At 40.8% G+C, this 72,089-nt stretch overlaps 1 protein-coding gene and 1 long non-coding RNA gene across 3 annotated transcripts; one reads left to right on the forward strand and one right to left on the reverse strand.

Moving 5' to 3' along the window:
- Nucleotides 1-11,455: 11,455 nt before the first annotated feature.
- LOC103426669 (probable methyltransferase PMT14) lies at nucleotides 11,456-30,477 on the forward strand. Of its 2 annotated transcripts, none has more exons than XM_029095645.2 (7): nucleotides 11,456-11,830; nucleotides 12,818-13,498; nucleotides 13,877-14,087; nucleotides 14,521-14,803; nucleotides 15,388-15,771; nucleotides 16,083-16,160; nucleotides 29,868-30,477. In XM_029095645.2, exons 2-7 carry the CDS (start codon nucleotides 12,845-12,847, stop codon nucleotides 30,103-30,105), a joined length of 1,848 nt encoding a protein of 615 aa, XP_028951478.1. In that variant the 5' UTR covers nucleotides 11,456-11,830; nucleotides 12,818-12,844; the 3' UTR covers nucleotides 30,106-30,477. The 2 variants fall into 2 exon arrangements, with proteins under 2 accessions (XP_028951478.1, XP_028951476.1); XM_029095643.2 differs by having other exon boundaries at nucleotides 11,509-11,830; nucleotides 29,865-30,477.
- Nucleotides 30,478-69,396: 38,919 nt separating this feature from the next.
- LOC139192876 (uncharacterized) lies at nucleotides 69,397-70,056 on the reverse strand. Its single transcript, XR_011577389.1, has 2 exons — nucleotides 69,958-70,056; nucleotides 69,397-69,806 (listed from the first exon to the last, which is right to left on the reverse strand). It is a non-coding gene; the product is annotated as an uncharacterized lncRNA (long non-coding RNA).
- Between the last annotated feature and the right edge of the window lie 2,033 nt (nucleotides 70,057-72,089).

The following is a 72,089-nucleotide window of genomic DNA, read 5'->3' on the forward strand; positions in this document are numbered from 1 at the left end:
CCTTGAAGACCTTGACTAGTTCTGGCGTCATTTCCATGTACATCGCAAAACGCTTTCGTAATTTTACTCCATATTTCTCGCTTATCCATCTCATTACCCGTAATCGAGTCATGAGTAGTGTGAACCCAACATTCACACAACGTAACATCTTCAATGAGCTTCCACGAAGACATTTTTTCTCTCTTAAAGTGTAGAAAATATTGAAATGTGGTGTAAGGTGGAAGATGAGGGTTAGGTATTTATAGAAAAGAAAAAATAACTTTTTTAATATTTTACTGTATTTTAAAAAAAATTGTATTTTTTTTATAATTTTAATTAATTTTAATGTAGTTAATTAATCTGGACCGTTGGATTTGAAAAATATTCAAATCCAAGAGCCAAGGATCTAACGTGGCCAACGGTCATAAATCTGACCTGTTGATGCACAAAACCGGAGGTCTTGGAACAACGTAAATCCAACCGTGAATCTGCAAGTAATGTAAATAATACAAGATGTATCGTGGTTCACCCCAAGGTTTGGGCTACGTCCACACTGATTATGTATTTATCTGAGAGGTGAGGGGAGTGAGGGAGCTCTGTAATGTGAGAGCTTTGGGAGGATGAATGAGCCTTAAGAAATGGCTCCCCCTAATTGTGAGGGTGAGGGGTCCTTTTATAGAATAAGGACTTCTCACTTATTACATATTTGCCCATTCCTTTATCACATAATTACATTTAAGTCCCCCGAGTATTTGTACGAGATCTAAATACGAGACCCTAAATATGGTATAAACAGTAGTCCCCCAAGTCTTCAGTCAAGAGAATCTTTTGGCTAGAGACTTGAAATTCAGTCCATGTGTGGGCCGAAGTAACCAGATGTTGTCTTGAACTGATGCTCGATATGAGGCGGTGCTCAATCTGAAATGATGCTCAACTAGAAGTAGCATATGCTTTGAGGCTGCTCGGCTTGTGGCATATGTTGCCTTGGTTGGCTCGGCTTGTGGCGTTGAAGGTGAGGGAGTCCTTTTTATAGAATAATGGTTCGCTCCTCAATACATAAGTGATGGGCTAAGAGTTGATGTTCGCGGCGAGGTGGTTGCTCAGTTGGCGGCGATGCTCTTCTAATGATGGTAAGGGAGTCCCTTTTATAAAATAAGGGCTCGCTCCTCAGTACATAAATGATGAGTTAGGAGTGATGTTCGCGGCGAGGCGGTTGCTCAACTGGCGGCTATGCCCTCTAACAAAGGTAAGGGAGTCCATTTTATAAAATAAGGGCTCGTTCCTCAATACATAAGTGATGGGCTAAGTCCCCTAAATATTTTTCATGAGTGCTCTCTAATGAAAGTGAGGGAGTCCCCCGAGTATTTTTCATGAGGCCCAGTTGAGGCCCAATATATGGTACATAATGTAGTCCCCCAAGTCTTCGATCAATAGAGTCTGTTGGCTGGAGACTTCAAATTGAATCCATGTATGGGCCGAAGTGGTGGTTGTTCGGAGGTGGTATTTGTATACCCTGCACTGAAGCTTTGTAAGTGACATTTTGCAAGTGAAGCTTTGAAGCTGGAGCTCTGTAAATGAAGCTTTTGTAAATGGAGCTTTTGAAGCTAGATCTCTGTAAATGAAGCTTTTGAAGCTGATTGACTTGAGTGATGCTCATGAATGTTTATGTTGATTGACATGAGTAATGCTCATGGATGTTGACATGAGTGATGCTCATGGATGTTTATGTATGATTGGATGAGTGATGCACATTAATGTTTATGTATGATTGATATGAGTAATGCTCATGAATGTTTATGTATGATTGACATGAGTAATGCTCATGTATGATTTGAAGTACTGGGCGTACTTTTGATCACCTGGTTGGTAGCATGAAGGAGAGTACGGGTTGTACATTTCATCACCTGGTTGGTGGCATGAATGACTAGTTGCCAAATGATATTAGAGTATGGGTTGTACATTTCATCACCTGGTTGGTGGCATGAATGGCTAGTTGCCAAATGATATTAGAGTACGAGTTGTACATTTCATCACCTGGTTGGTAGTAATAGCGGCAGGTTGCCGAATAATTTTTGGAGTACTGGGCATACTTTTGGTCACCTGGTTGGTGATAATAACGGTTGGTTGCTGAATAATTTTGGAAGTACTGGGCGTACTTTTGATCACCTGGTTGATGATAATAGCGGCGGGTTGCCGAATAATTTTAGAAGTACTGGGCGTACTTTTGATTACTTGGTTAGTGATAATAGAAGGTCTGGCTCTTTTGGGCATATGGGCCTTCGCCCTCCACATAACATTCCAGCCCATTACTTTGGGCTTTGCCTTTTTTTTATTTTATTTTATTTTTATTATTACCTTCTGATAGGGTTTATACAGATATTTTCGAAAGATACGAAAAATAAATTACATCATACAAAAACAAGAAAAGTAAACTACATCATTCTGGTGGGGTGTTTATTCCTTGCTTTTGCCTGTGTTTTTTTTTTTTTTGCTGCACTCTCTCTGTCTATTCATCTGGCAAACAGAAGGAATCATAATAATACGAAGATTTTTTTTTCTTCTTTTCTCTATATTGCGTCTCTGTCTTTTGCTTTTGTGCCGCAGCTCACTTGATTGTTTTTCTTTCTGCTTTCTTCTTTTTCTTTTCTTTCTCTTTTCCATTTCCTGCATGTACCACCCACTTGCTTTCTTTTGCTTTTCTCTAAAGTGAAAAATGCTTGACAATTGATATTTCAGTGGTAATAATTGCAGCCAAAGTGATAGCTGCATCCCCTTCTCCACATGTTTCCTGCTCCTCTCGCCGCTGATCTGCAGAACCCTCCATCATCCATCTCCATTTTCACCTCCTCCTTTTTGATCATGTGCCATGACCATCTCCGTCAAATGGAGAATAGAAAACTTATGTGCCATGACCATCTCCGTTAAATAGAGAAGCGTAGTCCAGAGAAGCCAAAGAGATATAGGGGACGTTGGCGACGGCGGAGCTAATGGCGTCGAGCTCGTCACGTGAGCTGCAGCAGACCACCATAGGCAACCCCGGACGTCGACCTGCCATGCCCAATAAGTCCATTAAAGTCTCTATTTTGAACTGGTGTCTGTCGACAGCAAGGTAGAAGTGGCGCTGCGGGTTGAAATGGGAAGAAGGGGAGTAAAACAGAGGAGACGGGGTTTCCAAAAGCTGCATCCATCACCATGGTCGAGGAGTTGGAGAATCTGCCGAAGGACTTGGCGACGGTGATCTAGGCTACGTCCAAGGATATAAGATTGAAGAACAGATTCTGATGCATAAAATCAAGCTTCGTCGATCCGACCCGAGAGGTCGTCGATTTGACCCGAGAAAAAAGGTAGGCCATGGTGGACAGATTCTGATGATGCGGTCCAAGTTGATTCTGAACTCCAGGATTGGTGGACAGAGCTTCGCAATGTAGGCCATGGTGACAAGAAGAATGAACCATGGTGGCTTGGTTAACCACCCAACTGTAAGCCGACGCTTCATGCCTGACGTAGACACGGTGGAGGAGGTCCCCAACAGCCTCATCAACGCCCTCTCCAAGTCCTTACCTCTGGGGTCTTCGTCCAGCTCGTACACAGTGGGGTTGATGCCCATGCCGCAGAAGAGGGGCTTGGCGGCATGGCACATGCAGTAGCTGCTTATACTGAAACTACTGTTGGAAATGTGCCCTAAAACCAATCATATGATGATACTTTACGGACATTTCACGAAGTTAAACTAATGTAGTTTAAATATAAAGGGCAAAGATTATTGTTTGAGCCGTCTCATATAAATGTTATATGCTTAAACGATAAGTCCAAGGAATATGTGATTGGGAGAATGCAATCTAAAAAAGTTAGATTCATGAGACCATTCTTTCGTAAACACATCCTAAACGTTTCTGATCATAGGATTGCCAATTGGGCATTGACAGTCCGTTAAGATCAGTACGTGATGTGTCTTCTCTCAGGGAGAGTAACTAGTCTCGAGTCATTGGTGTGTGTGACATCAAGACAAGTACGTAGGTGCTCAATAGAGAATGAGTTCACTGAACACGATCAATGAAGAGTTCTCATATTCATGTCACATGAGAACTCATGGTTGGAATAATGTAAAGTAGTTCTTTGACCTGAGGCATCATAGCTGTCTTGTGGTTAAGTCCTTGATCTTTGATTATGTCAAAGTCACTCCATCAGGAGGGTGTCCACGGCATAGTTGGGGTTAAGCCACTTAGCTATGGAGGCAAGTGAATGCGCAACAAGGGATCTCTAACCTTCAAACCGTTTGAGGGAGAATACTCTATGATATGATTAAGAATCTCTGATCAGAGTATGAATGAGATTTAGGAAGTCGTTCCAAATCACATTCAAGGTAATCATATAAGCACACGAATCACATTCGATAGTAGACATGAATAAACTATCAAACCAAACAATGTGGTCAAGAGTATTGTATTAGAGAAAGACCGTATTGCATTTGTAATCCTAAACTGAATAGGTTCTCCACCTCTTTTGATTAGCTTGGGTAACCATGATATGCTGCTAGGTGTCACTCATGGTTTGTGGAAGCCCTAAACGTGTATAATCACTAAAGGGAGAATTGAAAGTAAGTTTTAATTCACAATCGATTTGAAAGAGTTCTAATCGCCCACTGCCTCGCTAAAAGGAACCTAATGGATCGTACACCGTGTAAGGTAAAGATTGAAGAAACAACGGAGATGAGTAAGAATAATTAAATGGTTTAATTATTTATGGCAAGGATTAATTAATATGTTAATTAATCAAACGAATAAGTTCGTTAAAGACCTCGGGATAGTTTTGGACCTTAAGGCCCAATGGGCTTCGAACGTCAAGTCCATTGACTTAAGTTGTATGACAACTTAATGAATAATGATTCACAAAGGCCCAAATAGTCCAATGAATCCCTATGGCCGGCCATTTAGAGATGGAGTGGGTTTTGGACTTATTTACAAGTTTGCCACTCCAATGAATTAAGGTATAAATATGACTTTATAGCCAAAATTCATTTAGGGTTTCTTTTGGAGAAAGGATGAGAACACAAAGCTCTCTTTTCTCTCTAAAGAGGCCGGCCACCCTAGAGGAAATTAACTAGCAATCTTGCTTCCTCTAGGTCACTCATTTCTTCATCAATCCATCCTTGGTGTGGAGACTTAGAGGTTCTCAATTTTGGGAACTTGGAGAAACCTATTTCATCCATCCAAATCCATAGATCTAAGATGCAAGGAATGAAGGCCCTCTCTTTGGGTGATTAGCCTTTGCTTATGCAAAGAGGAATCTACAAAGATATAATTTGTCAACTCACTTTGATTTGAGTTGAGTCTTGGTTCACCAATCTACTAGGCTTTCAATTTCATGGTTAATGTTTTGTTTTTAAGCGCATGCAAGCATGATTCCGCCTTTTAATTGTTAATAGCATGCTATACATGTTGCTTAAATGAACATGTTTTTACAAATATTTCCTTCAACTACCGCTTCTTCTTGCAGGGCTGCCAAACCTAAGACTTCGTCACTCTCATTCCTCCCAACTTCTGAACGCCATGTGGGATTGAGCTGCCGAGGAGTTTCGAGTAGCAGGTTGAGCATTTTGACTGAGCTGCCGAGGAGTTTCGAGTAGTAGGTTGAGCATTTTGGCAGAACGACCCAAATCGTTGCAGTAGCACAACGCGCCACATGTTGAAGATCCCACGACCCAGCTGTCTCTCTGAGCTGTTTTTTTTTTACTGGTTTTCTCGGCTACCAAACATTGACTAGAAATAGAGTTTGATTTGTTGTTTTTTGGGTTCTTTTTCTCTAGGAAAGCTTGAGTTGTTGGGTTTTTGCAGATTTTGCAGATTCACGGTGGAGGTGAAAAAATGAAAGAGAACCGACATAGTTTTTTGTGTTGTTTCCCACAGACGGCGCCAAATGTTGATGCACAAAACCGGAGGTCTTGGAACAACGTAAATCCGACCGTGAATCTGCATGAAATGTAAATAACACAAGATGTATCATGGTTCACCCCAATGTTTGGGCTACGTCCACACTGATTATGTATTTATCTAAGGGAGAGAGAGCTCTGAGAGTGAGAGCTTTGAGAGGGGGTGAGAGGGCCTAGGAATTGGCCTCCCCTATTGTAAGGGTGAGGGGTCATTTTATAGAATAAGGACTCCTCACTTATTACATATTTGCCCCTTCCTTTATCACATAATTATATTTAAGTCTCCCTAGTATTTGTACGAGATCCAAAGAGGATTAAAGGATTGATGGGTCCTCCCTCATAAAGCCTTTCCTTCTCACTCCCCTCTCATTTCTCTCTTAACAAACTCTGAAACTAGGATGGTGCTGATGACGTGAAAGCTTTGCTGGGAATTTGGGAAGCGTGGAATATGGAAACTAATCTTATCCCAAGTTAAAGTTCCCAAAACCCAATAATATGACCGATTCGAACTTTTTAACTTCTGGCGCTTTTCGTTTGCTCAAAGGGCCTCGTATTTAGATCTCATACAAATATTCGGGGGACTTAAATGTAATTATGTGATAAAGGAATAGGCAAATATGTAATAAGTGATGAGTCCTTATTCTATAAAATGACCCCTCACATTCACAATAGAGGAGGCCAATTCCTAGGCCCTCTCACCCCCTATCAAAGCTCTCACTCTCAAAGCTCTCTCTCCCTTAGATAAATACATAATTAGTGTGGACGTAGCCCAAACCTTGGGGTGAACCACAATACATCTTGTGTTATTTACATTTCATGCAGATTCACGGTCGGATTTACATTGTTCCAAGACCTCCGGTTTTGTGCATCAACATGACCGTTGGGCCCTTTTTGGGGGGGGGGGGAACATGGACCGTTGATATGTGATCGGACGGTTCAATTTAAAAGTAAAATTTAAATTTTTTTAACTGTTGGAAATCTAACGGTCTAGAAAAACTAGCCGTTGGAAATCCAACGGCTCTGAGCATGCCACGTCGTTGGCTGCATCTAAGGCACAAGTGGGTTGACAACGCCTGCCCCCTTGTCCCCTACTTGCGGCCACGCGTGAGTGCTGTGCATGCACCAGCCAAATAGGTCGGCTCTTAGGTCTGTAAAAAATGGGCTGGTCTGTTGCCTAGCTTGGGCTAGGTGCCATGCAACTTTGTAGGCTGGACTAAATGGACTGACCCTCAGCTTGATATTTAGACTAGGTGCTGGGCAATGTTGGCTCCGGTGGACTTGCTCTTAAGATCTTGGGTTACATTGGTTTTTGCATTTGAATACTCCTCTTCGAAATTGCTTATATAAAAGAAAATTAGAGTTTGTTTGGAGTCTTGAAAAACTGTTGTTCATTTTATGGAACCAAAACCATTGTAAAATCCTTTTGGTATGTTGTTTTAAAAGAATAAATAATGAAAAACAGAAAATATAATATTTAGCCTAGCTTGGGTACAACATCATATTGGTTTTTTGTGTCTTTCAAGAATGACTTCCAAATAAAGTAGAAAACACATGTATAAGATAAAAATCAAAGTTTAAGGCAAGCCTGATGGAGAAGCCAAACAATAATCGTCTGGCCCAGCTGACACACCCTGACCCGAATCAGGGCATGCTGGCCGTCACGTGAGGGTGATGTAGCCATGTGCACAGTGCGGAAGCAATAATGATAATAGAGAATATGAATAATTAAAAACTAATTCATAAGAGTACTAGCTAAGGTAAGTGCTAGAAAATGTGTGAATACACAATCAGAGCATAAGTAGCCTAAGTTTAGTCCAGAAAACAAGCACTAATTAAACGACACCTAAAGAAGCCCTACATTTGTGATAGTTTGTCAGAACCTCCAGTCAATCCTCGTGAGCCACCAACGAACAAGCTTATCTAAAACCTGGAGGGGCGCAAAACAGAAAGTGTGAGTGGGCAAAAACAAAGCTTTTCAAAACCATTTCATTATCAAATACTCTAACCCCTCGCCGTAAAACATGTATAATTTTCCCAGAAATGGAATATAAATATATAAGTATATATACACATATATTTCAATTCATGCTTCACATACCCATTTTCATAAGTATGCCATGCCAAAATATGAAACAGAATAAGTAACTCAGGTGATAATAAATTCATGGAAAAATAACATATTAGCCGGAACCCTTGCAGAAGTCTATACGGCTGAATTAATAGCCCATTAGTCAATCTAGCCAGAGTTACTGCAAGTGACCTATACGGCACTACATTACACACGAGTCGGAACCACTGTAAAGGTTTGTACGACAAGACTGGGTGTAATATAATTATGCTCAATGCTACGCTCTCATGATAGCTGTGCGATAAATTGCTAGTCACCTACGAGTCGGAACCACCTATGATGGTCTGTACGACAAGACTGTGCACCTAAATTGGATCCAATGTGAGCATATGGTGCGGGATGTGACATTATATACAGGCCTGTGCTATATCTCTGACTAAATCACTAACACCGGGGTGCAGGTTTATGAGTTCGATGTTTCTCAATTAATCACAACCGTTATTCATATTCACAATTCATAAACTCACCTGGGGCTTACCTGAGCGTCCACATCACCACAATTATATATATATATATATATATGCAAACATCATATGCATATTCTAAATGTAAAACATTTGGCATGGCAATTTAAGTCATAACTCATTTAAATGCATTTTTTGGGAAAGATACCAAGCATATACATATATATTTAAAACTAAAAGCTCACTCACTGGTATGTCGAAGGGTTGTAACCCCCGAGTCGGCCTTGACTGTGCTCGGCCTCGGGATAAGTCTCCCCTATATGCGAAACAACTATAAAAACGTTAATTTAAAGCACATAACCAATACTGGTTAATAATTTCTCATACATTGCTCAAATGAGGTGTTTAAATATATCAACGTGATCTACACAACCTCAGGAACAGGCCCAAATTTTTAAAATAATTTTTGGAGCCCTCACGCACCGGCAAGGGCATGGCCCTACTCGCCCCCACGCGCGGGCAAACCTTAACTGAGGCCTAACAGCCGTTAGGAATATTCTGTTAAATTTAAGGAATATTCCATTAAATTTAACTAACACCGTTAGTTGCCATTAGGAATATTCCGTCATCACCTACATTTGAACTCCGGTGACCATCGCCGTCGTCGAAAATTGAAAAATCTAAAAATTCTTTTAACTTCTTCATTTTGCACCAAAATTCATGAAACTTAAACCAAATTGAAGCTTACAATGAGTAGAACACATTCTTACCAATTTCAAGCTCTAAAAATCACGGGATCTCACTAGAGAAGGCACGATAATTCCAGCCAACTTTCAAACTCGACTTCCCGACGTCCAATTTGCTTGGTTTTTCTTCTCCGAGCTTCGTGAGAATGTCCTAAAGCTTCCTATGAGCTTAAAATCCCCTAAAACATCCATAATTACGACTGCATGAACAATACTCAAATATGGGGTGATGGTTTCTCGGGGTTTTGAGGGTTTCACGATCTAAAAATGGCATACATGAACTCAGAGACTTGCAAGGAGTTCGAATCTTACCTTCTTAACGTCGATCCGTGCGTGAAATGTGAGTTTGGTGTTCGTCCGTACGTTTTGTACGGAAATGGTAGGAAGGCCGAGATAATGAGAGAGAGAGAGAGAGAGAGAGTGCATGGGGTTGTTTTTGTGTGTGTGTGTGTCTTCACTTGATCATCAACCAAAACAAACAAAAGTTTAACTTTTAATTGAGTCCAAAACTTAGGATTTTAACATATTGGTCTACATCCCAAAAACATGTCACACACATCACAATCTCAATGTTCAAGGATAAAATCGTCATTTCATACCGTCGAAACTAAATATTTCAGGATTGGCTATAACACTAACGACCTGTCTATGTGATGCATGGTTGACATCATCATGACGTCAACCACAATTTAAATTACTAAAAACTAATTAAAAAATAAAAATTATATATTTTTCTATAAATACCTAACCATGTTATTTTAGTTTACACTACATTTTAGGAATGAGTTCGGTTTTGAAAACGGTTCGCTTTTTTGTAAAAATTGAAACCGAACCAAAATTTCAGTTCAGTTCAAATTTTTTTTGGTTTTTTTTGGTTCGATTTTTTTCGGTTCCGGTTATTTTCGGTTCGATATTTTTCCCTTTTTTTTATATATATTAAATTTGGAGCATGAAGCAAGCATGCTTCCTGCCTTGAACAGAAATCAACCTGCAACTCTGCAACATGGTTTGGAAGAACAGCGAGAGAATCCAAGTATAAAATAAAATAAAAGAAAAAAAATAAAATAAAGAGAATTAACAGAGGCGGATGAGCATGAGTCGAAATCGTAAGAGATCCATCTCGACATGATTCACACGCCGTAAAAATATTATTATTATTATTTAAGTTTTCAGTTTGGACCCTACCCTGAAATCCTCCGCATATAAACCCAGCTGTTCGCCATTTTTTCTTCCTCTGTTTACTCAGTTCGGTCAGGCTCGCCGCCAATGGTGACGGAAGACAATAGCGAGAGTTGCGGGAGTAGAGCGCTGGGAGAGATCGGAAGGAGCGGAGGGAAATTCATGGTTTGGAAGAAGGAATCTGCGACCGCGAGGATAGGAGAAGACGGGAGAGTGTGATTTGGAGGAAGAGAGGAAGGAAAGAGAGAGACTGAGGAAGCAGAGAGGATGAAAGCAGCGGATTGGAGAGAGAGCGAGAGAGATTTTGAGAAAAGCAAGAGAAAACTAAAATGGGAGTGACGGCTAGGGTTAGTAGACTTTAAAAATTTATAAAGCATTAAAGATTAGAATACCTATAAATATATTACTCGAGCAACTGAAGGCCCACAATCGGGTTGGCTTGAAGCAATATTCCCAACCTGGAGGAAAGGGGTTCGAATCCTCATGCCATTGGGAATTTACATATGATTTTCATAAATCAAATCGGTTCGGTTTGGTTTGGTTTTCAGATCTTAAAAATCGAAATATAGAACCAACAAAATTTGGTTCGGTTCGGTTTGATAGTTGCGGTTTCATTTTTTTAGGTCTTGGTTCGGGTTTCAATCCGATTTTTTTCGATTTTCGGTTTTTCCAACCCATCCCTACTACATTTCAATATTTTCAAACATTTTTAACCAATTTTTAATTATTATCTAAAAATAAAAATATAAGTTGTTTTTTCATTATTTTATAAAATAAAATAATATACTAATATTTTAATACGAATTATTTGACTATTCACTTTATGAGTGGAAATGCACTTCGACATTTACCATTCATTATGGACCGTTACTGTTTATTTAAAGAAATTGAGTTGCCTATTGATGTGGATGAGGCCTTATTACACTGGAAGTTAGATTTATCTTTATTTACTAGATTTGAAAGATGAAGGAACTTACTGCTGGTTTGGAAGCGAGACTTGTGGTTAAAGGAGGTTGGAATGCCTAGTCTTCTGTGTAATCGTGACTTGCTATTAGTTATCTTTTTTTTTTTTTTTTTTTTAAGGGGGGGGTGGGGGGAAGGATGAAGGAACAGGTCATCGCGTGCTCCACTCCAGAGAGTAGTGAATTACTTCGCTGTGTCGGCGGATAACTCAACAGGTAATTCCATTTCCACCAGGAGTTGAGGACCAAAGTCATCAAATTTCTGCTCGAATAGAATGCCACTGATTTGTCACCACCTTTCCTCTTCTTCCTCTTCTTCCTAATTATATATAATCTCCTCCTAAATTCTCTCCCACTCACTCTCTCTCTCTCTAGCTTCCGCAGATTCTCTCACTACTCTCTAGCACTCACTACCACTGTGGGGGATGCAGAGCGAGAGAGAAGTTCAAATACAATAAACCCACTTGAGAACTCTCTCACACAGCTTTCTCACCAATTTTCAGGTAACCAATTTGATCTGTGCTTGCACTTGCTTTTTCTGGGGGTCTCTGGAAAAACAGTGCATCTGTTTTTGGCTTAAAAGTTTTCAGATTTAAATTTCGTTGTTTGTTCTTCTTGCATTCATATCCAAAGTTGTTTTCTTTTTTTTGGGTAAGATCCAAAGTTTTGTTTGAGGTGAAAAGGATTCAAAATTTAAAGATCCAAAGGGTGAGCTCCATTTGAGGAAATAGGTTTAATGATGATGATAAAATTTGTTAACTGATGGAAATTTAATCCTATGACATACTTAGAAGCAGCAATGTCTTTAAGTTTAAATTAACTGGTGGAACATGATATGGGTTTGATCCCACTTATTCGTCACTCCATTTAATCCTATTGTGATTGCAAAATGCAAACTCACACTCTTTTCAGCAAATCTAGTTACTGCTGATTTCTGCAAGTCCTTAACTAGTTAACCATAACAATGTATGCACAGTTGCCTTTAGAAACGTACCGTATTTGGGAATCCATCCCCGTTCTCATGTCTCAAACTTTGTACAGTGGTGCCATCTGGATTTCTTTTACTATCATCCAGGATGTTTTATGTTAATTAAGTACTTCTTGGTTCGTATGTGAAGATACACACACACACATATATATGTATATACTTGGAATTTGTATTTTCAAGATTGGCTAAATGTAGAATGAGCAACAAGTTATCGTTGTGTAGGTTATTTATACCAGAAGCCTTTCGAATTGAAAGCCTGATGCATATTGACTACAACTTTAGCTAGAGAAAATTAACAGTACTTACTTTGGAACAAATAGTCGAGTTATTCTTTTTAAATTTTAATAGGCATGCGTATTATATTCTTCGATAAATAGCTGTCTACTTAATACTGTTCATGAATTTGCCCTTCATTACATTTTGGTAGGGCTTGGCTTCATCTTGTCAACCATTGATCATTTACTTCAAATACCTGCCTCTCAATTTTCTATTAATTGTGCAGGTTTGAGGGAGTTATTGCAAGAATATCATGGGCCCCAAGCATAATTCTTCAGGAAACAGAACAAGAAGCACATTATCTATATTTGTTGTGATTTCTCTTTGTTGTTTCTTCTACCTTCTTGGAGCATGGCAAAAGAGCGGTTTTGGAAAAGGTGATAAGATAGCATTTCAAGTTACCAAACAGAAAGATTGCAATGTCTTTGCTGAGTTGAACTCTGATTTGAACTTTGAAACTCATCACAATGTCGTGGAGATAGTTGAACCTTCTGAACCTAAAGCCAAAGAGTTCAAACCTTGTCATGTGAAATATGCTGATTATACCCCTTGTCAAGAGCAAGACCGAGCAATGAAATTCCCCAGGGAAAATATGATATACAGGGAAAGACATTGTCCACCAGAAGAGGAAAAATTGCATTGTCTTATTCCAGCACGGGAAGGGTATATGACTCCATTCCCCTGGCCTAAAGGCCGTGACTATGTCCACTATGGAAATGTACCTTATAAAAGCCTCACAGTTGAGAAAGCTGTACAGAACTGGGTGCAATTTCAGGGAAATGTTTTCAAATTTCCAGGTGGAGGAACAATGTTCCCCCAAGGCGCAGATGCATATATTGATGAACTTGCATCAGTTATTCCGATTGCAGATGGCTCTGTCAGGACAGCATTGGATACCGGTTGTGGAGTATGCTTGTTTTCTAAACTATTTATGTGCTTTTATTATTGCATATGCATGTCTACATTAATTTCTCCACTCTGCGATTCTATCATTTGCATTCAGTTTGAGCTTTTTACCTTCCTCCAGTCAATCCAAGACTGACAAGAGCATTAGCTTTTCACCCTCCAGAGAATATTGAAGAACCTGTCACTTCCGACCAACCTGTCATTTAAAAAAGCACTATGCATATACTGACTGCAAATGCACATTCAATCAGTGCCTATATACTTGTGACTAGATGATTTATGTGCATGAGCAGTGATCTATAATCGTGTACATGTTCACAGAGAGTCAGTTCATTCATTTGGTTGTGGTTCCGTACTAATGAGGCCAAGCATAACCCAGGTTGCAAGTTGGGGTGCATACTTATTGAAGAGAAATGTATTAGCCATGTCCTTTGCACCGCGGGACAATCATGAAGCCCAAGTGCAGTTTGCATTGGAGCGAGGAGTACCTGCTGTTATCGGTGTGCTTGGATCGATTCGTCTTCCATACCCAGCTAGGGCCTTTGATATGGCCCAGTGCTCTCGGTGTTTAATTCCATGGACTGCAAATGGTAAGATCTTGGAGTAACCAACATTAAGCTTGAGCAATCACATTTGATATCTTTTGTTTTGTATTATATACTGATAAAATATAGTTGAAATTACAAACTCTAAATAAGATATAAAAAGTAGAAAAACATATCTAAATTGCTAAACATTTATACTTGATTTCTATTTGTATAAGCAATTACTGATTTGCAAAGTTAACCATTTTCCTGAAACTCTTACATGTCTGGCAGTTAATTTAGTTACCAACCCTGCTAATTTCCCTTTCCCAATTCTCTTGTTTGATAATGAATTCCCCCCAGTTGACTTCTATATAAAAGAGGGATTCTTGTTGGAGTTCCATCTTCTACTTTGTTTTCCATGTTTTAACATGCAAGAATAGTTTATTTACTGAATATGGTGAAATTTTATGATTCAAATATGAATGCCTTCGTGTAGATGGAATGTACCTAAAAGAAGTTGATAGGGTCCTTAGACCTGGTGGATACTGGATATTGTCTGGACCTCCAATTAATTGGAAGACCTACTACAAAACGTGGAAGCGGTCTAAGGAGGACGTGCAGGCAGAGCAAAAACAGATTGAAGCACTAGCTGAAAGTCTTTGCTGGGAGAAAAAGTATGAGAAAGGAGATATGGCTATCTGGAAGAAAAAAGTTAATACAAAATCCTGCAGGAGAAAGTCTGTCGATGTATGCCAGACAGAGGATACTGATGATGTCTGGTGAGTCTCCAGGCACTATGGTTGCTTGTGATATTACTTTGGTATTTAATAACCCATTTTTTTAGCCTTGTTTAGTTGTTTTAAACCTACCCTAATCATGTATATAGATAATCTATAGTCATCGATATGTAAACCTCCCACTAAATTTGAGGTTTGGTCGATCTTTCTGAAGTGGTACAGAATCAGTTAGGGGAAAGAGCCCCATGCCTTTGCAGCAGATGACAGGATAGCGCAAGAAAAACATTTTTGAAAATCTCAAATTGTATGATATTGGGTAACTTTCGTCCAGCAATTTGGTTTACTTATCTAGGAAAATGCTAAATATAACACAAGTTTTACAAGCAGAAGTAGTTGAATTGGCATGCTGCATATCCCACATTCCCAATCCTATGTACGGGTGCTCTACTGCTACACATGTTTGCATTGTTTAGTCTGCTTGTTCAGTATTAGACTTTTAGCCAAAATTCATTGATATAAGCGAAATGATTGTATAACTTAACATTCCATTCGTTAAAGTGAACATTTTTCTCTTTTTTACTTTGTTACAGCCATCCTAATTGTTACTTTTATGTGGTCTGTTCCAGGTACAAGAAAATGGACACATGTGTAACCCCTTCTCCTGACGTAACCAATGCAAATGAAGTAGCTGTAGGGGAGTTGAAGTTTCCTGCAAGGCTTTATGCAGTCCCTCCTCGAATAGCTAATGGTTTAGTTGTGGGGGTTACAACCAAATCTTACCAAGAGGACAATAAACTTTGGAAAAAGCATGTAAATGTTTACAAAAGAATCAACAGATTGATTGGCACTACAAGATATCGGAATGTGATGGATATGAATGCATGCCTTGGAGGATTTGCAGCAGCCCTTGAATCACGAAAATTGTGGGTTATGAATGTTGTGCCTACAATTGCAAAGAATACTTTAGGTGTTATTTATGAGAGAGGTCTAATCGGCATATATCATGACTGGTATGTCCTTGATAATCCTCTCTCTCTCTCTCTCTCTCTCTCTCTCTCTCTCTCTCTCTCTCTCTCTCTCTCTCTCTCTCTCTCTCTCACACACACACACACACACCCACACACACTAACACAAACACAAGCACATCAGTGTTTACCGAAGTGTATGAGTGTCCTTCAGGACTCGGTAACCTTTATGCTTTTCCTATGAAGATTTTCAGTTTTTTCGTCGATTATAATTTACAGTGCTGAGACCTAGGTAGCAAATACATATTTTCTAGTTACTAGTCCATGTCATGACCAGAAAAAGAAACTTGTTTCAGGTGTGAAGGCTTTTCTACGTACCCAAGGTCATATGACCTTATTCATGCTAGCGGTGTGTTCAGCTTGTACAAGAACGAGTAAGCCTCATCATCTTCTTCCTGTGTATCTGTGTGCCTATATCATACTTAGTGTTTGCACCATTAGATTATTTTATGAGATAGCAATAAAATCATGAGATGCAATATCTTGTCGTTAAGATTTCTAAAACCTTCATATTTTAGACCTCATTTGTACAAATGTGTATAGTTTGGTAAACATCAAGATGGAACAATCTTTGATTCACTAAATCCAAGAACTCTTTTAAGTAATTTTCTCAAGGACTGTTTGAACAATGGTGGATTTTTAGTGATAAAGTGAAAATATACTAAGCTAAGCAATTACGGGCTTCCTTAATGACATAAAGTTTTTTCATGCATAAATCTAATCTAATAGTAATAACAAAAGTAATGTAGTTTACCAATTTTCTAAACTTACAGTAATACAGTCACTCTTTTCTGTTTTATTCTAAATTGAGATAATTGGTCTTGAACTTCAGTCCCTGAATTGAAAATCCGTAAGTAGTGGTCCTTGTGTCACGGGATGACTCTTTAAGCCTTCCGCCCGTGCGGCACTTAGACTTGAATACCTCGATGAACAAGCTAAGTAAGCCTTCGAAGCCTCGCTTCCCCGGATCGAATCACAAAGAAAGCTAAGATAGCTTGGAGAATGCTAAAATCACTTAGAAGATGGGAGAAAGGAAGCTTTGTATTGAAAGTTAAGAGAACTTTACAATTGCTTACAATTCTTGGATGGTTTGGCCAAATGGCCTTACCTCCTATTTATAGGCCTAAGTCACCTCCTCAATGGAGGGTTCTAGAATCTCCTACTTACATCCAAAAATATCTAGCATAGTTCTAGATACAACTTGCCTAATCTAGATTATTCTAGGTGAGGCTTAAATATGTACACTTGTGTGGAATGTTCCGGAATGCCCTAGATTATCTTGAATGCTCCGCCACGTTCTTGATTTCTCCGGGACGTTCCAGAAGCTTCCATGAAGACATGGCTTCATGGGCTTAGATATATGATGTCTTGGGCATTTTCTTTGTTTTTAACATGCGGCCCGTGACACTTGGAACTTGTCACATAGTGGTTCAATGGTGCTTTTCCGGTAACTCCTCCTTAAGAACTTCTGTCCCTTATTTTCCATTTACAACCTTTTTTCTAAAGGAAAACTAACGAAAAGTCCAAAAAAACTTCTCTTTTAACAAAAAGCCCTTTTTAAAGGTATAGTGAATAGTGACAGGTAAAGGTAAAAATGTGGTTTTTCGTTAAAAGTGAACAGTACCGGGAGTGTTTTATTAAAACTCTTTTTTTCTAACTCTACTAATTAATAAAATACTCATTGTCAACCAAAATCATATGAAATTATTAGTTTAACCCTCTAATTAAAACAAAACATTAATAAGAAATATGGGGTAGAAATGTAATTTTACGCAATCAAATTTTGCTGTTTTTTTTTTCAAAGTCTCACCCACATATAATATTAACATATCTCTAATTACAACAACAACAACAAATTCTTTACCCACTAAGTGGGGTCGGCTATATGAATCCTAGAACGCCATTGCGCTCGGTTTTGTGTCATGTCCTCCGTTAGATCCAAGTACTCTAAGCCTTTTCTTAGAATCTCTTCCAAAATTTTCCTAGGTCTTCCTCTACCCCTTCGGCCCTGAACCTGTCCCGTAGTCACATCTTCGAACCGGAGCGTCAGTCGGCCTTCTTTGCACATGTCCAAATCACCGGAACCGATTTTCTCTCATCTTTCCTTCAATTTCGGCTACTCCTACTTTACCTCGGATATCCTCATTCTCAATCTTATCCTTTCTCGTGTGCCCACACATCCCACGAAGCATCCTCATCTCTGCTACACCCATTTTGTGTACGTGTTGATGTTTCACCGCCCAACATTCTGTGCCATACAACATCGCTGGCCTTATTGCCGTCTTATAAAATTTTCCCCTGAGCTTCAGTGGCCTACGACGGTCACACAACAATGCTGGATGCACTCTTACACTTCATCCATCCAGCTCGTATTATATGGTTGAGATCTCCATCTAATTCTCCGTTCTCTTGTAAGATAGATCCTAGGTAGCGAAAACGGTCGCTTTTTGTGATCTTCGCTAAATTGCTCCGGTCATTAGTGTGGATAAGTATATAAATGGATAGAGATAGGAAAGCAAACACAAGATGTACGTGGTTCACCCAGATTGGCTACGTCCACGGAATAGAAGAGTTCTCATTAATTGTGAAGGGTTTACACAAGTACATAGGTTCAAGCTCTCCTTTAGTGAGTACAAGTGAATGATTTAGTACAAATGACATTAGAGTACAAATGACATTAGGAAATATTATGGGAGAATGATCTCGTAATCACGAAACTTCTAAGTATCGGAGTGTGGTATCATCTTGACTTGCCTTATCTGTCTCATAGGTAGATGTGGCAGCTTCTCTGGAAGTACTCTTCCTCCATCCAGGGGTGGTATCTTTAACTGGTGGAGATGCACAAGGTAATGTATCAATTTCACTTGAAGCTTACTTGTAGTTTCAGGCTTGGTCAAGCGCGATACAAACCATGTAGTAGGAGTCCCCCAAGTCGCCGAGCTAGGGGATTTGCTGAAAGAGGTGACATACAAGGTAAGCAATCAGAGCTCCGGCTGATTGTTCACCTTCTCCCCATCTTGCAGCAGCATGAAGGATAAAGAGAAGAAAAATGAGAAGAGATGATATGGGATACTTTTGCTTTTGAAGAAGTAACTTTCCACAGGCTTATTCTTGAACTGAGCTGGAGGGTTTTCTGGTTTCCTCCAGAGTATAAGGCCGACTGAAGAATTTGAGGGTCAAAACAAGTCCATCAAATCTAGAGTACGTTCGACCCTGCTGATATGGGATACTTTTGCTTTTGACAGAGTAATGGATGGATCGGCACGTGTGCTGTTATGCTTGTCTCTACATGCTTCCTTGTATCCTTCGCACTTGCCCTATCTGTTCCTCAAGCAGATGCGGTATCTTCCCTGGCAACATAAGATGTTGAAGATGAGTACTCGAGAGTAATGCCAGGTAAGTAATCAGGTAAGGGGTTCCAGGCTGTCAGTTCCTGGCTGGGAGCTTGATTTCAAGTGCTGACTGATTGCTCTCTTTCTCCTTGTCTTGCAGGTAAAAACAAGGCCAAAGGAAAAGACAGGGAAAAAGCATGATATGGGATACTCTTGCTTTTAACCCTGATGATATGAGATATTCTTGCTCTAGTATAGCTTGTTTGCAAAGGTATTATCGGGGGGAAAGAAAGCTGAATATTTTGAAAGGCTTCGTTGGGAGTGCCCTCTCAGATATGAGGAAGGGTTGAGCATTTTTGCAGGTCTGCCTGTCCGTTGGGGATGGAGGTCGACATATATAGGAGTCTCCCTAACAACAAGTAGTAATGCTATTCCTTTACCCTGCTTGGTCATAGCATGGTAGTGGGAGCTGCCAGCTTCACATGTTTTAACTCTGTCAGAGCACTTTGAAAAAGTGGTATGTGGTATCTGGCTCTCGAGATTCGGAGAACGATGCTTCTTCGATTTTTGAGAAAGCAATCATGGTGGGGGTCTGGCTCTCGAGATTCGGGGAGCAGTGTCTCTTCGATTTTTGAGAAAGTAATCATGTTGGGAGTCTGGCTCTCGAGATTCGGAAGGCGGTGCCTCTTCGATTTTGGAGTAAGCAATCTTGTTGGGAGTGTTTTCTCGGATGTGAGTAAAGGTTGGGCATGTTTGCTAGTCTACCTTGCCACGAAGCACGGAGGTTGACACACAGGGACTTTCCAATTATCCAGCAGTGGTACTGTTCCTTTACCCTTGTGGGTAATAATATGGTAGCTAGACCTTCAAAATTTATGTGTCTAAACTTTGTTAGTGCTGTTTCTTTGCTATTCTTTTACCTTTCTTGGTCAGAGCGATGTAGTGGGAGTTGCAAGCTTCACGTGCTCAACTTTGGCAGAGACTTTGACAAAGTTATCTGTGGTACCCATGAGCTATTGTTGCGTGTGGGAAGTGGGTGATTGAACAGTAAGATTCATGTGCTTTCTACTTCACCAGAAGTCTTTGACAGAATGCCCATAATTTCCGCAAAGCTAAGTGTGCGTGTGACAGGTGCTGACAAGGCTAGAAAAGAAGGTGCCTCTTCGATTTCTGAGATCGGCCCTCGTGGTCTCTGAGCAGCCCAACTTTTGAGAAAGCGAGCGCCTCTTCGATTGATTCGGAGAACGATGCCTCTTCGATTTTTGAGAAAGCAATCATGCTGGGGGTCTGGCTCTCGAGATTCGGGGAGCAGTGTCTCTTCGATTTTTGAGAAAGTAATCATGTTGGGAGTCTGGCTCTCGAGATTCGGAGGGCGGTGCCTCTTCGATTTTTGGAGCAAGCAATCTTGTTGGGAGTGTTTTCTCGAATGTGAGTAAAGGTTGGGCATGTTTGCTAATCTACCTTGCCACGAAGCACAGAGGTTGACACACAGGGACTTTCCAATTATCCAGCAATGGTACTGTTCCTTTACCCTCTCTTCGATTTTTGAGAAAGTAGTCATGTTGGGAGTCTGGCTCTCGAGATTCGGAGGACGGTGCCTCTTCGATTTTGGAGCAAGCAATCTTATTGGGAGTGTTTTCTCGAATGTGAGTAAAGGTTGGGCATGTTTGCTAGTCTACCTTGCCACGAGGCACAGAGGTTGACATACAGGGACTTTCCAATTATCCAACAGTGGTACTGTTCCTTTACCCTTGTGGGTAATAATATGGTAGCTAGACCTTCAAAATTTATGGGTCTAAACTTTGTTAGTGCTGTTTCTTTGCTATTCTTTTACCCTTCTTGGTCAGAACGATGTAGTGGGAGCTGCAAGCTTCACGTGCTCAACTTTGGCAGAGAACTTTGGCAAAGTTATCTGTGGTACCCATGAGCTATTGCTGCGTGTGGGAAGTGGGTGATTGGACAGTAAGATTCATGTGTTTTCTACTTCCCCAGAAGTCTTCGACAGAATACCCATAATTTCCGCAAAGCTGAGTGTGCGTGTGACAGGTGCTGACAAGGCTGGGAAAGTAGGTGCCTCTTCGATTTCTGAGATCGGCCCTCGTGGTCTCTGAGGAGCCTAGCTTTTGAGGAAGCGAGCGCCTCTTCGATTTCTGAGATCGGCTTTCGTGGTCTTTGAGCAGCCAAACTTTTGAGAAAGCAAACACCTCTTCGATTTATGAGATCAACCCTCGTGGTCTCTAAGCAGCCCAGCTTTTGAGAAAGCAAACGCCTCTTCGATTTCTGAGCAGGCGCCTCTTCGATGTCTGAAGCTCCGTCGAGTGCAGCTTTTTATAGGGGCTGGCATTAAGTTCCAAAGCACACTTGAATCTCCACCAGTAGAAGCTCCATTCTTGCACTTCTAAGATCTTGATTTGTCCGACCTCTTCTCTCTTCAATACCTTTGAAAATGTCTGGCCCCTCCGACCGTCGTTTTGACTTGAACCTTGTTGAAGAGGTAGCCCCGCCTTCTCCAGACAACATATGGCGCCCATCCTTCGTCTCCCCTACTGGTCCTCTTACCGTTGGGGATTCCGTGATGAAGAATGATATGACCGCTGCGGTGGTGGCCAAGAACCTTCTCACTCCCAAAGATAACAGACTACTTTCCAAACGGTCTGATGAGTTAGCTGTTAAGGATTCACTGGCTCTCAGTGTTCAGTGTGCAGGTTCTGTGTCTAATATGGCCCAACGCCTATTTGCTCGAACCCGTCAAGTTGAATCATTGGCGGCCGAAGTGATGAGTCTCAAACAGGAGATTAGAGGGCTCAAGCATGAGAATAAACAGTTGCACCGGCTCGCACATGACTATGCTACAAACATGAAGAGGAAGCTTGACCAGATGAAGGAAACTGATGGTCAGGTTTTACTTGATCATCAGAGATTTGTGGGTTTGTTCCAAAGGCATTTATTGCCTTCGTCTTCTGGGGCTGTACCGCGTAATGAAGCTCCAAATGATCAACATTTGATGCCTCCTCCTTCTAGGGTTCTGTCCAGTACTGAGGCTCCGAATGATCCCCCTCCGATGCCTTCTCTTTCTGGGGCTCTACCGACTGCTGAGACTTCTCCTAAGCAACCTTTGTGAAGGCTCCATCTTGTTTGTTTATTTTGACTCATGTATATGTACATATTTGTAGCTTATCGGGGATATCAATAAATAAGTTTTCCTTCATTTCAACGTATTGTGTTAAATACACCAAAGCCTTCTTCGCTAAGTTCTTTGAATTTTCTTTTGTTGAAGCTTGTATGTTGAAGCTTTCTGAGTGGAGCATGTAGGTTGGGATAGTGTTCCCTTAATTTTTCGAGTGAGGAAAACTTCTCGGTTGGAGACTTGGAAAATCCAAGTCACTGATTGGGATCGGCTATATGAATCTTAGAACGCCATTGTGCTCGGTCCTGTGTCATGTCCTTCGTTAGATCCAAGTACTCTAAGTCTTTTCTTAGAGTCTCTTCCAAAGTTTTCCTAGGTCTTCCTCTACCCCTTCGGCCCTGAACCTCTGTCCCATAGTCGCATCTTCTAATCGGAGCGTCAGTAGGCCTTCTTTGCACATGTCCAAACCACCGTAACCGATTTTCTCTCATCTTTCCTTCAATTTCGGCTACTCTTACTTTACCCCGGATATCCTCATTCCTAATCTTATCCTTTCTCGTGTGCCCACACATCCAACGAAGCATCCTCATCTCCGCTACACCCATTTTGTGTACGTGTTGATGCTTCACCGCCCAACATTCTGTGCCATACAGCATCGCCGGCCTTATTGCTGTCCTATAAAATTTTCCCTTGAGCTTCAGTGGCATACGACGATCACACAACACGCCGGATGCACTCTTCCACTTCATCCATCCAGCTTGTATTCTATGGTTGAGATCTCCATCTAATTCTCCGTTCTTTTGCAAGATAGATCCTAGGTAACGAAAACGGTCGCTCTTTGGTATTTCTTGATCTCCGATCCTCACCCCTAACTCGTTTTGGCCTCCATCTGCACTGAACTTGCACTCCATATATTCTGTCTTTGATCGGCTTAGGCGAAGACCTTTAGATTCCAACACTTCTCTCCAAAGGTTAAGCTTTGCATTTACCCCTTCCTGAGTTTCATCTATCAACACTATATCGTCTGCGAAAAGCATACATCAAGGAATATCATCTTGAATATGTCCTGTTAACTCATCCATTACCAACGCAAAAAGGTAAGGACTTAAGGATGAGCCTTGATGTAATCCTACAGTTATGGGAAAGCTTTCGGTTTGTCCTTCATGAGTTCTTACGGCAGTCTTTGCTCCTTCATACATATCCTTTATAGCTTGGATATATGTTACTCGTACTCCTTTCTTCTCTAAGATCCTCCAAAGAATGTCTCTTGGGACCCTATCATACGCTTTTTCCAAATCTATAAAGACCATGTGTAAATCCTTTTTCCCATCTCTATATCTTTCCATCAATCTTCGTAAGAGATAGATTGCCTCCATGGTTGAGCGCCCTGGCATGAACCCGAATTGGTTGTCCGAAACCCGTGTCTCTTGCCTCAATCTATGCTCAATGACTCTCTCCCAGAGCTTCATTGTATGACTCATTAACTTAATACCCCTATAGTTCATGCAATTTTGTACGTCGCCCTTATTCTTGTAGATAGGCACCAAAGTGCTCGTTCGCCACTCATTTGGCATCTTCTTCGTTTTCAAAATCCTATTGAAAAGGTCAGTGAGCCATGTTATACCTGTCTCTCCCAAAACTTTCCACACTTCGATTGGTATATCGTCTGGGCCTATTGCTTTTCTATGCTTCATCTTCTTCAAAGCTACAACCACTTCTTCCTTCCGGATTCGACGATAAAAGGAGTAGTTTCTACACTCTTCTGAGTTACTCAACTCCCCTAAAGAAGCACTCCTTTCATGTCCTTCATTGAAAAGATTATGAAAATAACCTCTCCATCTGTCTTTAACCGCGTTCTCTGTAGCAAGAACATTTCCATCCTCATCCTTGATGCATCTCACTTGGTTTAGGTCCCTTGTCTTCTTTTCCCTTGCTCTAGCTAGTTTATAGATATCCAACTCTCCTTCTTTGGTATCTAGTCGTTTATACATATCGTCGTAAGCCGCTAACTTAGCTTCTCTGACCGCTTTCTTGGCCTCTTGCTTCGCTTTTCTATACCTTTCACCATTTTCATCGGTCCTCTCCTTGTATAAGGCTTTACAACATTCCTTCTTAGCCTTCACCTTTGTTTGTACCTCCTCATTCCACCACCAAGATTCCTTTTGGTGTGGGGCAAAGCCCTTGGACTCTCCTAATACCTCTTTTGCTACTTTTCGGATACAACTAGCCATGGAATCCCACATTTGGCTAGCTTCCCCCTCTCTATCCCACACACATTGGGTGATTACCTTCTCTTTGAAAATGGCTTGTTTTTCTTCTTTTAGATTCCACCATCTAGTCCTTGGGCACTTCCAAGTCTTGTTCTTTTGTCTCCCTCTTTTGATATGTACATCCATCACCAACAAGCGATGTTGATTAGCCACGCTCTCTCCTTGTATAACTTTGCAATCCTTACAAGTTATACGATCCCCTTTCCTCATTAGAAGAAAATCTATTTGTGTTTTTGACGACCCACTCTTGTAGGTGATCACATGTTCTTCTCTCTTCTTAAAGAAGGTGTTGGCTAAGAAGAGATCATATGCCATTGCAAAATCCAAGATAGCTTCCCCATCCTCGTTTCTCTCTCCAAAACCATGGCCACCATGAAAACCTCCATAGTTGCCTGTCTCCCTGCCCACGTGTCCATTTAGATCTCCTCCTATAAATAACTTCTCCGTCTGAGCAATTCCTTGCACCAAGTCTCTAAGGTCTTCCAAAATTTCTCCTTCGTACTCGTATCCAACCCTACTTGAGGTGCGTACGCACTAATCACATTGATAAGTTCTTGTCCTATTACAATCTTGATTGCCATGATTCTATCTCCTACCCTCTTGATATCTACAACATCTTGTGTCAAGGTCTTGTCCACGATGATGCCAACACCGTTTCTCGTTCTATTTGTGCCCGAATACCAAAGTTTAAACCCTGAGTTTTCTAGATCCTTTGCCTTACTACCAACCTACTTAGTTTCTTGTAGGCACATAATATTTATCATTCTCCTCACCATAACTTCCACTACTTCCATAGATTTTCCCGTTAAGGTTCCTATATTCCACGTTTCTAAACGCATTTTGCTCTCTTGAACTCTACCCTTTTGTCCTAACTTCTTCACCCTCCCCCGTCTAATAGGATCAAAGTACTTCTTTTGTGTGTCCCGTGTAAAGTTGATAGGGGCATATGCTCCCAAACAATTTTGACTGGAGTCGTTCGAAAAGAAGTTTCTACGGCCCCCTTGCTCATTTAACACTGCATCCGGGTGCCGATGGAGATACAGCGACCCTTGCTCACTTATCACTGTGCTCAGGCCACACAGCGCGCCACTTACGGGTGACGCCCTAGCTTTAGCTCGATTTTGTTCTGGATTCATTTTCATAAGGATTCGACGTGATCATGGAGTGCCGGCTGTCGACTACCTGACGCCCTCCCCCTCCTCCTTTATCCGGGCTTGGGACCGGCAATGTAAAATTACATAGGCGGAGTTAACATATCTCTAATTACAAAAAAAAAAAAAAAAAAAAAAAAAAAAGAAAAAAAAAAAAATCCCACTCCCACATTCTCTATCACTTTTTTCCTCTCTGCTTCTATTTCAAAAACAACAACAACAACAAAACATTTTCCCACTAAGTGGGGTCGGTTATATGAATCCTAGAACGCCATTGCGCTCGGTTTTGTGTCATGTCCTCCATTAGATCCAAGTACTTTAAGTCTTTTCTTAGGGTCTCTTCCAAAGTTTTCCTAGGTCTTCCTCTACTCCTTCGGCCATGAACCTCTGTCCCGTAGTCACATCTTCGAACCGGAGCGTCAGTAGGCCTTCTTTGCACATGTCCAAACCACCGTAACCGATTTTCTCCCATCTTTCCTTCAATTTCGGCTACTCCTACTTTACCTCGGATATCCTCATTCCTAATTTTATCATTTCTCGTGTGGCCACACATTCAACGAAGCATCCTCATCTCCGCTACACCCATTTTATGTACGTGTTGATGCTTCGTCGCCTAATATTCTGTGCCATACAGCATAGCCGGTCTTATTGCCGTCCTATAAAATTTTCCCTTAAGCTTCAGTGGCATACGACGGTCATACAACACGCCGGATGCACTCTTCAACTTCATCCATCCAGCTTGTATTCTATGGTTGAGGTCTCCATCTAATTCTCCGTTCTTTTGCAAGATAGATCCTAGGTAGCGAAAACGGTCGCTCTTTGGTATTTCCTGATTTCCGATCCTTACCCGTAACTCATTTTGGCCTCCATTTGCACTGAACTTGCACTCTATATATTCTGTCTTTGATCGGCTTAGGCGAATACCTTTAGATTCCAACACTTCTCTCCAAAGGTTAAGCTTCGCATTCACTCATTCCTGAGTTTCATCTATTAACACTATATCGTCTACGAAAAGCATACACCAAGGAATATCATCTTGAATATGTCTTGTTAACTCATCCATTACCAACGCAAAAAGGTAAGGACTTAAGGATGAGCCTTGATGTAATTCTACAGTTATGGGGAAGCTTTCGGTTTGTCCTTCATGAGTTCTTACGACAGTCTTTGCTCCTTCATACATATCCTTTATAGCTTGGATATATGCTACTCGTACTTCTTTCTTCTCTAAAATCCTCCAAAGAATGTCTCTTGGGACCCTATCATACGCTTTTTCCAAATCTATAAAGATCATGTGTAAATCATTTTTCCCATCTCTATATGTTTCCATCAATCTTCGTAAGAGATAGATTGCCTTCATGGTTGAGCGCCCTGGCATGAACCCGAATTGGTTGTCCGAAACCCGTGTCTCTTGCCTCAATCTATGCTCAATGACTCTCTCCCAGAGCTTCATTGTATGACTCATTAGCTTAATACCCCTATAGTTCATGCAATTTTGTACGTCGCCCTTATTTTTGTAGATAGGCACCAAAGTGCTCTTTCGCCACTCTTTTAGCATCTTCTTCGTTTTCAAAATCCTATTGAAAAGGTCAGTGAGCCATGCTATACCTATCTCTCCCAAGACTTTCCACATTTCGATCGGTATATCATATGGGCCCACTGCCTTTCTATGCTTCATCTTCTTCAAAGCTACAACCACTTCTTCCTTCCTGATTCGACGATAAAAGGAGTAGTTTCTACTCTTTTTGAGTTACTCAACTCCTCTAAAGAAGTACTTCTTTCATGTCCTTCATTGAAAAGATTATGAAAATAACCTCTCCATCTGTCTTTGACCGCGTTCTCTGAAGTAAGAACCTTTCCATCCTCATTCTTGATACACCTCACTTGGTTTATGTCCCTTGTCTTCTTTTCCCTTGCTCTAGCTAGTTTATAGATATCCAACTCTCCTTCTTTGGTATCTAGTCGCTTATACATATCGTCATAAGCCGCTATCTTAGCTTCTCTCACAGCTTTCTTCGCCTCTTGCTTCGCTCTTCTATGCCTTTCACCATTTTCATCGGTCATATCCTTGTATAAGGCTTTACAATATTCTTTCTTAGCCTTCACCTTTGTTTGTACCTCCTCATTCCACCACCAAGATTCCTTTTGGTGTTGAGCAGAGCCCTTGGACTCTCCTAATACCTCTTTTACTACTTTTCGGATACAACTAGCCATGGAATCCCACCTTTCGCTAGCTTCCCCCTCTCTATCCCACACACACTGGGTGATTACTTTCTCTTTGAAAATGACTTGTTTTTCTTCTTTTAGATTCCACCATCTAGTCCTTGGGCACTTCCAAGTCTTGTTCTTTTTTCTCACTTTTTTGATATGTACATCCATCACCAACCAACGATGTTGATTAGCCAAGCTCTCTTCCGGTATAACTTTGCAATCCTTACAAGTTATACGATCCCCTTTCCTCATTAGAAGAAAATTTATTTGTGTTTTTGACGACCCACTCTTGTAGGTGATCACATGTTCTTCTCTCTTCTTAAAGAAGGTGTTGGCTAAGAAGAGATCATATAAAAGGTCGTACCCAGTGCACAAGGCTCCCGCTTTACGCAGGGTCTGGGAGAGGTGAATGTCGGCTAACCTTACCCCCATTTATGGAGAGGCTGCTCCCAAGTCTCGAACCCGAGACCTACCGCTCATGGGCGAAGGCACTTGCCATCGCACCAAGTGCGACCTCTTAAGAAGAGATCATATGCCATTGCAAAATTCAAGATAGCTTCCCCATCCTCGTTTCTCTCCCCAAAACCGTGGCCACCATGAAAACCTCCATAGTTGCCTGTCTCCCTGCCCACGTGTCCATTTAAATCTCCTCATATAAATAACTTCTCTGTCTGAGCAATTCCTTGCACCAAGTCTCCCAGGTCTTTCCAAAATTTCTCCTTCGAACTCGTATCCAACCCTACTTGAGGTGCACGTACAATCTTGATGAGTTCTTGTCCTATTACAATCTTGATTGCCATGATTCTATCTTCTACCCTCTTGACATCTACAACATCTTGTGTCAAGGTCTTGTCCACGATGATGCCGACACCGTTTCTCATTCTATTTGTGCCCGAATACCAAAGTTTAAACCCTGAGTTTTCTAGATCCTTTGCCTTAAGACCAACCTACTTAGTTTCTTGTAGGCACATAATATTTATCCTTCTTCTCACCATAACTTCCACTACTTTCATAGATTTTCCCGTTAAGGTTCCTATATTCCACGTTCCTAAACGCATTCTACTCTCTTGAACTCTACCCTTCTGTCCTAACTTCTTCACCCTCCCTTGTCTAATAGGATCAAAGTACTTCTTTTGTGTGTCCTGTGTAAAGTTGATCGGAGCATATGCTCCCAAATAACTTTGATTGGAGTTGTTCGAAAAGAAGTTTCTATGGCCCCCTTGCTCATTTAACACTGCATCCGGGTGCCGATGGAGATATAGCGACCCTTGCTCACTTATCACTGTGCTCGGGCCACACAGCACGCCACTTACGGGTGACGCCCTAGCTTTAGCGCGATTTCGTTCTGGATTCATTTTCATAAGGATTTGACATGACGTAGGAGTGCTGGCTGTCGACTACCTGACGCTCTCCCCCTCCTCCTTTATTCGGGCTTGGGACCGGCAATGTAAGATAAACTTACACAGGCGGAGTTTCTATTTCAAAAACAAAAGTAAAAAATTTTATCACACATTTTGTGTGTGCCCATATGCTAGTATATATAAAGTGAGAAGGCAAAAAATGGGAAACATTCAAAATGGCAAGAGATGCCCCTCCCTAATTAAGAATTTCAAAACAAAACAATTTAATTAATAAGGGTAAAATGGTAAACTACATCATTTTGAAGATTACAAACAAAGCACCCACTACATGGGTGGTTACCTGATAAAATTAATACTAATATTTGACAAAAAAAATAAAAATACTAATACATAAACATAATAAATAAAAAGCCAAGGGGCTAGTTTTGGATAGAAATTTGAACATTTTTACCCATAAGGACCAATACTCACGGATTTTTAGTTATGGTGAAAGCTCCAATCGAGCCAATGTTCCAATTCTCTTGTAATTGAACAGCTAATTTTGGATAGGGTTCCGTGTAAGGTTCCACATTGTTGCATGAAGCATTTAACAATCACTTGTGTGCTGAATATTTATCAAATGGATTAAGCAGGTGCAAACTGGAAGACATCCTTTTGGAGATGGATCGCATTTTGCGGCCAGAAGGGACAGTCATCCTCAGGGATGAAGTCGATGTCCTTAACAAGGTTAGGAAGATTGTCGGGGGCATGAGATGGGATGCCAAAATTATGGATCACGAGGATGGGCCCCTTGTTCCTGAGAAGATATTGGTCGTCGTTAAACAGTACTGGGTTGCCGGCAGTGGAAACAGCACATCCAGTGATGAGTAAAACCGGGTGATCATTTGGTTCTGAATAGACAGAATATAGCACAAGGAAGGGCCGGCAAAGTCGAGCTTTCTTGGTCACAAAACCAGAACTCAACCTAACTCAGTCCGAGTTCGACCGGAAATCACCTCACCTCTCTTTGGCCAGAAGTTTATATAACACAAAGAATTCTACTAAGGGAGACAATAGAACCTTTGAAGTTTCTCTTAAACTTTGAAAACATAAACCTTCAAAGTTTCTCTTTAAATTGGCGTGTTCTACCACTCAGTACTATGGTTTGGTGTTATTTCTCTTTACTTGGAAGTGAGAGGTTTTAGGTTTGAATCTCGTGGATGGCGTACCAAATTAAATTGTTCATTGTGTGGCTTAACCGAACTCCTGTCCATTTCTAGTGTAAAAATATATTGATGTACAACAAAAAAAAATAAATAAAGAAGAGAGAAATTGGCGTGAGTCCAGACTGGAGCCTGGAGGCCATGGGAAACTTGTTACTTATCTACAAGGAACAACTACAATCAATCATGAAGATGTAGCTTTGACTAAACAAAGATGAACAAAGTTGAGGTTTTAAGGAATAGGGCCTTTATAACTACTTTCATTTTAGTAATTTTTTTGAAATGTTATATGCTGGGACCTCTCCCAAGAAAGCTTTTTGCATCCACAAGGGCTTGAAACCGGGACCACTTGCTTAAGCGACAAGAGCCCCTTCCACTCTGACCAACCTTCATTGGTACCGTTTTTAATTTTTCATCTACACTAGAACTTTAAGCAAATTGTCAATGTGGTAAACAAATTTTGCAGGCACCAGAAGGGATGCCACGTGTACTAAAGCAGAGTCAAGTTACTCACTTAACTTTTACAAGGATTAAGAATTAATGAAGGAGGGGACGTCTCCCCATAAATTACGTCTGGCAGAGGTGAAAAGTCAACGTGTTCTCCATGTCACACGTGATCGACTCACATAAAATGATGTGTCGGGCCACACCCACTCAGTAGAGTAATTGGGCTCAGTTGGCCATGCAAGGCTCAAAAAGGATATTGTGAGCCCAGTTGGACTCACAAATGAGAGTAGACTCAGAAAGGCTAAATAAGGTAAGATCCAGTAGAATCTTCAAGTGATAGTCATCCCTATAATCATGACGCAGACATAGCTCACAATCACTGATGCTGTTAAGAATCATCCCTAAATGAAACTCCTCATTGGTACCCTTCATCATGTTTCCCATGTCAATTGTTGTTGGCTAAATGGGCGGGATTACGTGGGGTTCAATCCAACCATTTAGGTGGCACCACGCGAGACCTAATAAATCATCTTCAAGCCCTTGCATGCCCCTATATAAAAGCATGATCATTTCCATGAAAAGGTAATTATTCCTTAGCCAAAAAACTTGTGGACTATAGCTTGATATTCTTCCTACAATTAAGTCTAATTTAGGCATTGAAGAGCCTTTGGTTCACACCACACCGATGAGATAGGGTCTCACTTGTCTTGTCTCTCTTGGTTGCATGTACACCAGAGTAGTTCTAGGCTTGTGTGAAATTCGTTCCCCACAATCATCCAGATCTTGAAATTCTTAATTTGTAGCTTTGATAACTTTCATATAAATTGTACTTTGCACTTTAATTTCATGACTTGTATTTAGAGTTAATTTAGACTTTTAAGTAATCTTTGGTCATGATCAGACAAGTGGTATCAAATTATATTTTTGGTGTCAACTGCCCTAAGTGCTACCATCTTTTGTAAAATCATTTAAGTGCTATTAATAAAATTTAAATACTTTGTGTAACTGATTTTAAACAGAATCATGGCCTTCTCTGCGATTTGGACATGTAACTGTTACACCCACATTATTGGGCCTCGTAACTCCCTTCCAGCCCACACTTGTTACCTGTTATTTTGACCTTTGGCTCAAAGCCCAGGCTGTTAGGACGACACCCAGGATTGCGTTTCATCCTTCTAGCTAGGGTTTCCTTTCATCTGAATACAAATAATATGGTTGTACTATGTAGAGGGGCATGATGAATGAAATGAGCTTTCTTTTCCCTTGAATCTCCATTTTCTTCCCTAACTCTATAGAATTCCTGCATTGTTTATTTCAATTTTTGCTATCTGAACCGATTGGGCGTACCAATTGGTATCAGAGCCCTTTGTTCGATGGGCAAAAACACCCAATCTGCCACCTCTTTCGACCCAGATACGGTAGCCACTGCGATGGATTCTCGTCATGAGCACCTGCGCACTCAAGTGGAGGACGTCTGTGACTCCATGGCAGCCTTGGAAACCCAACAAGCTACTTTCCAAAAATCGTTCGATCACATGAACACGCCGACCTCCGCCTTTCAAAACCACATGACATCCCAGTTCGCAGCCTTTCAATCTTTGCTGCTCGACGAACTTCGTCTTTTGAAATCAACCAACCCCCCAACAACCCAACCCCAACCCACCACTGCTCCACCCACCCCAACCCTAACCCCGGTGCTACCCCGTCCATCCACACCTGTTCCTGCACCGTCTTTTTGTTCCTTATTAGCTCCTCCCCCCACCACATTCTCAGGTTTGGGTCTCTCTAACCCTCCTTCACCGAACCTTGCCCCTCTTCCCCCCTATTTATCCGCCACCCGCACCACTCCATCACCCACCACCATCCACAGTCGCCCATCCTATTCCCCACACCAAACCGCATCTTTTTCTTTTTTTTAACCCAAACCCACTTTCCCCAACTCCTCCCCAACCCCCATCCTTCCATATAACTCCTTCTACCACCCAGATTCACACACAACCCACCCCACCCATCCCAACCACACCACATCACACGCCCTCGAATTTCAAGACCATCCAAATGGAATTACCTCGTTTTAATGGGGATGATCCATATGGTTGGTTAGCCATGGCAGAAAGGTATCTGGACTATTATGAGGTACCATCACATCAATGGGTGTTGGTGGCAGCCTGTAACTTTGGGGTTGATGCCTCTATCTGGATGAGAGGGTTCGAACAACGTTATGGCCGAGACAATTGGGGTCTCTTTGTGGATTTATTGTTGCAGCGATTTAGGGGTAGGGATCGAGCAAACATCGAGTCCCAACTCACCTACTTCCAACAAATAGGCTCGGTGGATGAATACACAGCTGATTTCACTAAACTCTCATGTCGAGTGCTCGATTGGACAGAAAGCCAATTGAAACATGTTTTCCTTGGAGGTTTACGAGACGACATTCGTCATGATGTCCTTGCTCTCGAACCTGATTCCCTTCACCAAGCCCAAAAACTAGCCAAAATATTTAAGTCCAAAAACCAAGCCAAACGTTCTTTCCATCCTAGCTTCCCTCGCCACCTCCAACCTTCGGCAATTTCCAGACCCCCTAATTCTCCCACTTCCCTACCACACCAAATCCGTCCGTCACCATCCCCCTACCCCCATGCTCCCTTTAAACATCTAACCCTAGTTGAGGTACAAGATAAAATTAAAAAAAAAAAAGAGTGTTTCCACTGCACAGAACCCTTTACCCCAGGTCACAAATGCAAAACCCCCATGATAGTGTTGTTGGACATTGATAACCAAGATGACGAACCCACTGAGTTCCATGATTGTCCCTCCGAGGAAGACCCCACTACTGACCACTCGTGCCATATGCTTGAACTATTTTCCATTCCGGGTCTTGGCATGGGTCACCCCATGTGCCTGCAAGGCTCTATTGGATCCACTACTATCCGAGTTCTTATCGATTCGGGCGCTGCATGCAACTTGTTGAGCCTGGACATTGCACAAAAATTGGATTTAGCCATCGAGAATATCAACCCAGTCCAGTTCACTACAGCTTCCCAAAAAAAAGTCCATGCCCACATGAGAGCCCACAATGTTACCATCAACCTATAAGATTACACACTTCTTGGTTCATTTCTCCTTTTAAACATCCCAGGCTATCACTTGATTTTGGGTGCGGAATGGTTAGAGTCACTCGGATACATCGGGTGGCATTTCTGGAACAAAACAATGCTCTTCACAGTGAATAACAAAACATACACCCTGCAAGGCCTCATTACTACCCAACCCACATTCCACCCATGCACCTCAGCCCATTCTAGCTCCCACTACCCCCACCCATACTTACAACCGACTACACCACCTATACTTTTTTTCTCCACCACTCATTTCTCCTACTGACAACCTCTCTACCCCACTGAAATCTTATCCACCAAACACGATTATTACCCCACCACAAACACTACCCGTCGACTTACCCCACCCCCTAATACCCATCCCGCAATAACATCTCTTTTGTCTCAATACTCCCACCTGTTCACTACCCCTCTTGGTCTTCCCCCAACATCCAATCGACCATAAAATACCCCTCCTCCCCAAAACAGCACCCATAAACGTACGTTCATATTGTTACCCACATTCTCAGAAAGCAGAAATTGAACGACAAGTGCAGGAACTCCTTGAATCTGGAGTCATTCGCAATAGTAACATCCCATTCTCTTCCCCTGTCCTTTTGGTCAAGAAGAAAGACGAGTCATAGCGCCTCTGTATTGACTACAGAGCACTCAATGCTGCCACCATCAAGGATCGCTTCCCAATCCCTGTGGTAGATGAGTTGTTAGATGAGTTACATGGCGCATCCATTTTTACCAAGCTTGACCTTCGATCAGGCTATCACCAAATACGCATGTGCCCAGTAGATATTGTAAAAACGGCCTTTCGTACACATGACGGTCACTTTGAATTTATGGTAATGCCTTTTGGTCTATCAAACGCCCCATCTACATTTTAAGCTTTAATGAATTCAATCTTCCGTCCGTACTTACGTAAGTTTGTCTTAGTGTTTTTTGATGATATACTTGTGTATAGCCCTTCCCTGTATACTCACCTTTCCCATTTGGAGCTTGTTTTCAACATTCTATCCACCAACAGCTTGAAAGTGAAACTCAGCAAATGCTCATTTGGCCAACACAATATTGATTACTTGGGACACTCCATCTCAGGCCAAGGGGTTTCAGTGGATGCTTCCAAAATCCAGGCCATCATAGATTGGCCACAACTTGCTTCCATTAAGGGCATGCGAGGATTTTTGGGTTTAACCGGGTATTACGGTAAATTCGTTCACCATTATGGTATGCTCGCCAAGCCCTTGACAAAAATGTTGCAGCATGGAAATCTTTCTTGGTCTCCAGAATCCATTGCTGCCTTCAAGAAACTCAAACAAGCTTTGACATCTACTCCAGTACTTGCTCTTCCAGATTTCACCAAGACATTTGTTGTCGAAACCGACGCTTCAGAGCTAGGCATAGGGTCCGTGTTATGCCAGGAAGGCCACCCAATTTCCTACCTTAGTACAGCTTTGTCTGGACGAAATTTGTCTCTCTCCACCTACGACAAGGAACTGCTAGCCATTGTCTTTGCCGTGCAACACTGACGACCTTATTTGCTTGGACAACACTTTCGAATTGTTACGGATCACCAGCCCGTCAAATACTTCCTTGAGCAACGTATTTCCACACCTCAACAACAGAAATGGCTCGTCAAACTTTTAGGGTATAACTACTCAGTGGAATACAGGCCGGGTTCCCAAAATGGTGCCCCTGATGCCCTCTCCCGCAAAGCTGAGTTGCTGCCTCTCCTTGGCGTTTCATCTCCCATTTTTGAGTGCATTCCTGCCTTTGCACAATTCTATACCACGGATCCCGTTGTCAAAGATATATGGGCGGTCTTGCTGCTTTCCACGGAAACAACTATTCGAGGATTTTCCATCATTAATGGCGTCCTCCACTACAAGGCCAGAATATACGTCCCTTCCAACTCAAAATGGCGTCCCACAATACTCGAAGAATTCCATTTTTCTTTGCAGGGAGGCCACTCTGGTTTCCTCAGAACGTACCACCGATTGAAACGTAGCTTCCTCTGGCCCGGAATAAGACAGGACGTGAAACTTTTTGTTGCACGCTGCACTGACTGCCAACGATAAAAGCATGAGACCATCCACCCTCCAGGTCTCTTGCAGACATTACCAATTCCAACCGGCATTTGGCAAGATATTACACTCGACTTTGTTAAAGGGTTACCCTCATCTAATGGATACACAGTCATATTGGTAGTCGTGGATTGATTAACCAAATATTGCCACTTCATCCCCATCAAGCATCCCTACACGTCAGTTTCCATTGCAGATACATTCATCAAGGAGATTTTCCAGCTACATGGCATGCCGAAGTCTATCGTATCTGATCGTGACCCAACATTCCTTAGCAACTTCTGGAAAGAATTTTTCAAACACCAAGGTAGCAAACTTTGCTATAGCATAGCATATCACCTTCAATCCGATGGGCAATCAGAAGTCCTTAATCGGACTTTGGAGTACTACCTCTGTTGTTTTTCCACTGACAAACAGAGCAAGTGGTCCACTCTTATCCCCTGGGCCGAATGGTGGTACCACACCACCTTCCAATTTGCTATCAAGATGTCACCCTTCTAGGCTTTGTACGGGGTCCCTCCTCCATCAATTCAAACTTACTTACCAGGCACAACAGCCATCCAATCTGTTGATGCTGCCTTGCAAGACCATGACAGGGTACTTCGCCTTTTACGGACTAACTTACAGCTTACTCAAAACTGTATGAAACAAATCTATGACAAGGGCTGAACTGAGCGTGAATTCATGATGGGTGATTGGGTCTTCCTCAAGCTGCAGCCTTATAGGCAACAATTTGTAACCAAGCGCCATTTGAACAAACTTGCGCCCAAGTTTTATAGTCCTTTTCAAATTCAGGAACGCATTGGCTCTGTGGCTTATCGCCTTCTGCTCCCACATGACTCGAAGATTCATCCCGTTTTTCATGTGTCTTTGCTAAAAAAGAAGATTGGTGACGATGTGTCTCCCAACCCCACCCTTCCACCATTTGACTCCACGGGTCTATTTACTTGGCAACCTGAAACGATATTGAACAAAGGCATGTTTAAAAAGAAGAACACTGCAGTGACTAAATGGTTGACCAAATAGCCAGGGCTGCCAATTGAGGATGCCACTTGGGAAGAAGCTGACGACATCATTGCCCGTTATCCAGATTTCCAGACCTGAGGACATGTCTCATCTCAAGCAGGGAAGAGTTGTTACACCCACATCATTGGGCCTCGTAACGCCCTTCCAGCCCACACTTGTTACCTGCTATTTTGACCTTTGGCTCAAGGCCCAAGCTATTAGGATGACACCCAGGATTGCGTTTCATCCTTCTAGCTAAGGTTTCCTTTCATCTGAATATAAATAATATGGCTGTACTCTGTAGAGGGGCATGATGAATGAAATGAGCTTTCTTTTCCCTTGAATCTCCATTTTCTTCCCTAACTCTTTATAATTCTTGCAGTGTTTATTTCAATTTTTGCTGTCTGAACCGATTGGGCGTACCAGTAACAAAGTAAAATGTGTAAGTTTTGGAAGACCTCAATTTACAGAAGGCCTGACACATGGCATGCGAGCTGGTCTAAGGTAGACTAGGTTGTTCCACACATGTAGGAAGAGATGGCGTAACTCAACCGGACTAAGCCCATAGATTTGTCAGGTTGTGGACTACGTTAATACACGTGTATGAAAGCACGGTAACATGACATAAGCATATATAATCCAATTTACATACATGATTAGCGGAACATTGGATTCTGTTTAATCTTATTAAATTTGTTTGTACCATACTTGACCAATCCCGAAACTACTGAGCACCGATCAACGTTATACCATCAAGGACCCATAAGAGTTTCCCTCCAACCAGGAGGCCAATCACAGTGTGACACGTGTCGACATCAGAAGCCAATCATAGTGTGACACATGTCAACATCAGAAGCCAATCACAACACTACACGTGTCAATGTCAGAATGAAACTAGAAACTCTCTTCTATAAATAGAGATCATTCTCTCACAATATTTCCTAATGTCATTTGTACTAAATCATTCACTAGTACTCACTAAAGGAAAGCTTGAACCTATGTACTTGTGTAAACCTCACAATTAATGAGAACTCCTCTACTCCGTGGACGTAGCCAATCTGGGTGAACCACGTACATCTTGTGTTTGCTCCCTGTCCCCATCCATTTACTTACTTATCCATACTAGTGATCGGAGCAATCTAGCGAAGGTCACAAACTTAACACTTTTTGTTGTACAAAAGTCCTCGCTGATTTTGTGCATCAACATTTGGCACCGTCTGTAGGAATGACACTTATTCCCACTCTCTTCAGCTTTGTTAAGCTGGTTTCCACCATTCCTACACTCTCTTTTGACCAGGCATCCCTCTCCAACATGGGGAGCGAAGGAAGCCACAACACACAGAATGACACCCCTCTTGCACTTAGTGCAAAGCAGCGAAAGAAGGAAGGAAAAAGGGTTGATCTTCAAGCTAAAGTCGATGAGCTAGAATCTCAAAACAACAAGATAGTAATGAAGAATGAGGTACTCCAAGAGCAGTATGAGAAGCTCTTTGAGATGCTCCACGAAACTAGGCATACTCAAACACGCGAACTCGTTACCCCTGTGGACATCAACCATCATCTAGATGCTTCCCAACAAGGAGGGTTACCTTCCTTCGACATGGGTATCCCTGATGAGAAGCGAGCTAATCATCAAAACATTGATCAACATGAGACTTTTCTCAACCCAGCTGCTTTGACCCGAAGCAAGAGAAGTGGAGGAAGACACCTCATTGCATAAAGGTTGGAAAGATCGAAAGTCATTTATCGTGACTGCCGAGACTTCCTAAAGCAACGTCGAGAAAATCCCTTCCTCATAAGCTCAAAGATCAATGACCCAAGGGTTTCTGAAAGATTCGGTCCCATCCTACGTCCCAGGCCGGCTACCAATTTGGGGAAAGGGCAACAAGTCCTAGAGAAACACGAAGGTATATGGGACTCAGAGATGTTTCGACAGACATACCTTGAAAGTTAGTATGGCGAGTCCAGGGAAAAATCACATGCTCTTGATCAAACCTTCCTACTTCCAAGAGGAGATGGAGATTTACGAAAGAAAGCTCTAGTGGCACATAACTCCCCTCAGGATCCTCTTGTCCTACAGCTTCTTAAGGAAGTAAACAAGTTGAAGGCCGAACGATAAGCTGAGATACCGGATTGGAACCAACCTAGGCCTGGCCCTCTTACAAGAAGGATCCTCGACACCCCCTCCAAGCAAAGACAAAGAAGAAGCTTGGCTTGCAACTCTATACTGGAAATGAGGACCCGATTGAACACCTTAACCTCTTTGAGTCCACCATGGCATACCAGATACACACCGACGAAGAGCGATGTCTTCTCTTCCCCTCCACCCTCTCTAGCGGAGCTCTAAACTGGTATTGCCGTCTTCCACCTGAGACGATAGACTCATTTGAGGAATTGAGGAAACTGTTTGTTTCTTAACACATTTTCCAGACCGATCGCTTGCATTCTGCAGATGACTTGTACACTATTCACCAGAAGCCAGACAAGTCACTACGAGAGTATGCCGGTCGCTTCAGCCATGAGTATTCTCGCTGCGCTGAGGCAGATGACAAGACCGTCCTCAAGGCTTTCACGGCAGGCCTACATGATTGTTTCTTCAAGTACATGATCAATGCCAACACTTGGAAGACTTACTCTGAGGTGATGGCACATGCTTACAACCATGCCTCCGTCGAGGTAAGGACATATCAAGGGAAACCCCCCACAGCCACCCTTTATTAGCAAGTAGGGATTGGAAGCCAGATCCAACCAAATGAGAAGACCTCGACCTTCCAAACGGCAGTGGTGCCTCCCCCTGCCTTCCTTAATACTTTGCCAAGTCAACTGACATATCAATCTCAGGGTAAAAGGAAAGACTTTCATCCTCACCAGTCTCATTTTAGTAAAAGGAGTAAGGGACACTACCGCGATAACCAAAGGTATCGCCACAATAATCCCCGACCCCAGGCAGTCAACATAGTGGGTGAAGCACGTGTCAGGACAGCCCCTACCCTGAGGTATGAGGCATACACACCTTTGAACGCCACATGCTTGGCCATTTACCCTAGCATAGCACACCTGATACCGAAGCCAAAACCGAGGCACCCGGATTACAAGCCCACGAAGAACACGGGCACGTTTTGCTACTACCACGAGTATAACGGCCATGACGGCGAGAAGTGTATCACCCTTCGTGATCATATTGAAGCTTTGGCATGTGAAGGAAAAATTGATCAATTCCTCCTTCACCTTCCAAGGGGTAACCGTAACCAACGCCAGATGAATGTGATATATTCCATAAGTGGTGGCACACCCATATCTAAATCTTTCAACAGGGCCATGAAAAATAGTGAACGAGCTTTAAGGTCTGGCCACCAAGTGTTTCATGTGAAAGACATCAGGGGAGGCAAGTATCAAAAGCCTAACTGGGATCCAATGTGTTTCTACCTTGAGGAAGAAAGATGTATCATCTACTTTCACAACGACCCACTGATCGTGGAAGCTCACATAGCCAACTTTGAAGTACGACGAATCCTGGTAAACACGGGGGCTTCGGTCAATATCATGTTTGCTGAAGCTTTCAGGGCACTTAATGTAGCTGAACACTTGCTCGATCGCTTGGTTTCCCCTCTGATAAGCTTTTCCGGTGATATCGTGCAAACTTTGGGGAGCATACACTTACCTTTCACCATTGGTACATGCCTTACAGAGCTACCATCACCACTAACTTCCTGGTGGTTGATTGCCCAACGGCATACAATGTCATCTTGGGACGCACATGCATTAATGATCTCAAGGCCATGGTATCCACACATATGTTGTTGATGAAATTTCCAACCCCCTATGGCCATGGTTACATCAGAGGAGATCAATTTAGTGCACGATCATGTTACAACACTTCGGTTAAGCAACAACACCTGCCTGTGCCCAAGGAAACCCTTTCTATACATGACCAAGTCATAAAGACCAGCCCAGATGAAGCCAACTTGGATCTTCACGGTGGCAACAGTTAACCCGACGATCCTCGAGATGACTCTTTCACCCAGCAAGCACAATCCGCTGAAGAGTTGGAGAAGGTCTCTATCTCAAAAGATTATCTGGATCGCATGGTGAAGATTGGCACCACATTGTCACCACTCATTCGGTTGGCATTGATCTTTTTTTTGCAAGAGAACACTGAGGTATTCGCCTGGTCATACGAGGACATGCCATGCATCTCTCCCGATATCATCTGTCATCGCTTAAGTATTGACCCCAAGACCAAGCAAGTGGACAGAAGCGAAGATCCTCTGATGCTGAACGGTACGAGGCAATGAAGGCAAAAGTTGAAATACTCAAAAGCATAGGCTTCGTCCGCGAAGTCAATTATCCAAACTGGGTAGCAAATGTTGTCCTTGTTAAGAAGAATCCGACTAAGGAAAGTCTCCTGCTCCAAAAGGTCTTGTGGAGAATGTGTGTCAATTACACCGACCTAAACAAAGGATGCCTGAAGGATAGCTTTCCTTTTCCTCTCATAGACAGACTTATAGACTCTACAGCAGGGTGTGAACTCCTGAGCTTCATGGATACTTACTCAGGATACAACCAAATCCTCGTGAACCCTCCGGACCAAGAACAAACAACCTTCACTACTGACAGGGGACTATATTGCTATAAAGTCATGCCCTTCGGCCTAAAGAATGCATGAGTGACTTATCAGAGAATGGTCAATTCAATGTTCGCCGAACAGATTGGGAAGAGCATGGAAGTTTACGTTGATGATATGCTAGTCAAGAGCAAACATGCTGACAAACACATCACCAACCTATCTGAAACTTTCACTATTCTGAAGAGGTATCGAATGAGGTTGAACCCTAACAAATGTGCCTTCGGCGTAGGCTCTGGCAAATTCTTAGGCTTCATGATAAGCTAACGAGGCATTGAGGCTAATCCCGAGAAGATCAAAGCAATCCTCGACATGAAGGAGTCGGTAACTTCAAAAGATATCCAAAGCCTTACTGGCAAGGTGGCAGCCTTAACTAGGTTCATCTCTAAGGCCACAGATAAATGTGCTCCTTTCTTTAAAGCACTTAAGGGAAGTAAGAAGTACATTACATGGACTGATGAATGTGCTAAGGCATTCAAGAACCTCAAAGACTACATGAGTAAAGCCCCTCTGCTTTCCAAACCTGAGGTTGGTGACACTTTTATTATCTATCTGTTGGAATCGGCTTCAGCAGTAAGTTCCATTCTCATTCGAAAGGATGGTAATGTCGAACGGCCTGTCTACTACGCTAGCAAGGCCTTTCAAGATGCGGAGACACGATACTCCAACATTGAGAAATTGGCTCTAGCATTGGTCATGTCTGCTTGAAAACTTCGCCCTTACTTCCAAGCACACTTCATCATCGTGCTTACCAATCATCCTATTCGACAGATACTCCAAAGTCCTGACACTTCTGCGCGAATGATCAAATGGGCGATAGCATTGGGTGAGTTTGACATCTCTTACCAACCAAAGCCAGTTGGGAAGGGCCAAGCAGTGGCAGATTTCATCGCCGACTTCACATATCCTGTTGACATTGTTTCTATGCCTAAAGAAGTGGTTTCATTACCCTCGGAAGCTCAGAAAACAGAACCAACAGCCCCAGCATGGAGCCTATATGTTGATGGCTCATCCAACCAACAGGGTTGTGGAGCAGGACTAGTCCTTACGACTACTGACAAGTGGCAATGGAGTATGCTCTTCATTTCAAATTCAAGGCGTCAAACAATGAGGCCGAATATGAAGCCCTCCTAGCAGGCTTACGTTTGGCCAAACACCTTGGGGTTAAATGAATTGATATTTTCAGTGACTCCCAATTGGTGGTTAACCAGGTCACCAACAACTTTGACGCTAAGGATAGCTCCATGGCAGCATATCTGGCACAAACATAATTGTTGCTTAAGCACTTCCACTAATAGATCACCCAAATTCCTTGAGCGGCAAGCAGTCATGCAGATGCTTTGGCTCGCTTCGCCTCAGCGGTGGAAGACAAGATTGGGAGAAAAATTCAGGTCGAATTGTTGGCAGCACCAAGCACTATGGCTGCGGAAGTGTGCAACTTACAACAGGGGGATAGTTGGATTACCCCGATTTATAGATTCCTTACTCATGGCACCCTTCCAAATGACAAAGTCCAAGCTAAGAAAATTCGATACAAGGCTACCCGTTACTTGATCATTAATGACCAACTCTACAAGCGGGGTTTTAACCTACCATACCTAAGATGCCTTACGCCCGCAGAGGCAAAAACTGTCATTCGGGAAATACATGAAGGAGTCTGCGGAGATCATGCTGGATCTCGATCCCTAGCATACAAGGCTTTTCGCCAAGGATATTACTGGCCAACACTCCACCAAGATGCCATCAGAATATCCCGCTCATGTGATAAGTGTCAATGCTACGTAACTATTCCTCACTCCCCTCCCGAGCCGCTCATTTCTGTGATCAACCCTTGGCCTTTCGCCCAATGAGGACTTGATTTGATCGGCCCAATGCCTGCAGGGAAGGGCAAGGTTCACTATGCAATCGTTGCAGTTGACTACTTCACAAAGTGGGTCGAAAATAGAACCCTTGGCAACAATTACTGAGGCAAAAATAGAAGACTTCGTATGGAATAACATCCTTTGCAGATTCGGCATTCCCAATGCGATAGTCATTGACAACGAGCGACAGTTCAACAACAATAAGTTCAGGATGTTCTACTCTAAGTTCAACATCAACTTATGTTTTGCCTCCCCAGCTTATCCCCAGTCTAATGGAAAAGTTGAAGCCATCAACAAAATAATCAAGAGAACTTTGAAAACCAGCTTGGACAAGGCTAAAGGTTGTTGGCTAGAATTTGTACCCCAAGTTCTTTGGTCATATTGCACTTCGTATTAAACATCAACAGGAGAAACCCCATTCTCACTTACCTTTGGTACAGAGACAGTTGTCCCAGTTGAGCTTGAGCAAGCAACGTTCCGAGTCCAGAACTACGTGCAAAGCGAAAATGACAAACAACTTACCCTCAACTTAGATCTAGTCGAGGAACACAGAAACCAGGCTCACTTGAGGAATGTCGCCTACAAGCAGCGCATCTCTAACTATTATGACTCAAGGGTCAAACCTCGTTCTTTCAAAGTGGGGGACTGGGTATTGAAGAAAAAATTATTCTGCGACAGAGTCCCAAGTGAAAGAACACTTAGTCCAAACTGGGATGGATCGTTTGAAGTTGTTGGCATCAGTCACCCTGGCTCCTACAAGCTTAAAAGCTCTGATGGCAAGACCCTTGGCCATCCATGGAATGCTGATCACTTGAAGTACTATTACAAGTAAACTCACATTGTACAAATGTTAAGCTTCAGCCGTTCAGCATCTTATGTAACGAAGACTATTTGGCATGAATTCAATAAAGAGGTGATTTAGACAACTCAGTCATAATCCTCCTACAGTCTTGGCAATGAAACACTCGGGTTCAAAGCTTCAACATGAATGCTTCCAACATGAAACAAAGTCTAAGTATATGTCAACATGACTATACAAATAAACAAACAGCTTCATAGTATATTCGTTCAATCATACATTCCAACACATTCATACATAAGCCAACTGTGCTTTGAAAGGGTTCAACATACTTTGTGTCATTCGACACTTGCTACAATGTGCCTAGACACCTTGCCCTTATTCTCACCAACCAGGTAATCAAATATGAAGAAGGAACTCATCTTCATACCGCCAACCAGGTAATGAAATGTACAAACCGTACTCTCCTTCATGCCACCAACCAGGTAATGAAATGTACAACCTGTACTCTAATATCATTTAGCAACTTGCCACTTATGCCACCAACCAGGTGAAAAAGGAACTCATCCTCATGCCACCAACCAGGTGATGAAATGTACAACCCGTACTCTAATATCATTTAGCAATTAGCCATTCATGCCACCAACCAGGTGATGAAATGTACAACCTGTACTCTTCTTCATACCACCAACCAGGTGATGAAATGTACAACCCGTACTCTAATATCATTTGGCAACTTGCCACTCATGCCACCAACAAGGTGAAGAAGGAACTCATCTTCATGCCACTAACCAGGTGATGAAATGTACAACCCGTACTTTCCTTCATGCCACCAACCAGGTAATGAAATGTACAACCCGTACTCTAATATCATTTGGCAACTTGCCATTCATACCACCAACCAGGTGAAGAAGAAACTCATCCTCGTGCCACTAACCAAGTGATGAAATGTGATGAAAGGTGATAAAGGAACTCACCTTCGTACCACCAACCAAGTGATGAAAGTAACTCACCATTCATTCCACTTACCAGAAGACGAATGGTACAACTTGTACATGTGAACTCCTAGCATTCACAAATAATCAAAAACCATCAAGCTTGACAACTCAACTAGGGGAGCACTTATGCCCAACAAGAGTTATAGTCACCAACAAAGTCTTATTGCAAGCCAATAATAACTTCAATGCATGGCATACGAAGATCAAGCTATTCAGCACTCTTACTTCTGCTTCAGACATTTCTCCTCTGTAACAATGCAAACACTACAACTCATAGAAAGCTTCACACATTCTTGATCAAAACAGTGTGAAGCAAAACCAATTTATGGTGCCAACAAGAGCTTTATTAATGGAGGGCAACCATAATTCTCAAAAGCTTTACACACTCTTGATCAAGACAGTGTGAAGCAAAACCAATTCATGGTGCCAACAAGAGCTTCATCAATGGAGGGCAACCACAATTCTCAAAAGCTTCACACACTCTTGATCAATATAGTGTGAAGCAAAACCAATTCATGGTGCCAACAAGAGCTTCATCAAAAGAGGGCAACCACAATTCTCAAAAGCTTCACACACTCTTGATCAAGACAGTGTGAAGCAAAACCAATTCATGGTGCCAACAAGAGCTTCATCAATGGAGGGCAACCACAATTCTCAAAAGCTTTACACACTCTTGATCAAGACAGTGTGAAGCAAAACCAATTTATGGTGCCAACAAAAGCTTCATCAAAGGAGTTCAACAACAATTCTTAAAAGCTTTACACACTCTTGATCAAGACAGTGTGAAGCAAAACCAATTTATGGTGCCAAGAAGAGCTTCATCAATGGAGGGCAACCACAATTCTCAAAAGGTTCACACACTCTTGATCAAGACAGTGTGAAGCAAAACCAATTTATGGTGCCAACAAAAGCTTCATCAATGGAGGGCAACTACAATTCTCAAACCTTCGAAACAAATTCAAGACTGTTCGAAGCAAGATCCAAACCTTCGACTACTACAAGGTGTGGCTTACATCACAATCTCTTGCTCAACAGTGTGGAAGCAAAATTTTTATATGTTGTCTCTCCCACATTTTCAAATTTCTAGTTTCCAAAAAAAAAAAAAAAAAAAAAAAAAAAAGGGAAATTCAACAAAGCTTCATCAATGGAGGACAACTACAAAATCAATTCATGTTACCCAATAAAAGCTTCAACTCCAAAGTTTCACCTACAAAGCTTCAACTCCGAAGCTTCACCTACAAAGCTTCAACTCTGAAGCTTCACCTACAAAAGCTTCAACATAAAAGCTTCACCAACAAAAGCTTCATCAATGGAGGACAACTACAAATTCTCAAAAGTTTCACACTATCTTGATCAAGATAGTGTGAAGCAAAACCAATTCATGGTACCCAACCAAAGCTTCACCTACAAAAGCTTCAACATAAAAGCTTGACCCACGAAAGCTTGACCTACAAAAGCTTGACCTACAAAAGCTTGACCTACAAAAGCTTCACCCACAAAAGCTTCACCTACAAAAGCTTGACCCACAAAAGCTTCACCTACAAAAGCTTCACCTACAAAAGCTTGACCCACAAAAGCTTGACCCACAAAAGCTTTGCCAGCAAAAGCTTCACCGGCAAAAGCTTCAACACAAAAGCTTCACCTACAAAACCTTCACACTATCTTGATCAAGATAGTGTGAAGCAAAATCAATTCATGGTGCCCAACAAAGTTTCAACCTCGAAGTTTTACCTACAAAGCTTCAACACCAAAGCTTCACCTACAAAGCTTGAAATATATATATATATATTTTTTTTTCAGAAATTCGAAAATTCAAAAATTCGAAAATTCGAAGAAAAAAAAATCGAAAATTTGAAAATTAAAAAAAAAAATCGAAAATTCTAAAATTCGAAAAAAAAATTGCCTAGGCCTCCTCTTCTTTGGGCCTAACAACTTTCATAACAAATATATATGAAGGAGGAGTTTTTGGCTACCACTTAGAAAGGAAATGTCTCATTCGTCAACTCCCTCGACCGGAGACTTGGGTGACTCCTACCATATGCTACTGCACCTTGATACTCAGAAGTCTCACGACCACTCAGTGACTTGAATTTTTCAAGTCTCCAATCGAGAAGTTTTCCTCACTCGGGAAATTAAGGGAGCACTACCTCAACATACATGCTTCACTCTCAAAGCTTCAACATACAAGTGATCGGATCATATTTATATATATTTTTACTTCAAATTCACTCGTCTTTTCTTAGTTAATTCCTTATATTTTTGAGCTATTTACGTTATTTTTGTGTTTATAGGATTTGTTATGCAAAGAAAATAAAAATGGCACAAATGAGTTTTAAATAATAAATTCGTCAAAAAAAAGTAAGATTTGTTTTAGTTTAAGTATTGATTCTTATCCCTTCCACCTTTAGTTTAAAATAAGTAATTGATCCAAGTTTTATATTTTGTTATGCAAACACACACATATAAATAGACACACACACGTTGTTCTCTACTTTTGATATAGTAAATATGCATGCAGGTGCTTTTCGAGCTGGAGGTGTGAGGAAGAAAAGGAGCACTTGGGGATCAGAAAAGAGAAAAATAATAAAAAGCTTTGCAGAGTGTGGTAGGTGAAAGGCACAGAAGGAATAAAAAAACTGCACTTGCAGCATTAGTGTGTGGGTGAGGCATTAGCCTCGGGAGAGAAATAAAAAGGCTGCCCTTTGGCAGTGAGGTGAGGGAGACAGAAGCGGAAAGAGAGAAGGAGCGGGAGAGAGGGGCTGCCCTTTGGGCAGCTCGCAGAGACGCAGGAACGAGAGAGCAGCAAGAAGCTGCGTGAAGAAAATAGAAGAGAGAGTAAGCTGCCTTAGGCAGAGGAAAAACAGAAAGCTGCTTTGCTGCTCGGGAAGAGGAGGGCAGCTCGCAGACGTGGGACTAACACGAAAGCAGCAAGGAACGCGGAAAGGAAATGGAGAGAGGCAGACAGCTGCCCTTGGCAGCTTACTGACAGAAACAGGCGCAGCAGTGAGCCTGCGGGAGAGAGAGAACGGGGAAGCATCAGGGCAGTCCAGTAGAGTCAGTGCTGGCAGAGCACATACTGGGCAGCAGAAGAAGAAAAGGGTTGTATATTTTCTCAAACTCATGTTTTACTTTTGGTTTAATTTGATAATAATGTGTAACTAAATTTATTTTGGCTAGAGGTTAATTCAAAGCCATGAATATATTTGTAATATGAATTGATTACCTTCGGTTGTGATTTCATAAGTTGTGAATTCAATTTACTTATCCGTTCGTATAAAAACTGATTTGTGTATGTTGGTTGAGAGTGCACGCTTAATTTACATGCATGAATTTGATGCTAGAATATAAGTGAATTTCACCTGATCGTTATGAACTTATATTCACAAGTAGTAAAGGTTGCTAGTCACAATCACGTTAAGTAAATTCTTGGCATAAGTTTCATGCAAATCATAGTAACGAGTGCATCGTCAATGCTTATGTTTTTCATAGAACTTAATGATTCTTGCTTGTATCTCTATTATGCAATTCATGTAGGGAACTTGTAGGGAATGTTTTGGGTTGTCGTATGCAATCATCCAACCCAATAACTTGTGGAAAAACTGAGGGTTAATTAGTGCAATTCACGGTTAATTTGGGGCGTTGAGTATTCATAGCTTATCGAAAAGCAACTGGAAATCATTTTGTATGCAAGTATAACATGTGTGGAGAAGAACCCTCTAGCTAGTCCGTCATTTATCATTTTACCTTAATTTTATGTTTTTGTCAATTCTGTAATTTAATTAAGTTTAATTTACTTTTCATCAAAACCAAACACCCATCCATTATTAAATTATATTATTTAGTTAGTTTTCTTTATTGTTAGTCTTTTAATTTAATTTCCGTCCATTTCAGTTCCTAGTGTTTAATTTAATTGTTTTCATTATTTTGAGTCATTTTAAGTGTGTTTCGAGTTATTAGAGTTTTTAGCCTAATTTTGTGTCCTTGAGTCTTATTTAATATTTTTAAATTAATTTAGAATAGATTAGCAATCCCTCCTAATCCCCGGCCTAGAACGATACCCTATTTACATCTATACTACAATTGTCAAAAAGAGGGTTTAATTTGTGTGTTAACTTATTTCTCGCATCAAATTTTGGCGCCGTTGCCGGGGATTAGCAACTTTGCTAATCCCTTTATTTTTGTTTTTGTTTATGTTTATATTGGTGTTTGTGTATTTTACTTTTCATATTTGATTTATTTTTCTTTCTTTGATTTCAGGTTCTAGAGAAGTAAGACATGGATTTTGCTAACATTCAAGCTCAATTGGCGAATCTTACTTCTCAATTGTCACAGATTGCCGGAAGGACTACAAGGCAAAATGTCCCTACATTTGGTGTGTCTTATGGGCACGGATATCAAACTCATCAACATCCTCAATTCACTGTGAACGAAGATGCTTGGGGTTATCAAGGCTATGATCAACCAAGCAACAACATGTTTTCCAACGCTTACAATTCGGCTTGGAGAGATCATTCAAATTATATGTGGGGGAACCTCAACAATTCCAACAAGATGGATATTGGCAGCAAGAGGAGGAGTTCTATTCAAAACCTATGCAATATGCTCAATCAAACTCAGGTTCGTCAATAAATTATAATCAAATTCTTAATGAATTAAATTGTTTGGTGCAGGGCTCACAAAATCAAACCAAGGAGGCTCAACAAGATGCATATTGGCAGCCATATGAGGAGTTCTACACCACACCTATACAGCCACCACAGCATCCCCCACAACAATTCCAATCAAATCAAAGTATGCCCATGAATTATAATGAAATTCTTGAAGGACTAATTTCTTTGGCGCAGGGTTCACAAAAAGAAGAACAATTGCCGCCATCAGAAGAGTTCTATCAGTGGCCATATGAACCGTCACAGCCACCACAACAATCAACCCAATTCAATTCAGGTACGTCCTTGGATAATGATACACTTAATAAGTTACTCACCTCTTTGAATCAGGGAGTAGAAAATCAAAACCAAGAGATGCAAGACCGAGTCAAAAGAGTGGACGAATTGGATATGCAAGTTGGGCAGATTGTGGAATTCATGGCACAGATTCGAGATCAAAGTGAACTTTCCAACTCAAACATTGCAAATTCAAAGGTAGAAAGTGAAATCAATGAAGCCATCACTTTGGAAGGTGACATGAAGGATGAAGCTGTCCCAGAACCATCCAAACATAGCCCGAACATGGATGAATTGTTGCTGCAAGCAGAAGAGGAGGAGGACGACCTGGGCAGTTTAGAAGAATTCTTGCTGCAAGCTCCTCAAATCCCTATGTCATCCAACTCAGGTGAGGAAGTTCTAAATTCACTTCATTCTAACATTATTCCACCGAATGTCCTTTGTCCTTGCAGGTTTTTGATTCCAAATATCAAAGAGAGTGAAAAAGACATTGTGGAAGCTCTTCCAAAGGTGCAAAGTGATATCCCAATTCTTGGTGCACCAAAACAAGTTCCCGATGGTATTGAAACGTTCAAAGAACCTTGCACACCAAGAAAAGGGATTCAAGAGAATGAAGTGGTTGAAGCATATCAAGAATACATCCAAGAGGTTGTGCATGAGACAATCAAGCCCAAAGCAGTTGAGTTTGATGACACGGGACAAGCCACAACCATCATAGTAAACCTGGCCAAGTTCAAAGTCCCGGAAATGTTCAAAAATGTGGTGTTTGTCATTGAGTTTGTGTCGGAAAAAGAAAGTAAGCCATCTTCTCCAATTTTAATTTTAATTTATACTAACATGTTTCTGATTTTGATGATTCAGGCACCCACTCTTGAATTTAAACCATTGCCGAATGATTTCAAATATCACCTCCCATTAAAAGATAAATTCCATGCTTTGGAGCCGAGGGGAGTTTAAAGGAAAGATTCGTCCGACTGCGGACGTTAAAGCAAGCGCTTCTTGGGAGGCAACCCAAGCATTCAACGAAGAGAGACTTTGGAATCACTAACCCAATCAGCTTTGCATTCTTCCACCCTTATCTTTACTGCTTTCATTTTGTTTTGTTTAGTTAGTTATGTTATTTGGTTGATTTCTGTGAGTTTGTGTTATTTAGTTTAAGTGTGGGGGAAGGTTAACCAAAGTCTCTTTACATTAATTTACATAAAAAAATAAAAAAATAAAAAAAAAAGATAAAATTTAAAATTAATGAAAAACAAAAAAAATATAAAAAAAAAATACAAATATTTTACAATGATGTAAACTAATAGTATTCATTGGTCGGGTGGTGCTTCAGTAGTAGGCGGGGCTTCAGCAGTCGGCGGGGCCACAGAAGGAGGAGGCGGCAGAGGTTGATCAGTTGGAGTTTCACTACGCGGTGCCGCTCCAGAAGACGAAGGCAGATGTTGTTGGAACAAACCCACAAACCTCCGATGATCAAGTAAAATTTGACCATCGGTGTCCTGCATCTGGTCAATCATCCTCTTCATGTTTGTGGCATAACTGTGTGCAAGCTTATGCAATTGTTTATTTTCATGCTTGAGTCCTCTAATCTCCTCTTTGAGACTCTGTATTTCAGCCACCAACGATTCAACATGATGGGTTCGGGCAAATAGGCGTTGGGCCATGTTGGACACGGAACCGGCACACTGCACGCTAAGAGCCAGAGACTTCTTAACCGCCAATTCATCAGATCGTCTAGCGAGCAGTCTGTTATCTCTGGGGGTGACAAGGTTTCGGGCCACCACCGCAGCGGTCATGTCATTTTTCATCACCGAATCCCCCACGGTAAGGGGACCGGTAGGGGATATGAAGGATGGGCGCCATATGTTGTCTGGTGAAGGCGGAGCTGCCTCTTCACCAATGTTCAAGTCAAAACGACGATCGGAAGGGCCAGACATTTTCTGAAGGTGGTGAAGAAAGAAGAGAGTCGGACTGATTAAGATTTTGGAAGTTTACAGGAGGGAGTGTTTACAGGAGGGAGCTCAAGTGTGTTGTGGAACAAAATTAACGCCTCTATAAAAAGAAGAAATCAAAGAGGCGCTCCTCAGAGAAGCGTCCTCTCGCAAATCGAAGAGTCGGGGCTCCTTTCTCAAAAGCCGGATTCTTTTCTCAAAAGAGGCGTTTCATTTCTTAAAGGCTGGGCTTGCTCAGAAACCACGAGCCGAACCCCGGATTTCAAAAGATCAATTTGTCCTGACGTGTCGTCACTTATCACACGCAAATTGCTTTGCGAAATTCTCGGGCAGTTTGTCGAAGCACCAATTCAGAAATCGAAGAGGGAAATTCAACAGTCAAAGACACGCTAGCTTTCTCAAAAGCTGGGCTTCAACCCACGGGCAAATCTTCTTTTCCAGATTTATCCGCACGTGTCACATGCTACCTCTACAATCGACGATGCTCAGAGCTCGAAGCGCCGATTCCAGATATCAATGAGGAATCTGCTTTGCGAAAATTACGGGCAGCTTTGTCAGAAAGCGCGTAATTTGTACTATTCATTCATCCACCGGCTGCCGACAATACTTGAGAGAATAGTTCCGGTTGTGAAGACAAGTCCTATAAGTATCTACCTTCGCCTTTCACAGCAAAAACACACCCTCTTAACACTTCTTCATCTCCGAAAATGCATTCTCAAAGAATCCTCCTAAGTTACTCCGTGTTCCTCATTCCCTGGGATACCCCTGCAAACAACCCATCCAGAGCAAAAGTATTTCATATCATAATGGTTGAAAGCAAGAGTATCTCATATCATGCATTCTCCATGTCCTTTTCCTTGTCTTTGTTCTAACCTGCAGGACATGGAGAAATTGCTCTCGAGTACTCGTCTTCCACTGCTGATGTACTTCCAAAGAAGCTGCCACATCTACCTGAAGAACAAATAAGGCAAGCGAAAATGATACCAACAGCATGTGGAGACAACGTACAGAAGAAACAAGCAGAGAAGAATGCAGCTTGCACAATCATCCCAGCGGAAGGAGTCCGAGCTGAGGAACTAGAGAAGCTGCCACATCTGCTTGGAGAACAAATAAGGAACTGCACCTTCGCCAAAGAGCAAAGCCTCGCCGTACAATATCATCAAATCATCACTTGCAAGTAAAAAGCTAAGTGTCACCCAGTTTAAGAGGAAAGCTGTGGAAAGTCAACAAGCACGACCAATGATTACTTATTAGTTCTATTCATTGTCTTTTATCGTGATTTTCAATTTTTCGTTTACAATTTTTTTTTATATTTTCTTGTGTTACTAAACTGAATTATTTCTTTTCTTTGCAGGAACTTTTGGTTATTTCCACCCTTGAAGTTGATTGCAGAATTTTAGCTTGGGGGTCATCGCTTGGTTTTACTGCAAATTAGGGAAGTTTTCAGTCCAATTGCTTTATTTTGTTTCGTATTATTTATTTATTTTATTTTATTTTTATTTGCATTATAGTGTTTTCTGACATTGGGGACAATGTCCAGTTTAAGTGTGGGGGTAGACATCTCTAGAATTTCATTTGTTTCTGTGTTGTTGCTTTTTGTTTTCTTTAAAAAAAATTAAAAAAAATAAAAATTTAAATTAAAAAAAAAAAATCGGAAAATTTAAAAATCCAAAAATATTGTCTTGTTTTCCTTATTGTATTTTTGTTAGTTTCCCGACCCAATGATATAATTGGATCAAATTTGAACCATGATCATCAAGAACTTAGTTAACATGTGTTTTGTGAAATTCCTAATTCTCTTGTTAGTTTTGTACATGTTTGATCATCTTTGAAAAACCAAATGCACATAGCCTTGTTGATGTGAAACTAAAGCATGACTTAAAGCTTCATATGTGAATTTAGTGACCATATACATCCTATGTGAGTTTTTGAGCCGATTGAAAGTGTGTGCATTTTTCATACACTCCTATTCTTTCATGTGTGATGAACTTATGTGAGATACATCTCTAGAACTTGCGTAACGATCTTTCGAAATGTTTGTCATTGATTGCATGAATTTGGAAATGATAGAGGCATTAGGTTTACCACTATGGCCCAAATAACCATGTTTCCCAAAGAAAAATGATATCATTAGATTGCCAATTTGAGCCGTGTATGTTGAGCCTTTTATTTCTTATCACCAGATATGTCTACCCTTATACCTGAAACATTTTTCCTTACCCTTTCCAAGCGAGCAATGCGAAATTGTCTTATGAGAAATGTTTGGGAAGTACTTTGAAGGTGTTTGGCAAAAGAATAAGTGTGGGGGTATTTCATGTTTGTATTTAAAAAATAAAAAATAAAAAATAAAAAAATAAAAAAATAAAAAAAAAAGAAAAGAAAAAGAAAGATTGTATACAAAGAAAATAAAAAGTTTAAAGTTTCAGTTTAAGGGTGTGGTTGGAGGTGCTAGAAGAATTGCTGGAAAGATTGAGTTCTTATAAATCTAAACAAAAGAATTGCTTGCAATGTAGCTTGGAACTTGTGTTTTCCTATTCTTTCATTTCAATAACCCTCTCCCTAAACCTCATTATATCCAATAAAAGTCCTCTTGATTTAAGTTTTGCAATTATGACTGTGGAGAAGTGATCTTTATGCAAGCTTATGGTAGAAATTTCACATTTGTTTCTTTGAGCGAAACACATTAAAACTAAACACATGTGTGATTGAGTGCATATCCCGTGAGAAGGTCGCTAGTTTGCATATGATGATTTTAAAAATAAAAACTTGAAATTGCATTAGCATGGCTATCTCACACACTACACTTCAAGGATGATTTAAAGATTACTGCTAATATTTGAATAAGGAATATGAACTTGGATTAGTTCCTTGATGCTAGCTATGGTTCTTGATGATTTGTTTTCTTAAATGAAATTCTATGAGGGTCACATAGGGGGAAACTAATGTTTTTCATGTTAGTACTTTTTCATGTTTTCTTTGTTTTGCTCGAGGACTAGCAAAAGTTAAGTGTGGGGGTATTTGATCGGATCATATTTATATATATTTTTACTTCAAATTCACTCGTCTTTTCTTAGTTAATTCCTTATATTTTTGAGCTATTTACGTTATTTTTGTGTTTATAGGATTTGTTATGCAAAGAAAATAAAAATGGCACAAATGAGTTTTAAATAATAAATTCGTCAAAAAAAAGTAAGATTTGTTTTAGTTTAAGTATTGATTCTTATCCCTTCCACCTTTAGTTTAAAATAAGTAATTGATCCAAGTTTTATATTTTGTTATGCAAACACACACATATAAATAGACACACACACGTTGTTCTCTACTTTTGATATAGTAAATATGCATGCAGGTGCTTTTCGAGCTGGAGGTGTGAGGAAGAAAAGGAGCACTTGGGGATCAGAAAAGAGAAAAATAATAAAAAGCTTTGCAGAGTGTGGTAGGTGAAAGGCACAGAAGGAATAAAAAAACTGCACTTGCAGCATTAGTGTGTGGGTGAGGCATTAGCCTCGGGAGAGAAATAAAAAGGCTGCCCTTTGGCAGCGAGGTGAGGGAGACAGAAGCGGAAAGAGAGAAGGAGCGGGAGAGAGGGGCTGCCCTTTGGGCAGCTCGCAGAGACGCAGGAACGAGAGAGCAGCAAGAAGCTGCGTGAAGAAAATAGAAGAGAGAGTAAGCTGCCTTAGGCAGAGGAAAAACAGAAAGCTGCTTTGCTGCTCGGGAAGAGGAGGGCAGCTCGCAGACGTGGGACTAACACAAAAGCAGCAAGGAACGCGGAAAGGAAATGGAGAGAGGCAGACAGCTGCCCTTGGCAGCTTACTGACAGAAACAGGCGCAGCAGTGAGCCTGCGGGAGAGAGAGAACGGGGAAGCATCAGGGCAGTCCAGTAGAGTCAGTGCTGGCAGAGCACATACTGGGCAGCAGAAGAAGAAAAGGGTTGTATATTTTCTCAAACTCATGTTTTACTTTTGGTTTAATTTGATAATAATGTGTAACTAAATTTATTTTGGCTAGAGGTTAATTCAAAGCCATGAATATATTTGTAATATGAATTGATTACCTTCGGTTGTGATTTCATAAGTTGTGAATTCAATTTACTTATCCGTTCGTATAAAAACTGATTTGTGTATGTTGGTTGAGAGTGCACGCTTAATTTACATGCATGAATTTGATGCTAGAATATAAGTGAATTTCACCTGATCGTTATGAACTTATATTCACAAGTAGTAAAGGTTGCTAGTCACAATCACGTTAAGTAAATTCTTGGCATAAGTTTCATGCAAATCATAGTAACGAGTGCATCGTCAATGCTTATGTTTTTCATAGAACTTAATGATTCTTGCTTGTATCTCTATTATGCAATTCATGTAGGGAACTTGTAGGGAATGTTTTGGGTTGTCGTATGCAATCATCCAACCCAATAACTTGTGGAAAAACTGAGGGTTAATTAGTGCAATTCACGGTTAATTTGGGGCGTTGAGTATTCATAGCTTATCGAAAAGCAACTGGAAATCATTTTGTATGCAAGTATAACATGTGTGGAGAAGAACCCTCTAGCTAGTCCGTCATTTATCATTTTACCTTAATTTTATGTTTTTGTCAATTCTGTAATTTAATTAAGTTTAATTTACTTTTCATCAAAACCAAACACCCATCCATTATTAAATTATATTATTTAGTTAGTTTTCTTTATTGTTAGTCTTTTAATTTAATTTCCGTCCATTTCAGTTCCTAGTGTTTAATTTAATTGTTTTCATTATTTTGAGTCATTTTAAGTGTGTTTCGAGTTATTAGAGTTTTTAGCCTAATTTTGTGTCCTTGAGTCTTATTTAATATTTTTAAATTAATTTAGAATAGATTAGCAATCCCTCCTAATCCCCGGCCTAGAACGATACCCTACTTACATCTATACTACAATTGTCAAAAAGAGGGTTTAATTTGTGTGTTAACTTATTTCTCGCATCAACAAGCTTCAACAAAAGAAAAAATTCAAAGAACTTAGTGAAGAAGGCATTGGTGTATTTAACATAATACGTTGAAATGAAGCAAAGTTTGTTTATTGATATCTCCGATAAGTTACAAATATGTACATATACATGAATCAAAATAAACAAACAAGAGGGAGCCTTCACAAAGGTTGCTCATGAGAAGTCTCAGCAGTCGGCAGAGCCCCAGAAAGAGTAGGCATCAGAGGGTGATCATTCAGAGCCTCAGTACTGGGCAGAACCCCAGAAGGAGGAGGCATCGAAGGTTGATCATTTGGAGCTTCATTACGCGGTACAGCCCTAGAAGACGAAGGTAATAAATGCCTTTGGAACAAACCCACAAACCTCTGATGATCAAGTAAAATTTGACCATCAGATTCCTGCAGCTGGTTAAGCTTCATCTTCATGTTTGTAGCATAGTCATGTGCGAGCCTGTGCAACTGCTTATTCTCATTCTTGAGCCCTCTGATATCCTGTTTGAGACTTATCACTTCAGCCGACAACGATTCAACTTGGCGAGTTCGAGCAAATAGGTGTTGGGCCATATTAGACACAGAACCTACACATTGAACACTGAGAGCCAGAGAATCTTTAACAGCCAACTCATCAGACCGTTTGGAAAGTAGTATGTTATCTTTAGGAGTGAGAAGGTTTTTGGCCACCACCGCAGTGGTCATATCATTCTTCATCACAGAGTCCCCAACGATAAGAGGACCAAGAAGGGATAAGAAGGATGGGCGCCATATGTTGTCTTGAGAAGGCATGGCTGCCTCTTCACCAAAGTTCAAGTCAAAATGACGATCGGATGGGCTAGACATTCTCAGAAATGATGAAGAAGAAATGAGGTGCAATAAATCTCTTCAGTACAAAAATAAGGGGAAAATTCCTACAAGCAATAACTCTCTGAATGTACTTATTGCACACAATTGGTGCACTTATAAAAGAAATGGTAAGATGGCCGTTAGTTCAAAAATTGAAGAGGCACCACCCTTCGGATTTTGAAGAGGCACCACTCTCTATATGCAACATCAGCTCCTCGGGTACCACAGATAACTTTGCCAAAGATTTCTGACAAAGTTTAGACACATAAATTTTGAAGGTCTAGCTACCCTATTATTACCCACAAGGGTAAAGGAACAACACCACTGCTTGATAACTAGAAAGTCCCAATGTGTATCAACCTCTGTGCTCTATGGCAAGGCAGACTGGCAAAAATGCCCAACCTTTACTCACATTCGAGAAAACACTCCCAACAAGATTACTTGCTCAAAAATCGAAGAGGCACCGCTCTTTGAATCTCGAGAACCAGACTCCCAACATGATTACTTTCTCAAAAATCGAAGAGACACTGCTCTCCGAATCTTAAGAGTCAGACTCCCAATAGGATTGCTTTCTCAAAAATCGAAGAGGCACCGCTCTCTGAATCTCGAGAGCTAGACTCCCAACAGGATTACGTGCTTAAAAATTGAAAAGGCACTGCCCTTCGAATCTCGAGAGCCAGACTCCCAACAGGATTACTTTCTCAAAAATCGAAGAGATACTGCTCTCCGAATCTCAAGAGTCAGACTCCTAACATGATTGCTTTCTCAAAAATTGAAAAGACACCGTTCTCTGAATCTCGAGAGCCAGATCCCTGACAGGATTGCTTGTTCGAAAACCGAAGAGGCACCGCTCTCTGAACTTCGAGAGACAGATTTCCTTGGATAAAGCTTGTCTGCAATTTTCACATGTAACATTAGCTTTCCAGATACCACAGACCACTTTTTCAAAGTGCTTTGACAAAGGTAAAGGAATAACACTACTACTTGTTGTTAGGGAGACTCCTATATATGTTGACCTCCATCCTCCACAGCCAGGCAGACCTGCAAATAAAAAAAATGCTCAACTTTTCTTCACATCCGAGAGGGTACTCTCAACAAAGTCTCTCGAAATACTCAGCTTCTTTTCCTCCCGATAATACCTCTGCAAACAAGCCACACCAGAGCAAGAGTATCTTATATCATCAGGGTTAAAAGCAAGAGTATCCCATATCATGCATTTTCCCTGTCTTTTCCTTTGGCCTTGTTCTTACCTGCAAGACAAGGAGAAAGAGAGCAATCAGTTAGCACTTGGAATCAAGCTTCCAATCAGGAACTGACTGCCTGGAACCCTTTGCCTGATTACTTACCTGGCATTGCTCTCGAGTACTTATCTTTAACATCTTATGCTTCCACAGAAGATACCATATCTGCCTGAGGAACAGATAGGGCAAGTGAGAAGGATACCAAGAAGCATGTGGAGACAAGTGTAACAGAACACGTGCTGATACATCCACTACTTTGTCAACAACAAAAGTATCCTATATCATCAGGGTCGAACGTACTCTAGATTTGATGGACTTGTTTTGACCCTCAAATTCTTGAGTCGGCCTTATACTCTGGAGGAAACCAGAAAACCCTCCAGCCCAGTTCAAGAATAAGCCTACGGAAAGTTACTTCTTCAAAAGCAAAAGTATCTCATATCATCTCTTCTCCATTTGCTTCTCCTTATCCTTGTTGCTGTTTACGACACAAGGAGAAGGAGAACAATCAACTGGAAGCCGAAGTCGAACCTCCGATCCAGGTTGCTTGCTTGGAAGTCTGATTGCTTACCTTGTTTGTTACCTCATTCGGCAAATCTCCTAGCTCGGCGACTTGGGGGACTCCTACTATAAGGTTTGTATCGCACTTGACCAAGCCCGAAACTACAAGTAAGCTTCAAGTGAAATTGATACATTACCTTGTGCATCTTCCTCGGTTAAAGATACCACCCCTGGATGGAAGAAAAGTACTTCCAGAGAAGATGTCACATCTATATATGAGATAGATAAGGCAAGTGAAAATGATACCACACTTTGGTACTTAGAAGTTTCATGATTACTCAATGGCTTGGATCTTGCAAGTCCCCAACCGAGGAGCTTCCCTCACTCGGGAACTTAGGGGAGCACTGTTTGTACCATACTTGACCAATCTCGAAACTACTGAGCATCGGTCAACGTTATACCGTCAAGGACCCAGAAGAGTTTCCCTCTAATCAGGAGGCCAATCACAACGCGACATGTGTCGACATCAGAAGCCAATCATAGCGCGACACGTGTCAACATCAGAAGCCAATCACAACACGACACGTGTCAATGCCAGAATGAAACTAGAAACTCTCTTCTATAAATAGAGATCATTTCCTCACAATATTTCCTAATGTCATTTGTATTAAATCATTCACTAGTATCACTAAAGGAAAGCTTGAACCTATGTACTTGTGTAAACCCTTCACAATTAATGAGAATTCCTCTACTCCGTGGATGTAGCCAATCTGGGTGAACCACATACATCTTGTGTTTGCTTCCCTGTCCTTATGCATTTACTTACTTATCCACACTAGTGACCGGAGCAATCTAGCGAAGGTCACAAACTTAACACTTTCTGTTGTACCGAAGTCCTTGCTGATTTTGTGCATCAACAAAATTAATCCACGTAATGTAGGTTAGTCGACATGCTTGTGTTCATGCAAAACAATTTTAAGAACACATGCAAAAACTCATATTAAGTTTAGAATGCAACCCTTAGATTTCACTAGAAAAAGTGCCCGCGAGTTGCCGTGGGTGTTTAAAATATTTTGGAAAGATATCCATAGAGATAACAAAGGTGTCCTATGTTGCGAGTTTCAAAACCGTATAGAACATGTAAAATTGGTAAATGTATATATACGATAGGTGATACTATTCATAACATGTGGAATGCAGAAAGGAAATTATAGTTCTTTTACTTTGAATCAAGATCACAAATCTAAAACACAATTTCAAGAACCATTTCTAGACAGTTGAACATTAAGAACATTAGTTTTGTCTAAAGTAGGAGGGAAATTGGCACTATTCATGTGAATAGTTTTTTGGACCACATTTCAGTTTATTTACGAAGCTGCCACTGTCTCTCTCTGCTGCTGATTTTCATGCCGCATGTTGATAATCGTGGAAAGGCAGGGGTGCGATGGTCATCTTATTCTGTAGGGTTTCGAACAGAATGGGTGGGTTAGAGACTTTCATTTCCCTTCTTTCTGCGCTAAAGTGGGACTCGGTGACGCCATGCTGTCCGGAGAGAGAGAGCGAGCAAGCAGAGTGAGAAGAGAGGGAGAGAGGGAGGGAGGGAGGGAGAGAAAGATAGGGATTTGGTGAGAGGAAGGCATGCGACTTGCAGGCAGACAGAGTCATAGGGGGTGTACGATTCGAAAGAGAGAAAGAGAGATGATTGAGTGGTGATGCTCCAGTAGGGATACTTCAGGCGGTGCTGCTGCTGCTGCTGTTGCCACTATGACGTTTGAGTGCTTCGCAGCTTCGGGAGGAGGACGATGGCAATCAGTGCTACCAACACACCCATTTCCGGCATCCGGAGCTGGAGCAAAACCACGAAATCGGCACTTTGTACGGCGGAAATATGTCGGCGTTTGATGAAGCGTCGACGGTGATTACGGATGACACGTGGCGTGGTCCTGCATCATCGTCCTCCTCACCTTCTGGTTCTTCGGTTTATATCGAATTGTCATATTATATTTTGGAATTTTGATGGTATATCAATATTTGGTTATCCATAATTTGATGGTAGTTGGATGTTTTAGTGTCGATGACTTTGATTTTGGGAGTTTACAGGTCTTCGAGTTTAGAGCTTGGCCCTAATAGCTCAATTCTTCTGCAACATAACCCATTTTTTGTGCTATCTATAAATGTTGTTTTCGTTTTAATTTTACCATTTTTCATTTTTTACTGATAGGCTGCTACCTTTGCAATGAGGAATTCGAAGAATATGCGCTTCTAAGCAATTCAGAGGCACTAATCACTCACCGTATCATTTTCCACCAACTGGGATTTTCTTAATTTGAACTATTTTCTTCAGTTTAATTCAAAACTTATAGTTATTTAAAGTGTTTTATCCATTTTTACAATTACTCTCATAAATTGTACTTGATTTGTGGTTCGGTGGAATTGAGGGGATGGGGACGATTCGTGAGGTTGCAGCCACATGATATAAGGGCTACGTGTGGGGTTTAGGGGTTTCACGTGGGGACGTTACAGAGGGAGGGGGAGAGAGGGAAAAGAGGGGGAGTAGGGTTGCTGATTTGCTATATTCAAGTATCTCTTTTTTTTTTAATTTTTTTTTGTGACAGGTTGAGAATGTGAAAGCTCTGCTAGAAGGTGGAGGTGGAGGTGGAGGTGGAGGTGGAGGTGAGAAGTTTAATTTAATTCATGATTTATTGTTTTTTTTTTAACTTTATTTAAACCCTAAACCCTATCGTATCCAAAGCTGCCTTGAGGTATACTTGATAATGTTGTACTTTATGTGCAATTCACTGTATGACTTTTGTGCCTTTAATGTGCCTGTGAATATATTTTATTGCACCCACCAATTGGTTTTATCATCATACATCATTCGTGAGAAATGGGATGGTGAGTTTCTCAATACAGTTTTATTTTTGTGCAACTAATGTTTGTAAAAAGTGTGTTTTTATTTAGTTCATTGCAGATTCTTATTCTTTTATTTAGTTCTCCATTCATGCTTTTAAAGATAAGAAGTGCAATGCTCTCTCAATTGTTAGTTTTGGTTGGCAATTGAAAGATACGAGGATAAACAAAAATACCAAGCAATTGAAAGGATAATCTCAATTGAAAATATTTGATTCACCAATTACTATAGTTTGAGCTTTCGGTATTAAATGTCCTGTTTTCAAAACAAACAGGGGTGACCTGCAGATTGGAGAGAGAGAGGGGGGGCTGACATATTGGAGAGAGAGGAGGGTTGCTAACTTTGACTTGGGGAGAGATGGAGGTGCTTTAGTCAGAGTGTCGTTGGGGGGAGGAGGACAGAGGGACTGACAGATTGGAGAGAGATGGGAGCTAGGGGTTTCGACTCAATGAGAGAGAGATTCAGCTAGGTCCTCTGCCAGGACCTATAGGATTTCCTTCGAGAGAGAGGGATAAAGGGGAGATAAGGGAAGAAGGCATGGTTGTGTGCAGTTTGTGGGGTCAGCCGGTCAGGAAGGGGTGATTGAGGGAGGTATGAGAGAGTTTGATTTTTCGGTTTCCTCTCTTGATTCAAAAGGTAATGTACTGTTTTTAATCCATTGTTTAGTGCCAATTCAGCTTTATTTTTCAGTTTATTGTTTTTAATTCATTGTTTACTGTTTGATTTGCCATCTGTTTTCTTCAAATTGTCATAGATATTTTTTTCCTTCATTAAAGTTGTTATAGATTTTTTTAGATTGTTTAGTTCATCAGCAGTTTATTATTTTGCCTAGTAGAAAACCATATATAGGTTGGAGAGCATGATCATTTTCTGTTTGCATATCACAATGTTTGTTTTGAGTACTTCTCACACCATTGAAGCACAAATGTTCTTCCTGCATTAGTTAATTTTCTTTATATCAAAATTGAATAAATATAATTTTCCTTTGTATCCAAAGTGAGAGTGTTGCGTTCTAGGGTTTGAGAGTTGGTTTCGAGAAAGTGAGCAGACCGGAGTGGGGGTAAGGCTTGGGCTGAGTTTGTGGAATGGGGCTTGATTAGTTACAGACAGAGAAGGGGAGGAGGGTGTGGAATGTCAGGGAGAGGGAGGAGTGAGGCTTGCGAAAGGGGGGTTGGATTGATTTTTCCTCCTTAAATCAAGGGTTGGTGTCGGGATTGAAGGGTGGATCGAAAGTGGGTATGTTTGTGAGGGAGAGAGGGATGGCAGAGACAGAGGTCATGGAGTTGGGCGTGGGAATTCCACAAATCAAGGGCTGCTGTCAGTGGGTGTTAATATCAACAATGAGCATTACTGGGATGTGAGTTCTCCCAACCTTTTGATTAATTTTTTATATTTTGTCTTTTTATATAAGCTATGTAAATGTTTAATTTCCATTTGAAAACTTGGGGAATTCTAGGTATATTGTTTATGGAAGAAGCTCAGTCTCAAACCCCTCAAACGATCTCTTAATCTCTTCTCCCCCACTCATGGCGAACTACCTCCTCCCAACCCCGAGAAGTACCGCCGTTGCCGTTACTTTCTATAATTTTTGGGGTTTGTGAAATTATTGAGTTGAATGTAGTTTTTTCTTTTCTTTTTTTTTTAATTTTTAAATTTGTGTTTTAATTGTTGCTCACTCTTTTTTTTTTCTTGCAGTAAAAGACTTCGCATGACCCACAAGATTAGTGAAATTATAGAGTTGAAATTGTTAGTGTTTTTCTTTTGTGTTTTGTGAATTATAAGCTTTGTGAAATTCAAATTATTGAGTTGAATGTAGTTTTTTTTTTGTTTGATAATTTGTGTGTTAATTGTGCTCACTCTTTGTTTTTTCTTTGCAGTAAAAGACTTCACATGAGCCACAAGGTTACTGAAATTATAGAGTTGAAATTGTTATTGTTTTTCTAATGTTTTTTAGTGAATTATAAGCTTTGTGAAGTTATTGATTTGAAGAATGTTGTGTTGGAATGAAAATTTTGATTTGAATTATTAGATAAGCATGGAATATGTAGGAATGCAACCCACGACTAACCAAAAACCACCTCCCTAGGCTGAGTCTGGTGCACCGGGAAGTGGTTCTGAATGACCTTTTGATGCCCTTGCCGCCCTTGCCTTCACAGGTATTATTTGTTGTAATTGAAATTTCTAATAAGCAGTTAGAAGTAGGGAAGTTATAGCTTATTGTTTTGTGGAAGTTAAGTCTATCTGGGTATTCTATATTGCCACTGTAACATGCTTAAGCTATTTTGTTGGTTGTAATATCATGTGTGTCATGAAGATTATAATGAAACGCAGATGGGAGGAGCTCAAAACGCTTTGGTTGTTGGTCCATCTGCACCAATGGCATCGTGAGTAGTTTCTTGCTTGCAGGTGTATTAATGGTTGTCTTCGTGTTTATTTAATATATTTATGTTGCACATGTTTCAACTTATGCCTCTTCCCATATATACTTGCTCCTATTGATTCGGTGACTCGCTTTGCAGTTCACAGGGATGACGAGTCTACACGCAGGCACGAAGGCCGAGTCGACTCACCAATGACTATGAGTTCGCAAATCTGTGAAGCTCATATAGCGTGATGTTAAATTTATCCAATTTTTCGATTTTGATTTAGTTCAGAATTTTTGGGTTTTTTACTGTTCAATAGAGCGGTAGTTAAAGCAGACATCTTTGTGTTGTACAGTTGGTTAGAAATGAAAATTGCCCTGCATTATTTGTTAATTAAGCAAACTGTATGCAGGCTTTTAATTATATTGGTTGTTTTGGTATTTCGTAAAATATTTTTTGTATTTTTATAGGTTGGAGCACTAGGAACGTGATACTCAGTCTAAAATCTGAACAGTGTGAAGAGCTAAAGCATATCCAACTGCAAGCTGAAAACGAACTGAGAAAGGTTAAAAAAAATGGCTTTGAATTAAGTTGGAGCTGCTAATTTAAATAGAGTGTTATATGCTTATGTTACAGACCAGTTTATCATTTTCATAGAAAATAACTTCAATGAGGAGCAAACATGAAGCTGAGCTGACAGGTTTGTGGCTTCAGCATGAAGATGAGTGAGAAGATGCAGGATGAATTGGATCTTCAAAAGTCTAAAGTACATATCTACCATTAAATAATTGATATTTTTGTACCTTTTACTTACGGAATGATAATTATCACAGGAGGAGAATCAGAGGGCATTACTGCAAATGCAGTGGAGAGTTTTGGTAATAAGCCACAAGAGGACCAAGAAGTGAATTCAAAGAAGGTTGGCTTTATAATAGATAACTGTGGAGAGTTTTGGTAATAAGCCACAAGAGGACCAAGAAGTGAATTCAAAGAAGGTTGGCTTTATAATAGATAACTATCTCTCTCTCTCTCTCTCTCTCTCTCTCTCTCTCTCTCTCTTTCATATCCCCAAACACAGATTAAATTATTGTAAGTTGTTTAGTTGCAATTGATTGGATGTGTTGATTAATCTTAATTTTAGTCCGCATAAATTACTATGGCTGTGGAAATTGAACTAAAAAGTACATTTCTTTTTTAAAATTGAATTTTTAATTTTTCCTACCAAGAAATAGGTGGTTACTGTTCGTGGCAGGAATTTCCTTCGGGGATGTTCCCTGGCCGACGAGCACACAGCTCCCCGAGAGGTTGGCGCCGGTTGATGCCTTCTGTCGAGCTTCTGCTTCACTGGTGGGCTTATCGGGCAAAGCTTGTCGAGCAAAGCTGAAAGAGAAGGACAGAGTTAACTTTGAAAGGTGCCTTCGTGGGGCCTTAGGTGTAGGCCTTGAGGCTCACAATCAAGATTAACTTTTAAGTGCTCAGGCGTGCCACTGCCATCTTCAGCATGGCAAATGTAAAACGGATGTTGAGTTTTAGTTGTATATATATCCAAGAGACCACGTTAGTTATGACAGGTGCCTTTGTGGGGCCTTAGGTGTAGGACTTGAAGCTTCCAGTCAATAACTAACTCAGTACTTGAACATATAATGTCCGCTTCATTGATTGTATGAATTTTATAACCATTATACTTCTGATTACTTGAGCCCGAAGAGCAGAATGAATCAAAATAGGTGCCTTTGTAGGGCCTTAGATATAGGCCTTGAGGCTTCCTATCAGAATTCATTCCATACTCAAACGTTCTATGGTAATCATAATATAATAGAAATAAAACTAAGGAATAGGTCAATTACTTGCGCCCCAAGTAACTTCGGACTTCTGGTTATCAAAGCTTGTCATGGATGGGTTAAGTTCACATAAGGTTCTTTTTTATGCCTTAAGGCCAAGGACTTTTAAGTGATCAAATCTTACATGCCCGCGGGCTTCGAACTTAGATTTGGTTTGAACTGTGAAGACATATTCAAATCGGATTCAAGCACTGAGAGAGTTTTTTAATAGCCATCTTACTAGAAATAACTTGAATACAACTTGAAGTATACAACATATTGCTAGGTTAATGAATGCAAAGACAGAAACAAAGAGGGTCGGGCAAGGTTTAACCTTGTCGGGCAAGGCTGATCGTCTTGCAACTTCCTATCTTTGTGGTTTATCAAGGGGGTTGAGAGCTTTAGAAGAGGGGTAGGGAGATGAGTTTACAGAAAGAAATCGATACTACAACAAGAGTTAAACAGGGTAGCAGAGCTATTACAAAGGCTTGAGTGAGGGTTTATCTCAAAAGGGATGAAGGCTTGGGCTGACTACAGGCTATTTAAATGTCTAATTTCCATTTGAAAACTTGGGGAGTTCTAGGTATGTTGTTTATGGAAGAAGCTCTGTCTCAAATCCCTCAAACGATCTCTCAGTTGCAACATTGTTTTCGTAGGTTGTGGAACTTGATTTTCTCTATCCGTGTGAATTTGTGCCTTAGGTTATGTTTATCTGCTAATTGTGTATTTTGGAAATGCTTATTTGATGAATGCACTGGTATAATTGATCAGTAAATTACTATGATCGGTATGTTTCTGTGGAAGTGAGTCATGGGGTGGGAGTTCATGGTTATGGTGGAGGATGCACAAGATAGCAAGAGCCCTCTAAAGGAGGCGCACGATATCCAGTCCCAGATTAAGAGTGTTATGCGCTCATGCGTCCCTTACTTCAAAGAACTATCCGAATAAGCTCTATCTCACTCTCTCTCTCTTCTCATTGAATTTGTGTGCTTTTGATGAATTTAATTTCAAATATTAGTTGTCATTTTTCTTTTCTTTTATGCCAGAATGTGTGGTATAAATTCATGCTGGATTGATTTGTACTCAAAGTTTGTTACTTTGCTTGAATTTTGTCTTATTTAGTTCAACATTCTAAACGCTGGCGGTGCTTCTATTTTCCACAATGTAAGCCCAAGATTATGCGATGGTGCTCAATTTGGATTTGTTGCATAGCTAGAAAGATGATCTTGCAGTAATTGTTGAAGACAGTTATATGCCAAGGTATTGATTCTTTCGAATCCCAGTTTAAAAAACAGTCAGATTTATATATATTTTGCATCATTATAATTAGACCACTTGGGTTAGCTTAAGATTACAGAGAACAGCCTACTACATGAGGGAATAAATCTTTCTTATAGCATGCATATCCATATATAGCAAGCAAAGTTTGAATTTGTTGGTTCTCAGGCATTAGACCGTCTTTCCTTTAGCTTATAATTAGCTGCTCATGAATTCTTGGCATCTTATTGTAATCTTCTTATTGGGGTGTTTTACAGCACCGTAGATTTTTTTTTTCAAGAAGCTTCCTTAGTTTGTTGTCAAGGCTGATTCAATTTTAAGTAATATTTATGGTGTAGATTAGGAAAACAAACTTTGAGGTATTAATTTTTTAGAGATAGTGTATGCTTGAAGTTAGCCCTGTTTTTATGTCTTCCAACATTCTGTTTTCTTGGAGTTACTATGTGCTTGAAAACTTGCTGAAACAACAATGGAACAGTTTTTTTGTTTTTTGTTTACTGCTGAAACAGGTGCCAGGCCTACAGGCCATATATTTTGCCACCTTAACTGCAAGGGCAAAATATGTGTGGACTGCATCTTGCTTCTGTTTCTTACGGAATAGGCGTCCTGCATTTTTTTTATTTGAACATTAGTGCTTGAAAGCTTAGCTGCTGAAACAACAATGGAACACTTTTAATGTTTTTTGTTAACTGCTAAAACAGGCAGCCTGCCTGCAGGACATATATTTTGCCATTTTAACTTCAGAGGCAATATATGTGTGAACTGCATGTTGCTTCTGTTTCGTATGGAAACAGAGGATTTTTTGCAACCACATCTTTTGTAATCAAGAACGCTCAACTTTCTCCTATTAATTGTACAATGTCTTTTCATATAAGCTATTTTGAATGTATATAAAAACCAAGCTGCTTATCTTACCGATCCTTTTCACTCCTATCCCTCTGTTCATTCATAATTATGTTTAATTTATTCGGGTTAAATGTGTCTTATTCATGCAGTTAAGGCTGCTGCATTCAAGTCCCACAGCAACGCGCATGCATATTTTCTAGTTAATTCTAAAATACAAATTCAATTTTTCTCCATATTAAAAAGTACGCAATTGCACTTATATATTTCCCATAAGATCATAATTCTGTTACCACAATATATTTCTTTTTGATATATTTCTATTTTGATAGGATTGATATTTTGATCTGAATCCTATTTTGTATTAATAGCAAGTGTAATTCATTTGATCTCACAAAGACTATGATATTATTGCAACACATTCCAATTGGAATTAAAAAATAAATAAACATAAACCTTCACTTCCTCTGAACTATAACCAGAATTCTCCTCTGAACAATTATCAAAGGAGCTTAAAACATAACATCCTTTCTACTTTTTTTCACAACTTCTTAAACATGCTCGGAAAGATTAGGATTAAAACTAATTACTAAAATCCCAAATTAAAATGGTTCATCCAATAGTGCAATTCCTTCAGATGATACAAATATTTAAGCATGAGCACACACCTCATCTTGAGATTCAGAGCTCTCTTCAGATCCAGAGCTACTAGTGTCTGCCTTCTTAACAGCGACTGATGGGCCTTTCTTTGCAGTTGAGCAAGCTTTTTGGGCAGTAACCTTTGCAGGGGTTTCCTGTGAACACAAAAGTTGAGAATAAATACACAACACAATGTATCCCAAATATACAGATATGAGTGACTCAATCTTCAGGTGAATGTCCCATACAATAACCCCCATGGCAAAAAATAATTATGGCACCAGGTTTGGAAAACCAAAAACTCACATCATCATCTTTTGAATCATCGCTACTCTCATCTGAGCTTTCAGCTGAAACAGACCACCTATTAATTGATGAAAACGCCTCATCACCACCGAGGGTTACTGTTTGCACTCAAAATATACCCATTTTTACTTATTTGGGCAATTTGGGTAAAATATGGCATTTGGAGGATTAATATGCAAGAAAGCTAACTTGGAAAGATATTTAGATGCAAGTAGGATAGGTTTTACACTATAATATTGTTTCTCCTATTTGTTTGGGTGGTGGAGGTTTGTCTAGCCTTTGTTTAATCAAGGAACATGCATGTATTGCAAGTAGATGGAAAGGCATCAGCAAGCTTTCGGGCAAGGAACATGTGAAAGAAGCCAACTTGCTTCATTTTAATGTTAGTTTATTACAAGTGGGAAAACATGTGATGAAAGCATGTGGTGGAAATGCAAGTTCCCCTTTTAATATTACTCTCCATGCAAGTTGGCAAGTGAAATGCAAGCTGCCCAAGCTTCGTTCGGGCAAGTACAAAACCTCAGCAGGAGGGTTTCCTCCAGACCTCTATAAAAAGGAGCAGATACACTCAATCAGACACTCAAAACAACCAATCAAAACTCTACTCAAATTAGCTCATCAGCTTCCTTGTAGACATTTATTTTTAGCCAAGCATCCTTTGCTTTTCTTGTTTATTAGCTCTGCTACTCACTTGTAGTATCGATCTGATTTGTAGCTTTTATGTACTCATTTCCAGCCATATAAATTACAAGCAATCTGCAATTTTAGTCACTTTCCTCTGTCATTTATATTTCCAAGCAACCTTGTCATTTACATATTGTTATATTTCTCCATATAAGTAAAGTCCTTATTTTTAAGGCAAACAAAGAACCTTAATTTGAGCAACTCCCACTCAAATGGCACAATCTCTTGATTTGAAGTCAAAAGGCGCAACCTCAATCATTCAAATCCCTTCTACTAGCGGCATCTAGTAGTGGCACGCCCGCACCCGCCAATCTCGTATGTGAAGTAAATCCCTGGCTCCGCAAGGCACCATGGCGGATTTAGTGAGCGAACATATTTTGGCACGCCCGGTGGGATCCTTATATGAAGATAGATCATGAACAATCCTTATGTTCATGATTTTTCTGCTTTTTCGGAGGATGGCGGTGTTGAAGAGCGCCCAAGCTATGGCTATCACATAGAGCCAACCTATGAGTTGCCAACTTATGGGTACATGGCGGAAGAATACTCAAGTCCCATGGAACATGATTGTCGGCCAACTAATGGCCATCAAATAAATAATAATCTTGAAGATTGGCCAACTTATGGCTATGATGAAGGTTATTATTCTTTTGAAGACAATCATATTCATGAATACTATGATAGGCTAACAAATGGCTTTGAGTATCAAAAGGCTTCCAATGAGTACATAGAGCCAATATATAAGATGCCAACTCATGATCATCCGGATGAAAAGCTCTACAAAGAGGATGTGGGCAAATTAGAGAAGATGTCCAAACTCCATGTGGCAAACATCGAGTATGGTGAAGAGGTCACTAAATGTTTTAAAAGGGTGGAGGAAAGCTATACAACTTTTGGAGAAACGTTGAAAAAGTTGATAGATCAAATGTGTCAAATCCCTTCTACAAAGCACGCTCACCCTACTACAACCAAGGAAGAACAAATCATACACGTTGATGAAGGTCAAACAATGGCCCCACCCAATGAAAAATCCATGAAAATGGATATGGTTGTAGGAGACCAAGCTAAGATGGAGATGATGGCTAGTATAGGCCAAACACCAACGCTCGGGGGGCACGAGCCCACACCTCATGTGGAGCCCGAAGAAGAAGAAAATAGCTCCTACACTCTTCCCCGCCAACACGAGCATGTTGTCCGCATCGAGATCTCAGGGGGGCAAAGCTCGGGATCAAACATGAATTGCCACCTCCTATGGTTCCCAAGCTACATAGCATGACCAAATTAAAAGGTGGATCTGATCTTTCTATACTCAATTTTAAAAAGAGAAAAAGATTTGAGTGTTAAGAGATATCTGGGCAGTCAAGGGGCTTGACCAATGAGTCCGAGTTGTTGTTTCCTCTTTTGCCCGAAGTGGGTTTTCTGATTCTTTCTTTTCTTTGCTTTCTCTC

This window comes from Malus domestica, chromosome 16 (assembly GCF_042453785.1).
Source record: "Malus domestica chromosome 16, GDT2T_hap1".
Classification (NCBI taxonomy): Eukaryota; Viridiplantae; Streptophyta; class Magnoliopsida; order Rosales; family Rosaceae; genus Malus; species Malus domestica.

What these genes read in the sequence shown, in the direction of transcription:
- LOC103426669 (XM_029095643.2), top strand. Translation starts at nt 12,845, where the DNA reads ATGGGCCCCAAGCATAATTCTTCAGGAAACAGAACAAGAAGCACATTA. An exon ending in CATTGGATACCGGTTGTGGA is followed by an intron (nt 13,499 to 13,876) that starts GTATGCTTGTTT and finishes AGCATAACCCAG; the next exon opens with GTTGCAAGTTGGGGTGCATA. An exon ending in TTCAGCTTGTACAAGAACGA is followed by an intron (nt 16,161 to 29,864) that starts GTAAGCCTCATC and finishes AAATGGATTAAG; the next exon opens with CAGGTGCAAACTGGAAGACA.